A 72,089-nucleotide genomic window follows, 5' to 3' on the forward strand; every position below is an offset into this window, starting at 1 on the left:
AGAATTAAGACTTAATTCAGGTAAAACAACTGGTTTCTATTAGCTGACTATTCAGTGGATCTATCTCTGCCAAAAAGTATATTTTTATACTTTTACATTCAATTCTGTATACAGAAAAATGATAAGTACTGCTCCCAAATCCGGATTCTATGCCACAGAGTCATCTCTGTGAATCTCTTAGTAAATTGATTAAGGTACTTAGTTAACTTCTGTCAATGCTAAACTTGTATACACTCTGATTTTCTCACTGATCATTTGGGCCAATCTGAGATATAAATACATTTCAGGTAGCTCTGTGTCAGATGCTGTTTACCATTCAAAGAATGGTAAGAATGAAATAAAGGTGAGAAGCTGTGAAACCATAGCTGAAAGCAATTCTGAAAGCAATTCTCCAGGCAGAGACCAATTTATCAGTCAGAGTGCTTTTATCTATGTAACTCCCTGAGAAGCCAGAGGACGCTGCCATCTCATTGAGGACCTTTTCTTTTGTCATCTGTATGTGCACACTAATACTGGTGCTTAAGCATCTGGCTGAATCTTTGTGTGCTCTTTTTATATTGAAATACATAGGTAGATTTTCTATGACTTTTTTTTAACTAAGATAAGTCATCCATTTTACTTATAATTACATCTGAAAACATATCTCAGTGAACTCATGGTAGAAAGATAAAGCAAAAATACTCTAAAATATTCAATTAATTTTCATCATTAATTAATGCATTGAAATTTAAAATTAAGTGATGATTCCATAGAGGTGAGTATAAAAATAAATATCCTGAGAGAGTTTGCAATAACCACATAATTGATTAATCAATTAATCATTCTGCATACACTTAATTAAATCAGAAACATCAGAGAACAAACAGAGTCTTTAAAAAATGGAGGTAGAATTCTAGTAATTAAAAATAGCTAGTTGTTCTTTTGGTAGATAAGCTGTTTGCTATAGATACAAACATGCTCTTTTTCTCTGTTTTGATAAATCAACAGGAGCATTCAAGTATAAACACATATCCTGTTAGAGAGAGATGACTTTAACTTATTTTCCACTTATACTATTTCTTTTTAATGAGATATATGTGAGCCTTGGATTATATTATTACAGTGTAATAATCAATTATTACTTGCAAAGAACCTGCTGTAAGATGTTCATTTGGCTAAATTTCTCTCTACTAATAAATTTGCAAGTAGGTAGATGTTCCAAGAAGGGCACTGAATTGGCTTCATTTGGTTCAGACTTATTATTCAGATGCCTACTTAGAAGGTTTGTCTGGTTTCTTTTTCCTTCCTGCTCTTTCTTGTCTCCTCTTACCTCATCTTGCCCCCTGATGGCTTGCTGGCAATGTAATAACTTTTCATATGAGGCTCAGAATTTCCTACTAACATATTAGATAATTCTAATATCCAATGTGTTCATCACTGCTTTGTGAACTTGCGAGGAATTTCTACCTTTCCAATTTGCAAAGTGTCATATATTGGAACTAGTTCCCAGTAGTCATTTTAGTGAACTGCTTAAAACTGCAGCTTGGATGGTTTAACAAATCCTGTATCTATTCCTCAGTGTTTGTTTCTACCACTCTTTCTGTCAGGAAGTTCTGTATATTGCATCACTCTGACCAGTAAATCCTAGATATGAAAATTTCTTTTTTCTATAAACTGTTTCACAGAGATATTATTGGATTCTTTGTCATTCAGATTTATTATACTGAAAATACTTTATTACAAGTTTTCTCTCTGAGGGAGATTGTACCTTTCCTGCCATTTTCTCCCCTTCCTGCTGCTCATTTCCTCCCTCTGATTCAGGACTCTTATTCAGAAAATCTTTTACTATGGTAGAGAACTACTGCCATTAGAGAAGTCCCACAAGAGTTTTCACTGACATTTGTATTTTTTTCAGACTCAGTCTGAGAAAATTTGTTGAGATTTTGAATTATTCATTCAAGGGGCTGGTCTTAAAAAAAAAATAAAAATCCTAAATTGTTTGTTTCCTGTGGTTTTGACAACAGGTCAGATAAACACTCTTGAATTTTAAGAGAAGGCCATGGAAATCAATACTAGTACATAAGTATATAGTATGGCACGGCCCTAAATTGAAATATCAAATGTTAGGGCAGGATACAGACAAGGCATTCCATTCATAAGGAATCACAGAGGCAGTTACTGAATTCAGTCTGAGTTCCCTTGTGAAGTTTTGTACCAGTTTGTATAATCTCTACATTGCTAAATTATATTTTTATTATATCAAGATAACAAAAAGCACTCAAAATAAAAAGAACATGCTTTCACAGTGAAGAAAATCTTTTATAAAGAAACAGACTTTTTAAGCATAATGAAAAAATTTTATCGTTAACGCAAAAAAATTAATTTTCTCTTTTTTTTTTTTTTAATTACATGTTCAGAATATATAACACTCCAAGAATTTCATCAAGATCACAAATAATTTCCAAAGATGCATCCTGTGAGTTAGTTTCGTCCATCTGGGAGGCCTGTAGCTGGCATTGTTTGGGATTTCTTAAGGGTTTTTAATGTATTTTAAAATCTTCAATAAAGATTTTGAGACGTATAAACTTTATTTGAAAGTTATCTTTTTTTTAGTAAATGTTTTAATTTAAAGATGAAAGTGTCACAGAGCATTCAAGCCTTTACTTCTAAATTTGAAATGAAATTAAAACATGTTGAGTATTTTAAATTACTTATATTGACTTCCTTCTCCCAACATATAAATATCTGAATTTTCAGTTTTGATTGTCATTCCTGTTCTTGTTTCTTTGTCTCATCTGTGCCTTGTGAAGTCAAATCTTATGGCCTATATCCATACCTTTCCTAAGAAGTGTAAGTTTAAGATACTAATGTAGAAATAAAATTCCTATCATGATAACCTTTATGTATTAATTACTCTAAGATCCTGGAAATCTTCAGAGTCAGAGGTGAAACTAGATCAGAGTTCTGAAACTCAGAACATATATTTCAGATAACTGTTCTGAAATAAATGTTTTATTTCTGAAACAAAGTGTGATCCAATAGGTTGTTGTTAAAAACTTGACATTCCATTTCAACAGCATATTGGAGCAGAAATATTTTGTTAATGCACTTTATTTATACAATTAGTTTTAATTTACATGTCTAGGTGTGTTTCATGACATCATTGATCACTTCTTTCATATTTTTCTCTTCCTGACACATAAGGGTTGTTAGTTTGGGAAAAAAGAAAACAAGATCAGTGAACAAATAGAAATCAAAGAACAAAATGTAAATCTTCAGGTGAAAAATTCAGATTTTCTTATATTCTGTCTAAAAAGGGACAAACCAGCAACTAGAAAGTATCTGAGATGTGCCTCTTAAAGACCAACTTCAGGGATTTTTCTATTTTCCTATTATTCATTGCAAAAATACCCACGCACCAAAATGACAAATTTTTAAGTTTGGAAGTAAGACTTGCAACAGTCCTTCAATATTCAATATATATTGTACATTCTTTGTACAATTATTGCTTTGAACATCATTTAACATCTGTTCTTGCTATTTTGCTGCCCATTTCTGAACCTTTGCTTCTGCGAATTATTGAAGATTTGGCTGCTTAAAAATTACTTAGTGCTTTTTACTTGGAAAGCTAAGAGTCTCTGGAAGGATCTTAAATTAATAAAGATATCGTTTCAGGGAAAGTCTGTAGGTAAATACTGAGACACAAGACCTGCAGAAGCAAATAAAATTAAATATTGAGATGACAGTAGATTAGTTAGCTACAGTGTAGAAAAGCAAGGTCCATTGGTTAGAGCTGCTGTTGCCTCATCAAGCTTAAGAAGGAAAAGGAAGATTTAAAACATGACCTAATTACAACTGTCCTTAATAGTTTATCTCTAAAGTAGGGACCAGAGAGCCACAGTAAATTTACTTAGATAAACAGACAGTCACACGACATAAGCTCAGGTCTGTGTGCTGTGGGATAGGACACTCTTTTATTAAGTCTGTTTGTGAGATGTGTTAAATTAAGCTTGAAATTGCATGAGAAGTTTGGCTGAGAAAAATTTTGAAGTGTTCAGGAAACAGGATGGTAATAGAAAATACTGCAGCTTGGCATGCCAAATGGTTTGGATCAGCACAATTTTCCCACGTGTGTAGCAATAAGAGATTTCTTCAGAAAACAAAAAGATTTTAACTCTATCAACCTTTGAGCTGTTTTGCCACTCTGAATACTAATGTCTAAGATAGAATCTAGAGCTATCTAACTAATTTCTTAAAAGTTCTTGGTATGCTCCCACTCTTTTTTGCTCCTGGGATAAGTTGTTTGTAAGGCATGTTTGACCGTGAAATGGACGGGTTCTGTTGGTGCTCTCTGTTCAACTGCAAGTGATTGCAAGGCACTAATAGCACTTCTGAGATCCTGGATACAGCAGAATTTATGATTGACAAATTCTACATACCCAGGAATTCTGGACCACTGAATATACCACACACAATGAATAGAGTGTGCTTTAACAATAGAGCTGGTAAGGATGCAAATGGGATCTTTGGCACATCTGAAAATATTGAAGAGTGGTAGGGAAAGGTGGACTGCTGCACAGGTATTTAAAGTCTTTGCAAGTTTATTGTACCCTAGATTTCCATTACCGATCGACTGAAGAATTACTTCCATGGTATGTTCCCATTACAGAAAAGAAAAAAAAAAAAAATAGAACTTTTTGAAAATTTTATTTCATTGGATAAATAAATAAATAAATAAATAACCCATATTTTTAAATCTACGAATAGAACTTTTTGAAAATTTTATTTAATTGGCTAAATAAATAAATAACCCATATTTTTAAATCTACTGGGTATCTAATTTTTCACAGTTTTCCAAGTAACTTAAAAATTAATAAATCAATCTAATTTCATTGTTGAATGATATTTTACTATTGAAAAATAATTTTAGACATATGTTTTTATTGAAATAATGTTTTTAAAACAACCCTAAAAGAAACACTTTTATAAAAAACCAAAGGAAACTTTAACCTTTAAGCATGTGTAAACATTAATCTAATTTCATTGTTGAATGCTATTTTAGTATTGAAAAAGAATTTTAGACATATGTTTTTATTAAAATAATGTTTTTAAGAACAACCCTAAAAGAAACACTTTTATAAAAAACCAAAGGAAACTTTAACCTTTAAGCATGTGTAAACATAGTATACTAGTAAAAAATATTGCACTTTAATGTGAAAGCCTTAATCAATTCCCTCACATCTCTTCAAGAAAACAATTCCCAAATAGCCTAAGAGAAAAAATTTATTTCTGAAATTTCAAGATGTTGATAAGAATGGAAATTACTATGATTTTTAAAGGAGAGACACTGCCTATTTCCTGTGTTTGAGAATGAAAAACAACCATTGCTCTGATATGAAGAGAAAACAAATCAAAGTGATTAATATCCAGTGTATTCTTGTTCCAATATGTATCTTGCTTATCTCTGTACCTCCTGTTTACGTCTTGCTCCCCAGTTTTAAGTTTAGGAGTATTATAACCATTCAGATAATATTTCAAGAGACTGTGCAGATGTATTAAAAATCTTCAATTTTTTAAGGTTTTCAAATACTTGTCCAAGTATAGATCAAGTCCCTGGACATTCATTTCAGTATTTTGATACAGACTTTTTCCTTGCTTAATGGCAACAGGTGGCCTGTCTAGAGGTGCTGGCCAGATACCAAAACCTAAGACTCTAGGAAAATTGCAGATGAATTTTAACAGAGAAGGAGCAGAGAGTGTTGTAACAAAGGATTTGCCCTGTTTATGGCATGTATAGAGTCAAAGTCTGAAGTATTGTGTCTTGAATTTGGGCTATTCAGTTCTGATACAGGGAATTTTTTTGTTTTGTTTTGTTTTATTTTTAAAATGAAAAGAAAAGACAAGATAATTAATGGAGGTATCCATGCTCATCTAGTCCTTTTGACTATTAGTTCTACAGCTAGCAGGACTCTCTATAGCCATGAAGGAGAACTCCTTTGATTTCTCCCTTAACAAGTCTGAACACAAAAATTAGTCCTTGTTGCTATGGTAGGAAAAGCAAGATTATAATATTTTCCTCTTTTCTTGTTTCTCCTGTTTCTTCTTTCTTATAGACAATGCTTTTCAAGTAAATGTGTTGTGAATAAACATTTATCCCATTATTTAAATACTTTCCAGTAATAACGGGGTTGTCTTTAAAGACTACCTGTGAGGATACTGGCTTCATAATTTTAAAATAGACTGAGAGGAAGAAAATTAATCAGTTAGTGTCTGATTTCCAGTAATAACTCTTATAATCATTGTCATTATGAACCTACATCTCCTTTTTTAAACTTGATCTTATATTTTCATAGATTTCTTTATATTCTGATTCTCTGCAAAATGGCGAGTCCATGAAGTTTCTTCATATAATTAACATCCATAAAAAATATTTCTGGCATTACTTCAAAATTCATATTGACTTCTTAACCCAAAATTTAGTCACAAATACATTTATTCAATGTCTTGCAAACTTCTCAAATGTGAATATATATTACTTTATGTGTTATCTTTCTGTGACTTCAGTGAGCAAAGTTTTACATATTTACAAGTCATGAAGTGTGCCAAAATCATTTAAAGAAAATAATTTTAAAATTTTTGAAAAAAATACTAGCTGAATTTTAGAGAAAAATCTCATAGAAGAGTGAATTAAATTACTTGATTCTATGTATTAATAAATAGTGTCTAAAACAATTCATCTTGCATTTTATTAACTAGGAAACCTGGGCTATTTCTTTGCTGACATATTTTTTTCAGGGTAAATAATGTATTTCAACATATTGACTAAATCAAAATTCTGACCTGTAGTAAATTTATAGATTTTATTTCATCTTGAAGTACATGGCTCATTCTCATGTATTAGATCATAACTTATTGGAAAGTGGAACTTCAGGTGGTTGTGGACCAACTGAACTGAATCCAGAGTAAAGTGCTAAGCTTTGACATGTTACCCTTGAAAACAATGGCTGAAAGAAAATTAAAATTCTTCTGCTGGGAGTTGAATATTTTACACTACTTAGGAACTAATTACTAAGGGCATGTCTCATACCCAGGCCAGTCTCTTTCAGATCACTTGCTTTAAAGTGTGTTGAGTGTGGATTTAAAAAAATAATAAAAAGTCTTCATACAGACCAGTTAGTTTTCTAGGTATACTTGTTTTGATTACGAAACACAAGGTAATAAACAATAGGGCTTTTAGAGTAATTGTTTTGCTTTTTGACGGTCTTTAGTGAAATGAATGTGCATGTACAAATCCCCCACAAATTTATAGTTTCTCTCTACTGGTATGGAGAGTTTGTATCTTCATATCATTTCTTATCAGGTTTAGCCAAATTCATCTCTGGCTTTTTTACAAATGCAGTTCCAATACATGGCTAGAGACTTTCCAAATACTGCAGCTATATGTATAATAAAAAGTACACACTATAAAGCTCAGTTGGCAAAAGTGAGCCATTTTTTGCATTATACAACTGAAGAACTTCAGCATAAGACTGGAGCTACACTGCATGATGATCCGATCCTAGTCTGCATTCAATCTGTCACTCTTCCTACCAGATGTAGGCACTACACCAGTGCCAACCACAGACCTTGAGTACAACACACAGGACTGAGGGAAAACTTACAAGATGAAAGAAGGAAGGATAGTTATAGGATATTTGAATTATATTGCATATCATTGATGATAAAAATAAGAATATATGATGCATAAATTAGATTTTAAGAATAAAATCTTGATGGTTTTGAATAATAGATATTCATGTATTTTTACACTGTAGTACTGACTAAATGTGAGAAACCAGTAAGCAACTTCTGTAAGTACAAAAAAGAAAGAATTTCTTTTTTGACCTCCCCAAGTGCTTTTTAGGCTTGCCAGTTACTATACAGTATCCTCCTAAACAGGAGTATTGGAAAGAGCATTCTTAGGAGTTTGACACTAACATTAAATGATTAGGGTGTCACTTTGCCAATAACAGTTTTCAAAAGTTCAGTAACCCAGGTCATAGGCTTTCTTTCTACAATGTATAATAGCATTGTCCTGAGCTTTACAGTTGGACAGACACCCTGAATGATGGGAAATCAGTTAAAAATAGCTGTACCTGTTTGATCAGACTGTAAATTGACAATATTTTTCTTGGTTTTTTTATGAATGAGCAAGTGTGAATTCTCTGCAATATATGGAGGACGACTGAAACACAAAGCTTTCCATTTATTCAGCCTCCTGTACTCAATCATTGAATATGTGCTTTCCACCTTTCCCTTCTGACAGCCTCAATGTGTTCAGCTGTTCAGACAAGTTGAAGTACACACTGTGAGTCTGAATAGTAATTTAAATCGCTTTGTAACAAGATAAAAAAAAAAAAAGTGAGGATAACTATGATCACAAAACTTGTAATGGAGGTTGTATCACTTTGTAACAAGATATAAAAAAAAAGTGAGGATAACTATGATCACAAAACTTGTAATGGAGGTTGTATCACACAGCTTTAAATGTTTATAGTGTGGGATTTATGAACAAGCAGTTTTTTGTTCTCCACTCTCTCCACTATCTAAAAGCAGAGCTAAAATTGTTGCAAATAGCTATATTTTTAATAGACCTTAATTCTAAGTTCCTAATTAGGGATATTTGTACTTGCAGTGAATAAAAGCAGGATCTCCTTATAAAAATAAATAATGTTTTTTAATTTAATAAAATTTATTGCTTAGATTCTGAAGATATTATGCTGATGGTCTCCATGATCTGTCTGGCCCTTTACTCAGTTTTTCTGTACTTGGTGCAACACATACTTGAGAGGCGAGAATAAGCTGGAGGTAATGCAATTTTAGGATTCTGCTAGATAGTGATTGTACTAGAAATAAAATTTTAACAATTAAAATGAAAATGGCTTTGCTCGCTTTCTTAAGTCCCTTCTTGTTTTCAAATTATTTGAACTATACAGAAGACGGTATCCATAGTGATGATCAAACTAGAAAAGTAAGATCATAATGAAATAAAAATGAGAATCATAATTCTTATGACAAATGAGCAAAAAAGACAGCTTTTTTTTAAAGCAAGGAGAACTAGTATTTATGAGCATGTCTGATGTGAAGATTAAGATAAACAAAAGATCACCAACAGAAGTACCTATACCTAATTTAAGCAGGTGTATTTTCCAAACTTTATGCATTGTATCTCCCCGCACATCAAATTCACTGATACTTGTGCAATTTTAAACTTCATATCTGACTTTCTCCCTGAGGGAATACATCACTACTGCATTTGAAAGTCTGTAATGCAGAATTGCAAAATACCTGGTTTGTATTAGTTATTTTTGGTTTATAATCTCTGTAATCTCTTTTCACTAGTCTCTCCCTATACACTGGCATGTAAGCAAATGCTTTAGCATAGCTGTGAACTACATATTGGAGTTTACTTGCTTCTTCTACAGATTAAATTTATTGAGTTTATCTGTAAAGCATCCTTTTATGTAAGTTTTCGGGAAGGATTGCATAAAATAGTTGTTTTTTCTTTTCTAACGGGGCAGGACTTGGTGCCAAGGAGGTCTCTGGCAGCCGTATATCCATATAATGGTATTGGAATACTTTATGCAGGGTGAGCACTGCATGAGAGCTATGATTTGCAATAGTTTACAGAAACTGTACTATTATTTAATCATTTCACATTACTTCATTATCCTAGTGAGCTGCCTCTGTGTGTACAGTCCACAGTTTCATGCACTGGCCATAAACCGGCTTCTCATTTAAAATAATGAAGATTCTCTGGAAATGCGTGGAGCATATCTGTGGGATACAAGGAGCAACTCTCAGAGATCATATATTAGGTAAGATAAAAGGTATGTCTTAATAATACTTTGACTCTTCAAAGCTTTATTTAATTCTTATATTTGCAAAAAGATGAACTTGTTTATTATTACTTGTGTTGCAGGGTGGGGAAAAAATGAGAGAGAAGAAGGGGAAAGGAAAATGGGAGAGAATACAGAGATAATACCTCTCTAGATAGAAACAGGAAAACAAAGTTATCTTAGGCATGATCTAAAGTGTTTACTGATATTTTCCTCTTAATACAGAGTTACCAGAATAGGACATTAGTGGGGACCAAGAAGACTGTAGCACAATGGTTTCATTTAAACACTCAGACTAAGAGTGCTTATCTGCTGCACTTATGCACCATCACCAAAATGAAGCAGATAGAAAGTCTCTGTAGCAGAAGAGGCTGATTTCCTTCACTCTGACACTTGCATATCAAGATTGTTACATAATCAACAGATACATATTGCACTCCTTGGAGAGACCTGAGTGTTACACTACAGAGGAAACTGAAGATGGTGGTGCTGCAGGGATTCTGAGACTCCAGGGCTTGCTTTTGGCTAAAGTTCAGAAAAGCTGCCCAAGCCTGTCATCAGCAATCTTGTTTACTCCCACACCCAGGTATGTAGGTCTAAAAGAGAGTCTGTATTTGAATTAGCTATGCATTCCATGTGACTGGAGAGCCAGTAGCTGGCCTCAGTTTCAGATAGTCAGCCTTGTGAGTGGGAGTTTCAATCAGAAAACAAAGCAAGGAGAAACATGCATAAAATCTAAACCTCTTGCATGATTTAGAAAGCAGGATCCTATTCCATTCTGTCATAAGGATTGGATGCAATAACCTACCTAAGAGTTTACTGCCTGTTGCTAGTCTTCTTAAACTTACAGTACAGACATGTCCTTGTTTGATGTTACAGATTTGAATAATCCAAACTGAGATAATAATAACTGATTTAACTATAAACATATATACGACAAATCCAGAGTAAACTTGCAAGAGGAGATGGTCAACTGACTTCTGCACTTTACAAAACAACTCTCTGGGTAAAAAACAATGAGAGCACATTGAAGTGCCCACTGTCTACTTCCCCATACTCTACTGACTGATGTAAAATCTCAGCATTAAAAAATTTTAACAAAACTGGCATGCAATGAGGCATTGCAGGAACAGCAAAGGGATACACAAAGTGTGTGGCACTAAGTGTGATAGTATCAGAAAAATTTACCTAACAGAGTAGGCCTGAGTTCCCGCCTGATCTAGATGACAGTGGACCATGGGAGTATTTCTAAGTTCAGGTGAATATGAAATCAAAATTTTAGCATGTAACCAATAGGAAGAAAATGTTAGTACTTCACAATTACAAGTCTTTAATAGGGAAACAGATATATTAGCATGAAGAGCCTTGAAAGAGAAGGAAGGAACTTTATATTTTGCTAACTCTCAAAGTTAATGACATAGTGGGAGCTGATCTATGCTAGATGTCTTTTTAAAGCTGGCAGGATAATGAACCCATGCTTTAAAGGGCCAAACCATAAGAGAGAGTGGAGACAGCTTTCCTCTACTTTGTAACACATTCTCCTTGATGCGTTGCAGAAAGAAAAAAAAGAAAAACAAAAGAAAAGATAAACCCTTAGGTCACATAGTATATGTTCTAGTAATTCAAGGACTCTTCTATAGTTGAGAGTTATCAATCTGCTCCAAAAATCTAGAGTGCTATAATTCAACCCATGGTACAGTGAGTCTTATTGTGTTAATAGAGTAATCATCAGCACCATATTTCGTGTTATCTTTTGAGCTAGCTTTCAGGTTTTCATTTTCTTTAAAGAAGGCAAAGTAGCAATGATGCAGTGCATATGCTAAATATAAAAGCCTATCCTCAAAAGGACTGTCAGATACTGGGGGTCTGCATTTAATACGAACAGGCATGAGAAAAGCAATTAGCCAAGAGCAATGCCAGAAATATTAGTGAATCATTGAAGGTCTGGGCAGGATGGTGGCTGGAGCTACTGTTGTCTTGGACAAGAACAGACTCCATAAATGGGTTGGAGTGCTAGAAACCCTTTCTGCTATTCTATGCCACTTAGAGGGTGCATTATGCCTAAGCAAACAAAATGAGTGATAATACTCCTGTCTCCACTGATACGCATAACAAAATGTACACTGACAGTGTTCCAATCAATTACTTTTCTAACCCAGCTGGCTCTTCTATTCTCAATCAATGAGATCACAGATGAAGCACTCATTCCCCATTTCCTACGTCTGATTAATATGGATTTGCTAATGAACTTAACACAATTATTGCTGTAAGGATGTAGTAAAGAAAAAGGTGTTTCTCGACTTAGAAGGCTTGTGAAAAAGTGCTAAAGGACTTATCCCTTATCTTATTCCAGAAGCCAACAGAAACTTTTCTATTTATTTTAATTAAGACATCACTAGGGATTTTACTGAGATAAAGACTGAAGTTACAGATTCCTGTGAAGGTCTCAGATTTCAGAGAACTAGTGGTTGCTTGTGTATGATGAAGTTAGAGCACTGCTGGAAAATAAAGAAGAGGTTAGAGCTAACATCTGTGGTGTCAAGGAAGAAAAAAAAAAGGTATTAACAAGCTCTTGACAAGGTTATGTGTTGATGGCAACCTTCCCATGTCCTTTACTGAGCTACCAAAAATGTTCATATTTTCCCTCTTAAGAGTTTGGACCATTAAAACAATCTGGCAGGAAATTTCAGAAGTAAATACATTTTTGTAAGGCTCAGCTAACAGTCAGCATTAGATAAGTAAAGCTATATTTAAGGATTTGAATATGCCTGACCTGGTTTTCAGAAATGCTGAGCATCAACAACTCTCAGTGTCATCAGTGTTAGTAAACAGCTGAAAAGCAAATAAATAAACACCCAGGTTGAGGTTTAACTCCATCCAGAAAATAAGTGCTACACAGCTACTCATGCAGTCTTCTCACTGTGGGATGGGTGCAAGAGAATTGGAAAGGTAAATATGAGAATATCCATGGGTTAAGATAAGAGCTGTTTAAAAACTGAAATTTAAAAAGAAATCATCACCACCAACACCACAATAGTGATATTGATAAGAAAAAAAATATAATGAAAAGGAAAGTAACAAGAAATAAATAAAGCCAAAGAAAAACAAGCTATGCAAATGAAAACAATTCCTCACCACTGACTGACTGATTCCCAGATATTCTTGAGCAGCAGCTCCATGGAAAACCTTCTCCTCAGTTTTATTAGTGAACATGACATATGGTCTGGAATATCCCTTTGTCCATTTGGGATCAGCTGTCCTTTCTGTGTCCCCTCTCAATATCTTATGCACCCAAAGCCCCCTTGCTGTGGGGTGGGAAGCAGAAAAGGCCTTGAGCCTCTGTAAGCCCTGCCCAGCAGTAACTAAAAAGTTCCCGTGTTACCAACATTGTTTTCAGCACAAATCCAAAATGTAGGCCCATACTAGCATAGGAAAATAAGCCCTACCTCATCCAAAATCAGCGCAACTCAACACCCAAAAAACCCCCCAGGCCTGACCCCAAGAAATGCTTTAAATGCTTTTAAAAAGCATTGTATCCTTAGTAACCATTCTCTGGAAAGTATGAAAGGTTCTCTTGAGCATTTCTCTACTTCTGCAAGACTCCGGTGTTTAAATGCTTTTAAAAAGCATTGTGTCCTTAGGTCCTTAGTAACCATTCTCTGGAAAGTATGAAAGGTTCTCTTGAGCATTTCTCTACTTCTGCAAGACTCCGGTAAGTTTAAAGGAGTGAAATGTTCCTTTCTCAGTGAGAACATGGCTAACTAAATGTAGACAAAATAGCAATACTGAAAATACAATAAAAAATTTGAACACCATTTGTTACATCCAGTGGGTAAGAGCCTAACCCTTTAAGATAACATTATAATAGCACTGAGACAGAATCTAAAATACTGTACACCATTTGGTAAGTATTACATACTTTCAACATGGAAATTACATCAGCAATAACCACTTCTAATTAGGATTTCTTTAAAACGTGGATGGAAATTGGATTTTGGCTCTGTTCATCAGTCTTGAAAACAAGAAATCCATAAATGTAGTCAGACAACATTTAGAAAGACATAAAATAACTTGAATCAACTCAATATTCCACTCTGGGATGTTTTTGCTATCCATTTTAAGCCAAAATAACGTCATCATAATTCTGCTTATAAGTTTTCCTTACAGGATAGGATTTTCAGAAAGGCTTTAGGATATCCTATGTAACTCACTACTTAGATTTTCTTTTTTTTTTTTTTTTACAGAAACAGACATGAAAATCAGAAGACATTCTCAGGTTATAAAGTCATTGCACATATTCAAGTATGAAAACTCAACGGAAACACTACAGTAGTCACATTGTGTGTGAGAAGTCATCAAGCAAATATAAAATTTTCTCTGGCACTATTATTAAACTGCATCCCAAATTCTCTTCAATACAAACATATTGGGATTGTCTTCAAAATGGTAGTTAAGCAGGCATAGGAAGTTATTTCTATTTTTGTTATGCTTCAAAAAAATCTTTGTTTCACATGACCTAAATTTCAGGATTCAGCTTATAAGTATCCATTAACACTCTAAGAAATTACCTAAATTAATAGTTATAGATTCCAGAGAACCATCTTCTCCATTTGAAAAGCAAAATGCTTCTTTTCTGATGCCTAAATATACCAGATTTTTAACTGAAAAAGAGAGACAAATAGAGGTATAGCAAAGAAAAATAACTAGCAATCAGATGAAGTGGGCAAATGGATGAATTCCAATTGTACATATTTTTATTTTATTTGATATATTTATAGCATGTGTGCTTTTTAAACTGTGCCCAAAACTTATGAATGAAAAAAAGACACTGTCAACATAAGAACGGGTTTCCAAAACAAAGAAATGGAACTCATCCATGTGTAAGTTACAGCACAAAAATAACTTTCTCTTTGCCCAGACATTTCTAGTACAACACCCGATGATAAAGAAAATACTCCCCAGGAGCACTCGCCCAAGACACAAAAGAGTAGGTATCTCTGCTAGCCACTGAAATCTGACCAATTGATCAACTGCCTGCAGCGTATTTGGGTCAGTCAGCAGGATGGGTACATGAAGAACTTCAGATAGAAGGAATAAGTAAAATGGAGAAAAAGAATTGGAGTTTCAGTGATGCTGCAACTCAGCTGTGCATCAGAACAGGAATGTTAGGGAGGTGAAAGATTTCTTTAAGCACTTCACCTGTCTGAAGTGTAGACATAGACCACATAGTCTTTCTGCTGTTCTCTATAACCAAGTACAGGGTAGGCGTAATCCTAACTGATTGCCATGGGATGTTACTGTGCTTATTCCATGCACATGTTGGAAAAAGTAATGTCACACTCAAGAATTGTCATGTGTGGTCAGTAACTTGCTTTAGAAAGAATTCAAAATATTTACAAGAAGACACACATCTTGTCTGTGGTGGTAAGAAATGACCTCAGTGATCTGCCTTAAAGCAGTTCACAGAGCAGGAAATGCTTAGCATGATAAAATAAATTTTATATATGATTTAATATATTACTATAGTAGAAACTTCACAGATAATTTCAGGCATTTTTTTCATTTTTTTCTGACCTTATAACTGTTAGTACAATCATCTAATCAGGCAGTTTTTAAAATTAAACTACACTTTTCATTTGGGTCAGCTCTTTGAATTCACATTCTGTTTTGTTGTGATTGTCTGTATTTGTATTATTTCTCTGATCTGTGCTTATTATCCACCATCTCAGCAGCTGAATAAGCATTTTACAAGTCTAGGTAACAGTTTAATATCAGATAGTAATTTTTACTGACTGCTCATTTCAGTCAACTAATCATTTAAAATTTGTTAATCATTGTCTTCTATCTTTTTTATAGAGAGCACAGCACAAAATGAATCTGAAATGTGTAAATATCAGATAAGAAATTTTAAATGTAAGGTAAGATTTGTCCACAAGAGACCAGGAAACCAAAAAGCCACAATCAACGTCATGTAAAAGGTACACATTAACATTAAGCTCTGTAATTTCTTTACAATTTAGAGGCCTCACATATACGCAGAAAATATCCTTTTGTAATGTGGTTGAAATTATATTTCTGAAAACAGATGCTTTCTTCTGCCATCTGTCAGAAGCCTGTTTGTACCCTAGCTTTCTTACTTGTTTAGAAGCCAAAATAAATAAAACAGAAATGTGTCCTAAAAAGCACTGGTAAAATAGTGTCAGTTCATTAATTTTCATACCACGTCACTTTCATGTGTTAATACATAGCATATTTTTCTCTCTTTTACTGTGAACAATAAATGTATCATAATTTTATATATTAGCATTTTTTTCAAAAGTTTTAAAAAAAAAGTTTTCTAGTCCATTCTAGAGAGACAACAGACAGAGGATCCCCTCAGCAAAATTATAATAATTTTATTTATTAGCATTTTTTTCAAAAGTTAAAAAAAAAAAAGTTTTCTAGTCCATTCTAGAGAGACAACAGACAGAGGATCCCCTCAGCAAAATCTGTGAAAATGTGGCCACTTTCTAGCCTTGGAAACACAGAAAAACCTATGATTGAGGAAGTCTTGAGATGCAAATACCCTGGTCATGACCCTTGCACTAAAAGGCAGGAAAAGGCTGCTCTGGGAAAAAAGTAGAGCTGTAAAATCGTGCATCTGCTCTAAATTTGGGTCTTATAGTCAGAATTCTTTCTTTTACTACTAAATTTTGTACTGCAAAATATTTTAAAATCTGTTTGTACATATAAAGTGCCCTGATCAGACATTTATCAGGTAACAGTAAAAAAACTCAACACAGTCACCAGCTGATATATATATACATATATATACAAACGCACACATGCACATTATCTCTGTATCTATCTCAGTCTATTACAGCTCCAGTCACTCCATGTATATTGAGTGGGCTTGACAAATATTGCCTGATAGTTCACTTTATTAAGCCAGATTTTACGTACTGGATAGCAAATTTAAGAAGCTTTGATGTGTAATAGATCACAGCAGGTGGATATGCCAGCTCTGTGGGAATGTGGTTTTTTTTTCTTTTTTCTTCAGCATCCTTCACTTTTTCACAATGATATCTTACTTGAGATGTGGACAAAAGCAGCTAGGTGATATGCCAGCTCTGCAGGAATGTGTTTTTATTTTTTCTTTTTTCTTCAGCATCCTTTACTTTTTCACAATGATATCTTACTTGAGATGTGGACAAAAGAAGCAATAAAAGGGATAACAATAAACTTGTGCCTCAACTAGAGATAAACAGACATTTCAAAGAAAATAAGAGAATTTGCCCATGAGTTAAATGGTTCAGAACACTGAGATTAATATAAAGTTTATTTTTGTCCTTCCAATTTCTGTCTGCAGACTGATGAGACTGACTCTGTAACATGTTCGATTTAGCATTTATTTTATGGCTAGTGCACAGTGCACTCAAGTCTTTTTATGACTAGGGAATCACTGTGTGCCTCAGTCTTCACCTTGTTATAAAGAGAAAGAATTGCTCTTAGAGAAGACAGTACGAAGTCTATCAGAGCTTCAAAAGATAGAAGTTGGAAAACATTTTATTCCTTTCAAAACTGCTGTCTTCCCACTGAACTTTACAGCAACTGACAAAAAGAAGGTACCATACAGTCCTGTGGGTTTGTGAAAATATTGGTAGGTCAGTAATATTTGTAAAACATTTTAGAATGTTATTACTGAATGGTAACATTAAATCTCTTACCATTCAGCTATAATTTATATGTTTTGGTTTTTTCCTTCACACATGTTTATTTTGGACTCAGAAGCATACATTCAAATCACTTTCTCAAGGGTAGTTTAGCTCCACAGTAAGACAGATAGTAAAATTAGAAATTATTTTCTTTGAGAAACTTATAAAACTGAAGTCTTTAGTGCGTGTTTATGGCATATCATAAAGTTGTTTTTGTGCAAGCTTGAAAAGTAATATTGTGTAAATAGAAAAGGTTAAACAAGAAAAAAATGGCTGGAACTTTCACATTTAAATTTCAAATTAAGGTTTTCTTAATAAAAACAGATTAAATGTGGAAAGGTTAAATACAGATTGCCAGCGCACCAACAACTGCAGACTTCTCTACAGGCTGTCTTGCCAATTGCAGAAATAAAAACAATTTAAAGTATTTCTATACTTGTTAAAATAAGTTGCTTTGGGACAATGTAGGATCATTTTTAGACAGTTAGTGCTCAATAGAAATTAAAATATTTGCAGTGTCATTCTCAGAAACTTTAACTCAAATTTAGGGTATCAGAACTAAACAACTGCTTAGAACAAGTATTTTAATCATGGTCTGTAAAAATCTATGATAAATGATCTGGTAAATCATTCTCTACTTGGATTTCAGGACACCAACCATCCAGATTTCTGCATAACACAGAATCCAAAACATTTAATATTAATATGACCAGACTACCATGACTGACACTTTCATTTATTTACTGATTCTCCTATAGTCAGTGAGATAGAATAGCCAGAAGAATAGGCATTCTTTCTTAACAACATGAAAAAATGGCCTGCTTTGGTCAGATATATAAGACATACACATGAAAAACATGTCCATAAGTACTCTAATAGAGTATCTAAGCTGTCAGACTTTGTTCTTCATACACACACACACACACACACAAAAAAAAATGTTCACATTATAGTCTATATTATATTAACTCATTCTTTTCTACATAAGAATGATGAAATGAACATTTAGGAATCCTGGTAAAAAACTCATAAAAATCTAGTTTTGCCCATATTCCCTCCCTGTGTGGCAAGGTTTATTTTTCAAATCAGTGACTTTAATGTGATATTGGCATACATGGATCCATCATGGCAATAAAATATTGCTAAGTATGTGTGAGTGTTTGCATGTGAGAATACATATGCATATTATTATGTATATATGCACATATATACTCGTGTGTGTATAGATATTTATATGCACACATATATCCATGCTTGATCATTTTGTTAAAAAAGATAAAATTTAGTATTCTGTTTTTAAAATCTTTCAACAGTTTATAAGGTATACCACTGAAATTTTCAAAATAAAAATTATTGGATGCATTTTTTGGCAAGAAGCACAGAATGTAAGTAAAAGCCATTTACTGTTATATGTCTAGAGCACTCTATTTTCATATATAATTTCATTTAATGTTTTTAATGTTTAGTTAACCTTAAAATCTTCACTGTCCAAGGATGAAATAGGAAAAAAAGCCGTTTTAAATTCTACTTATGTCATCCACTTGTAAGGGTGGAGGGAGAGCAGAAGAAAAACAAAATAGCAGTCTGTTGTGGGTGGGTATAATTTAATGACAAAATGATGACAGAAGAATTATGGCAAGCTTGGAATCATATTAAATAGGAACCAGCTGAATTTATTGGACAGAAAGCAGGAGAACAATGTCCAAGCAAAAGAAAAGGGATTTATGATCAAAAATTTATTCAATTTTTCTAGAAATATATTGGGTTTTTTAATAAAAATATGAATATGTGTATTTGTAAGTTCTTAGACAGATATATAAGGTAGAGAAAAATATCCCAACAAATTCTAAGTTATTCTCTCTATCTAAGCCCCCTTGGCTGAGTACAAAACAATATTCATACAAATATGGTGAGAAAAATGTTCTCCTATAATATACAATGGTTTATGGATGGAGAAATGACATAAAGTCTGCAGAAAATATAATTTCTATTCCCGGCTTGGACTGATTACTGAGTCAAAGCAATTCAGAAAAGTATACCTTCATAGGTATTGCCATAAACAAGTTTACATGAAAGCTGGCCATTCCCTAGGCACTTAAGGGAAGATATGTTGACACTCAATGAGATTTAACTGATTTAACTGCTATATAGTCAGAAAGACAGCATATGAAGAGTGTATAAAGAGCATATGCATATATAGTTGTAATGGTTGCAGTAAATTAAAACAGGGTAGATATTCCTGTACCAAAACAAGGATGACAAAATTTCTTATCAATATTACAAAAAAAAAAAAAAAAAGCAGTGGGGAATTTATTAATTTAAGAAGGATGAAGGAGCTAGATCATCCTGTGTGTGCCCATGCTGTAGCAGCTGGGTAAGTACAGTCAGTTACAGAGGGAAGGATTTTTGGAGTCCTGGAGAACAGATCCACCAGCCAATACTTTGCCTCAGCATATGCAGATGCAGGGTTGCAGTCCTGTCTCCCTTATTCATGAGTTTTGTGTGCACACAAATATTCATGGAACTTAACACATTTTAAGAAAAAAAAAATCTGAATTTAACACAATAATAGAATCATTACTTGAGCCCTTCAAAAGGAGAAAAAGTTGACAAGTCCTGGCGGGAAAATAGAGACATCATTGTAATCTTATAATTTTAATTCTCCCAACCATCTCTTACAGTTACCTACGCATTCATTCATTATCAATCTCACTTTCATAGCTAGGAATTGTTTTTTAAAACAGCTGTATCATGAAATATTTGATCCATGCTATTTTCCCTACTGCTGGTATCAGATTTTATGTACAACATATTGCAGAAGGATAGAAGAGTGACCTGAAGCAAGTTTGAAATTCAGAATTCTGTCTTAAATGACCTACCTGAGCCTGTGCACATCAGTGTGTGATTGTCAGTGTTTATGCCCATATTTTCATGTCTGTATCTTTGTGCATAGCAGGTTTCAGCTTGCCATGCCTGTACTCTGACCTAATAAGCAAGCTCCAGCCTAATTACATATCTATCATGCCCAAGCCAGTTAAGCTCCATTTTAGTTGATCTTATTCTCTCCGGAATAGCACTTGTCTACAATGGCTGAACAGCATCTGGCTGGTGTAATGTGGGCACACACCTATGCACACATTTTTGTAGACACTAGAAACTCAATTGTCCTTGTCATATAAGTCCAAAAAATTGCCTTCAAAAAAAGATTGATTGGGATTTCTTCCACTTGTTTTTTTGGCGAACCATACATTGTACAAACTTACTTTTTTCTGACAGACAAGAAGCTCCTTGGACCTTATAATTGTATGCTGAGTGGCTTAGCAGTTTCCACTTTGTAGCATCCTGAGAGTTTTTTGAGGTCTTGTTTCTTTCAGGTGGACTTTTACTTTGTATTATTTAATTCCATCCTCTTTCTACTGTCATTTATACACTGTAATACTCTGCAAGTGTTAATCAGAAAACAGTATGATCCTTGAATGCCCATTTATTAATCTTGCCACACTCATTAATACCTCTTAGTGACTGTTATTCAATTATCTTTTCTCTAATTACTTAAATGCTCTGTGTTTGCCAATATGGATTAAATCCTCTGATAGGCTAGGATCTGAAAGGCTTTTTTTGTCAATATTTTATGTGTCATTTATAGATGTAGCCAGTTAGGCTTAGCTAACAGCCAAATGTCCACACAACAGCTCATACACCCTTCTTCCTCAACAGGACATGGGGAGAAAGCAGAATTAGAAAACTGGGTCAAGATAAAGACAAGGAGATTGATGCAATTCACTGTGACATGTGAAACAGTCACGGGGTAAAAAATAATTTAATTTATTGCCAACTTGGGTAGTAAGAAACAAGTAGGTAAACTTTAAATCAACATATTTTCTCAATCCTTCTCAGGTCCTTCTCTTCACACTGACCTCACCACCTTGAGCAGCACAGTGAGGCTCTTTACTTGGTGTGTGTGTTACAGCCTGTACATAGCAGTTCCTTTCTGCCTCTCTTTCCTCATCACCCTGTTCCTGTGCATTGTCTTTCCATCAGACATTGTTCCTTCATGTATACCCAACTGCTCCAGCATGAATCCTCCCCAGGCTGCAGTAGATATGTACTTTGCTATGAAGGTTTTCATTCTCCTTCTCTGATCTCTGTATTTTCCATATTGTTTGTCATACTCTTTGTATCCTCTTCCTCTCTCTTTTCTGAAAAGTTTCGCCAGAGATGTCACCATGTGCCTCCTGTGGTAGGAGACAGATGGAATTGGCTGTGTCTGGCACAGGCCAGACATTGACCTCTTCCCACAGAGGCCACCCCTGCAGGCCCATTCTCTCCTGCTTCTGCTCTCTGCTACCAAAACCTTGCCAACTGCACCCAATGTATTAAACTTTCAAAAATGCAATTTCAATATTTAGGATATAACATATTAATTTTATTTCAACTATGTGCTCCTTTTGGGACATTTTTTCCATATCTAATATTGAGGTCTTTTATGAAAAAGCGAGGAGTTTTACCGTACTTTGTGAGAGGTATTCTTCGTAATCTATAGATTTTGTGGCCAAGAGGTGACTAAATTCCTGTGTTCTAATATACTGTATAATGCAGACTACATTGTTCCAGCCCTTGTAATTTATCCTGTTCTGGTATTAATAAATGATATTTGACTAAAACATATGTGTTTAATCTCAATCTCCATAGTGACTGCCTTCAGATTGAGGTGACTGTAAGGAATGACCAAGTCCTTTCTGTGATATCCAGGCATGTGAGAACTTTTAGGTAGTAGCTGCACTGTGTGTTTGAAGACGTTCCGTGAAACTTCATGCAAAATGCTTGTATATATAAATAAATAAAATAAATTTTTAAAAGGAAAGTAAAAGCTCACAGAAATATAGAAATATAGAAATAAAAAACAAAATCCACCAGGAAAAATTTAACAATGTCTGAAAGATAAACAAATGAGAAAAATTTTGCATGAAGTGGGAAAAAGAACAAAGAAAACTTTGTTTTCCTCACAGAAAATTCCCCATGCATTCTTTATAACTAAACCTTGCTGCATTGAATAAATACTAGATTCTTTTATGCATTTTTCTTTTTATTCTTGTAAGCAATTTCCAGACAAGAGAAAGTACTTAGAAAGCAAGCAAACAAACAAGTAAACCAGTTATCCATCCAGGTATATAGTCTTAATTTGTAGATTTTTAAAAATATAGATAATGCAAGGCTTTTCTGGTTTTGAAAATTCATTATACTCAGCTCTGTATATCATAGCACCATCTAATTTTTTTTCTACACAATGCATTCTATGTCCAAAACATAATCCATTCCAGTAAAATAAAGAACAGTTTTTTATTGACATCCTTGACAGAGATCTTCCAGATCAGCAAACAAATAGGACAGTAACACTACTCAAGTAAACCCATGCAAGGGAGTTATGCTGATTTACCAAAGCCATCATGCTGACAATGTCTGCGAGTTCATCACTGTTCATTCTGAAGTTAAATCCTGGGACAGCTGTCTACCAGGCTGTAGTCAGGAATCTGAAGAGCTACTGCATGAAGAACCAGTGTGAAATGACTGTTGTCAGGTATATATATTTCCCTCAGAATAATCTCAGGTGTCAAAACTGGATAGTGAATACTCCAGCTTCTTAGTGAAGTTGCAATAAATCTGTATCTGGATCAGCTGATCAGATAGAACAAAAGTTGAGTAATTCCATTGTTGTTATCAAATGAAGTATCTGCATAAAAGACAGTAAATTCATCCCCAAGTACCTTTTGCAAACTACTGTGCTGTATTTCCTAACATTACTAGAAACATTTTGTGTCACCCTCCAACAGCGGGACTAGCTCAAAAAATGAGCAATCAAATGTAGCTTAGCTGCAGGTTAAAAAGGCAAAAGTCAATAAAGACAAAGGGCAAAGCTGTTAGCAGAAATTTATTGATGTCCTTCATTGCTTTGTGTAAGCTTTGCTCTTTATTGCTCTACCTCTATTCTTGCAGGAAGGAATAACTCAAGTTCACATATAGAAAATAAGCACCCAAATCTTGCTATTTCCCTCATATCACCAATTGCTTTTTGGAACATATTGTTTTTGTCAACTGAGGTTGTGGTTTAATTCCAGAGGCTTTCCTGTAAGTGAAGAAAGCACAGCCAAAGCCACCAGCAGTCTGATTCAACTTTCAACAGGCCATACAGAGTTAATCCTCAGGAACTGTTACCCACTAAAGGAAGATGAAAGCCCAGGCAAGGGAGTTTGTGTGAACTTGCACCATTAAACAGACATGGATGCAACAAAAAGGCAGCCTGCTCTCTCATTGATGTTACATAGTATTGCTCTGAGTAATGACTCCAAAGAGCTAACCACAAAGACAAAGGGAAAAGGAAACAAGAAAATGAGGCGATTAATAAAAATCAGAGATGGAAAAACACTGGTTTATTGTGATAAACATTATAAAATATATACCATATATAATAAAGAACAAGAAACATGGCCACTACAGGAATCACTCTTGCAAGCCAAGGTATTGCATATAGGATCACAAGAGCTGTCTGGGTTTTTGGTTTTTGCTGTTTTTTTTTTTTTTTTTCCCTGCAGATTCTAGTAATTTATATGGCTCAGTTTTGATTGTCATTAAAATGAAAGGGAGACACTGTTTTTACTACAATAAAGCATTCCTACTAGGAATTTGCACTCAGAGGATAAAGGTAGCATTCTGTTCAAACACAAGTCTAGGCACTGAAATGTAAGTTTCTTTAATTCACCTTGTAGTTTGATAGCAATGCAAAAGTTTGGGGGCTTTTCAAGAAGCCGAAAAGTACCTCAATGACTTCTCACACAATTTTGTGTCAACAACCTCAGCATCTTTTGACAATCTTCACACAGAAGAGTAGGAGAATTTGGAATGGCTCTGGGGCTTCACTATTTATGCTTTGTTATTTTTTTGTCCCTTGTGTGCTGTTTTTCTTTTTTGTGAATAGGATAGAGAATTTTTTTTGGAGGGGGGATGAAAGTAGGATTATTATGGTGATGATAGGAAGGGAAGGAAGAACAACCTTCTCCATTAGATTTATGCAAAAAAATAGGGTCAATGTTATAAGATGGGGAGAAATTTTAAAAGATATTTGTAGCACTTCATTGTCAAAAAATATTCAAATACAATGTAAATTACATACTTATCCAGTGTAAACATTGCAGGTGTTAATGCCTGGCAATTATGAGATAGATGCATTTTTTAATCTAAAAGAGTTTACAAAAAAAATTTGAAAATAAGATTCATACTGCTTTGTTAATTTCCAGTTACTATTCCTTATTTGGTTTGATTTATTTACAAAACTAATTTCATAAATAGAAATAAATCATTTTGAAGACAAGGGAATGGTGATTTTATTGACAATTCTGATTAAGTTAATTTGTGAATTCATTAGTGTATTTTTTAATTTATTATCTGGCCTAAATTTAATTGTCAAATTTGTTTTTCAGGCTGCTTTAAGAATATTTTCCTCCAAATGACCATGAAGTCTCCAGCCATCATTTTACTCTATTGTCTTAATTTTAAAGCTTGTGATACTTTGTGTCCTGCCAATACACAACAGGAGAAATTCTGAGGATGCCTCCCACCTTCCTTACATACACATATCTGACTTTTTGAAAGTGTTTGTGTTTACTAGGAATGTAAAGTCTTCTGTCTCTGGGTGATGGATTCTGTAAGCACATACGCGTCAAATGATTTTTTCATTTGAAAACACCAATGCAGACATATATGCACTCGATAAGTGAACATAAATTCTTTCTTCTTAAAGATAGTTGAGGCAAAGGTGCTAATGGATCAAAGAAGTATATGTTCTCTGTGTTTCATGAAGCTTCAGAGACACTTAAGAAATCTGGTCTTTTAACTAGTCATAGAATCAAAAATGCAAATCCTAACAAATATTACCAGGTTCTCAGATGTTAGGACAGGGAACCAATATATTTGATTATTAATTTGAACAAGAAATCAAAAGGGGTGGTTTTTAGTGATTCTTTTATTTACATAATTTATATTGATGTTGTTTCTTTCTTTATTTTATTTCTAACTTCTTGATGGTGGAACCATCTGATTTATTTGATGCAAATCCAAAGTGTCTGAATTAATACAGATGCTTGGAATTAGAACTCAACTTTATCCTTTCTTCATACTTTTTTCTCTCGTTTTCAAAAAGATGTAGCTTATTTTTTAAAAGACAAAATTAAAATTTCAATGGTACATTTCTTGGGCAAAGATTTATCAGATCCAGCATGACCTTTAAGGTATATATTTTTCAACCCATCAGAATATTAAGACAGTTGGAACATTCAGGTGGTTAAAACCTAGATCTCTGTCCCCAGTTTCCACAAAAAATCAGGAGTTTGTAGATGGATGTGATTTTATGATGGAGAATCTTAGATAGAAGAAGTTTCTTTGTCTGTTCCAGTGAATTAAATATTGTAAAAATTAGATCTTGCCTAATGATTTAAGTGTTGAAAATTTTAATGCTGGATGAAATTGTTGGATGGACAAAAAGCATTTTACAGCACAGTACACTGAGATTTTCCAAGGAAAGAGAAAGAAAAAGAAAAGGAAAAGGAAAGGCAAAAAAGAAGGGAAAAGGGGAAGGAAAAAGGGAAGGCAAAAAAGAAGGGAAAAGGGGACGGAAAAAAGAAAGGAAAAGGGAAGGGGAAAGTAGAAAGGGAGGAAGAAAAAAAAAAGAGAAGATGAAAGGAGAAAATGAAGAGAAAATAAGGAAAGTGAAAGGAACCAGAGGTTTTTTGGGGGGTTGTTTTTTTTTTGTTTGGTTGGTTGGTTGGTTTGTTTTGTTTGTTTTGGGGGGTTTTTTTAAATTGAGTACCTAACTTACTAGAGCGCAAGAACTAAAAGTTCTAAATAAAGGAGCATCCTTTTAAGCACATAACACTTGGTACCAATATGTAGCATCAATCATTTGAAGACAGATGAATTAGAGGAATTTTAAAACATCTTCATGAAAATTCTTCTCCTAGTGGGGTCAAAACGACAGAAGACAGGCTTATGAGGGCAGAGGGCAAAAAAAATTCATCCTAATGTCTTCCTCCTTCAAACCTGAGAAAAAAGCTTTGATTGTGAAAAAAGAATAAGGGTAAACAAAATATCCTCTTTCTTCTTTGGTTTTAAAGTGAAATATAGACTTCAGCATCTCACATTTCCTTATAGCCTCGTATCTCATTGTCAGCATCATAACATATTCTGTACATCTTTCCTGCAGTTTGCCCTTATCCTCACCTCAGATAAAACCCCTTTCATGGCACTACCAATGGGGTTTTGTGAAGCTCATAAGTTCCAAACCCCTTTAAGACTGAATTTCGTGGTGTACAGGATCTGTCAAACAGATTAGTGAAGAGAGATAGAGTGGGTGCATTTGGGAAAGATCAGTCTTTGAGAACACAGAGCAACTGTGAGCATGTTCAGTTCTTTGTCCAAGATGCTTGACTTTTCAAAGTCTGAGAAAAGTTTCCTTGAGGGATATGAATTTTACATGAGCTACCCTATTGTCACTGTATTTGCTCCTTCGACAGTGTCATTTTTTTAGCTCTTTAATTCTATTTTCAATAAGTGATTTAATAACTAATATGTAGGAGAGATTTGGTTTCCTGTATGTCAGGTACGGCTCAATAATGACTCATTTCTTGAAACTGTGTTCCAACTTTGATTCAGACATGATCCCTAGTGTATCAAAATACTGTTTATATACAGTGCATTTTTCCTAATGTGCTTTTAGTCATTGTTCAGCTTATGTCAGGAGCAAAGGATATGAAAGATATTGGCCCCAGCTGTCTTCTGTTCTAGCTTTAGTTATAATTTGCTAAATCAGCTTGGAGAAAATATTGTACTATCTAGTAAATTTTTTTAATATGTAGCAGACCAACTAAAAACATGATGTGTGAGCATGCAGCTGATGTAGGTCAGCAAATTTTACTGCTGCAGTTCTTCTGAAAATATGTTCAATAAATACAATTTTTCTCTATATTTTTTTGTGGTTTGGACTTTTATTTTGTAGAAGATTAAAAAAATAGCCATTTCTCATTTATATCAGCATGCTTTTCAGATCCAGTTACAAAATATTTTATATTTTATTCTGGACTATTTATTTTTCAGGCATTTTTAAAATTTATGTCACCATTTTGCCTGGTAAACAATTAATTGATATTCCTATATATTGTCAAATCAAAAGAATGACTGTATCTCTTGTCCAAATTTTATGATTTCTATCTCTGATTCTCCAAAATAAGCTAACTCAGTTTGTAAAATCTAGATGATGAGTGTTTTGTTCCACTTTTTCTAATAAGAAGTTCCTAGGACATAATGTGCCGATATTTGAGAAGAAAAAGGATTCATGACAAAAATCAGATAGCAGAAATTAGATTGAAGAGATCTCCACAAATAATAGGTTTACATTGCTACCACTTCTCATCCTGGCATTAAATCTTTAAGTGTTTTATTTTAGTATTGTTCTGGTAGTAAGAGCTTGAACTTCAGTCTTCCCCCTGGGTAATGGTTCTAAGAGTCCACTTAATAAATAATTCATGCATATTCTTTTCTTCTCTCTCCCCTAAATACTTAGTAATTGCATGAAAGCAGAATAAAATATGGCAGGGGAAAATGAAAATTGCCTACGTTATGAAATTATATCACATTTAATATTTTCCCATGGAAGTGAAGTCAAATCCTCTTGTACTGAAGGAATTTTCTCTCCTTGGGGAAAGAAATAAATGAAATAATGAATATTGGACATCACATTTCCATTGTCTTTGGCACTTATACTGTAAATAGGCAGATCTCTCAGTATTGCATTTGGAGAAAAAGAACCTTCTTATAGCGATGAACATGTTAAAATAGTCTTCAAAGCAGTTGAGTTTAAGGCATCCTTTTCTGACATTACTTCTTTAACTTCTATTGGAATCCTACTGAATTACTATGCTGCCTTTCCTGTCTCAATCTCCCATGTGGTTAATTCATTCTGGACAAGCTAAGGAGGAAGCATCTCAGTCAAGAACACAGAGGATGGGAATTTAAGAAACTGGGTGCTGCAGTACTGACTTGAAACACTTTGTTCTTTTCAGAATGTACTTCTCAAATTCTTTGAGACTTCATTTGGACAAAATAGTTCTTCCCTACTTTTCAGGAAAAATATCTGCAAGATATCCTCATCCACCCTGCTACAGTGCATATAAACATCTTATATCACTTGTACTTAAGGAAATAGAAGAGAACCTTGGAGCCTTGGACAGGGAACTTACTTGCTAATACATGGAAAAGGCATTTAGTGCACATTCAGTTCACCAGTTTTCAGAAAATTAACAAGGAAAACAAAATATAGTGGTGGGTTCCCCAGCATTGGACATTAGCAATTCTTCAAATAAAGTGATAAAGAATTTAACTGGAAGAAACTTTCTAAAGAGAAAATTATGTTTCTTTATAAATGGATTTAGGTAGTTACAGTATATTAGTAAAAATATCCATGTCTTAAATGGTGTTATTTTTTTATTGCTAGTGTTGCTACTTACGCTCCTATCACTGTTCTACACTATTAGTACTAGTACTGGTGTTGGTACTGGTACTATTATTGCTACTATTGGAATTTCTTTTATCTCTCCTTCCAGTCATGAACATGGATTTTACTGTTCTATTTTCTTTTTCTGGTTTAAGCTTAAAACTTCTTTTTGTTTGTATCTTGTGTACAGTGTCAGAAATTCACTTGTTCCCTGTCTATGAAGCAATGAGAATTGCCAAATTTGGCACACAAACTTTCAATCTCTAAGAACAGAGAAGGAAGTCTTCTAAGGAAGTCTTCTAAATAACTACCTCTCTTTCTCATGCACATGTTCATTCATACGTACACATAAAAATGGAAATGAAAATGGCACTCAAAGAATGTTTAAGGTGACTACAAAAAACAAGGAATGAAAGGAAATGTTAGTCAAGGGTGAAAAGTACCATATGTCTTCAAAAGCCTTGGCACAATGGGGAACCACCTAAATAGTTTTCTTAATGCACCCTGTCGTGCCTGGGTATTGATGGACATATGGTACATTTCACCCTGAACTGTGAATTTCCTGAAACAGCTGTAATGCTCTTTAAATGTTTTTCTGGATAATGACACATTCGCAGCATACATTATATAACCATTCCTCCCTGACCCTTCAGGTGGCCCATGTACTTTATCAGTCTATAGAAAACAGGATATTAGTGGATCATTTATCTTCTGGTTGCATAAATATGTCTTATTCATTGACATATTCTACAGAGGCTTAAAGAGGCTTAAAGTTTTCAGTGAATATACCATGAGAAGGCCAACAAGGTATTTAAGGTTGCTGTCCTCTGATAAGATCACAAACAAGCTTAAGATACCGACACATAAATAACAAAGATAAGCATAAGAGTAGCTCTTTGCTTTAATAATTTTATGGTTCATTTCCTTACTCTTATTTTTGCAAGACAAATTGGGAAAAATGGGTGTATATGGAAAACTCAAGATGGACACAATTTTTAACATATAATGCAATGAAATAATATAATATGATATCAGTATAAATATGTTATTCTCCCCATAGATTTAATTCCTCTGTGCAACCCATCCTGTGACTCATCCTTTATATATGACACAGAATCATTCATTTTTCATTTCACTGCTGACTGGTAAAATATAATTTCTTTCTTTTTATGATCAGTTACTGGCAGTGTGAGATCTAACTTATCTGCTTGTGTAAATAGATTGGTTTATTTAGGAGATAAATTATATTATCTGTAAGAATCTCTCTTTCTTGTTATTTAAAAAAAAACCCAACAAATGTAAAATTTTCAGATTTAAAAACCTTTAAAAATAATTATTTAGTCTAATAATACCAATTTTCTTACATCAGAAACATTATTAGAACACTTACCTTACAATTTTTTTAGGGGAATTACCGACTGATGAAAGACTTTATGTTAATAAAGTTTTAAAAACTGTTGTTCCTTTGTTATTACCTCCTTTATATAAAATTGACAACATATTTTACAAGTCATCCATCTCTTCATCACTTCTGTGAAGAAACACACTGCACAACTAGAATTTGTGTGTGAGAAAACCAATCAGGCAGCTGAATGGATTAGAGATTGGTACCATAACTTTACATTAACTTCATCTCATTCCGGAAAATTTAGTTCATATTTTCAAACACGACAACTAAAAATATGCATAAAAATAGTAAATAATCAGTGTTCCCACCATGTATTTTATATAAGTTTTATAGACTTCACTATGTAATCACTGATTCCAAGACTACATGCCAGATTACCATGTTAAAGGGTTCTCATATGTAGAATCAAACAATTCTTTTATTAAAATATCAGGTTCCAGAAATACTGGGGTCAATGAAAAAACATATAAATTTTCTATTGTTTTACCCCCAAAAGTGAAGACTCCTGAATAATGAAAACCCATTTGGTTGCTGGATTTTTTTATTTGGATTTTTTTCCCTGTAAGGATTATATTTTAGGGTTTTTATATGTGCCCGAGTGCCTAAGCCTCAGTGTGCTCCTCTGAAAACTGATGTTGCTGTTTTCCCCAGATTTTTTAATTAAGATAATCCTGTTTCTTTCATAGGCCTTACTCATGCAAATACTCATTTCTAGTTGAGAGTACTTCTACCCACCCAAATTTCAAATAAATCATATCCTGTCAGATGGTGCATCAGTTCTGTCCCAGCTCTCTATTTTCACATGACAGTGGCAAAGTAGATCCTCCCCCTCATTTAATTTTACCTTTATATTCTGTCCTGCTGATTCTTCTGGCATGCTTCAGCATTTTCTTGATGCCTGGGTAGTGAAGTTGCAGGGTCCTCCCACCTTTTCAGGAGGAGGAACTGCACTGAGGAGGAATAAGTAAAGGAGGGAACAGAATAAAATACAGCAGAGTTTTCCTGAAGCAGAACTGACAGTTCTTGTCTTCCAAAGGAATGCAAATGTGGCAGGCAGCTGGTTGAACACGTTTCCTTTCCCTTTCTCAAGGAAGATTAAAATTTGTGAAAATAATGGAATTATTGCTTTTGTATAAATAGAATAAAAAAATATACTTGCCTAATCAAATTGAAAACAGAAAATACAAGCTATATTTCTTCAAGGAGATGTGTTTGTCTCCTGCAGAATTATCAGTGTAAAGATCCTATGACTACAAAGTGGTTAGATTTATATCCAATAACGTATACTTTAATTATAAAAAAGAAAAATCCTAGCTTTCATTGTTTCAGAAAGCACAGAACTGGAAATGTTGTAAAAGTCATGATCTTTAAATGATCTGATTTTCAAATATTGAATTCAAGGTTTTGTAATATTTAGGGTTAAAAATTACACTAATAATGTAAAATCATGTTAGAATTACTCAAACAAAATTAAAAATCAAAAGTAAACATCATTCTGATAAAATCTTTTATATTGAATTATTTCAGGCTCTTCATGCTGGCACAAGAGAACACACCTAATAGGACAATAGTGAGCTACTTTCTCTGGTTTGGATATAGAAAACTTATCATTACAAAGAGGGCTGAATCTCACTATTACACCCCGAGTCTCATTAGTAACTTAAATTTGTACTTATATCTTAACAGAAATGGGCTTGTTAATTTCAAACTCAAAAAATTCTGGAAGACATGCTTCAAGCTGAGGTCGTTAGATTTTCAATATCTTTAAATGGCTTGGATTGTATTGTCTGCTTCCATATTTTATATATAAAATTTGCAATCAATATAAAAAACTGGCAACAAAATCTTAACATTTCATTTCTGTCCATTTGTCCACAATTTGCCAACTTTCCAGCATACCACTTCCTAATTGTATACTCAAACACCAGCTGTCACACATAAAAGTATTGATGGAAATGAAAACTTCTGGAATTTAGCAGCAAGCAAATACTGAAATGAAAGATTTATGAACACAAGTTAATTTTTGACATTGTTAATGTTAGAAAGTAGCTCCATCTAAACTTCCTGTTGTACTCCAAAAAGCTAACCTAAGACCCCAATTGCTGCACACATGTGCAGTTAAAAACTGCTATTAAATTAGTTTAAACTGCACTTATCCACAAATTCTTTTCCAGATTTACATGCTATGTAAAAAGCAGCCTTGGAAAATAGTGAATTTTAAAGATTTTTGTAGGGCATGTGAAGACTTTTCCCCCCCAGGAAATATTAAGATTTACTGTAAATAGTAATAATCTAATAGAAATACAACTAGCAGATTCACAAAGGTCTCACAAGGTGCTGATTTTATAGATCCTGATGCTTTAGACAGCAAGAATTATTAGTCAAAATAATCAAAGTTGTGAAAAGAGAGAACAAAAAGACAAACCTATAACTAATTAGATGGCAAATATGTCCTCTAGTTACCCCCTCATGGGAAAAGATTGCTTGTTCTTTCATAAACAGAAAGACAATGGAGAGCAGCATTATTGTCACATAAAACCAAATCTAGACAACACAGAGCCCCACAACTCATTCTACTGAAGTAACATTGGGCAGGAAATGGCTCAATTCTTTAAAGATTCACACCTAGATTCACAAACTCTTTTTTAAAAATAATTTCAAAAAAGCTTAATCTATTTTATAGATTCACTCTTGTAAGCATTTTTCCATTGCAAAATGGTAAATTAATTCTGTGAAAACATGAATTTTAATATTCTAGATCAGTATCTACTGATCTAGAATATTAAAATTGAATAATATTCTTTGATATTGGCCTGTGTAAAACTTAGTGCATTATACATCTCCTGCAGATACTTGCTCAAGAAATAAAATGTCAAAAATGTGAGACCAGATAAGGTCAGATATACTTCTGCATTCTTTGCTGGCAAGAAACTGGTTATTCTTTCATAAAAAAACTTCAAAATTTTGGTAAGATTTTTATTCATTGTCATTTTGTTGCTAAAATCAGAAAAATTTATCTAGCTTTTCATTGACTTGGAAATGCACATATTTTTACACCTATTAGAAAAACTTTGACAAAACATTAAAATTAATGAAGAAATAGATACCTCTAGGTGCTAAAAATGGAGCATCCACAAATTCCTACTGCCATCTATTTGTAGTATCTTGGAATTACTAGTCATTATCATTTGCATAACATTAAATAATTCAGTGCTTGAGTTATGGCAACCTCCCAGCAGAGACACTGAAAAAGGAAATAGAGTATTACTGGAATCACTTGCAAGACACTAATTATGGAAGAATATCTTCAGTGGGAGATGTGGGTATGTTTGGAGGTGTACTTGTCTCTTTTTCTACATTGAGAGCATATTCTCTACTTTCAATAAAATATATTAAGAAAGAACCTAATAATCCCTGACCATGCCAAATAGTACTTTTTTCACTATCCAGATGAAGACTCAGGTGCCTAAAAGCTCTTCTCAGGAACACAAGTTTTCTATCCCTTTGAACACCGCCCAGCCCTGTATTTGAGTAAGGTCCTGTGAGCACATTGGCAGAGGCGAATTACTTCTGGCTGAACTTCAAAAGAGGGGCACCTCTGAGCATGAAACGGTTTAACTTTTACAAATACAGCCAGCTGTTTAGGCAAGCACTGGGCTGTATTTGAAATCTATCTGGACCTGATGCATTCATGTTAGGGTTACAGGAGAAGAGCTTCTCTCTGAACCTGGACTTACAGCTTGAAGACATCCCTTCAGTGTCCAAACTCTTTCACTAGTGTGAATAAAGTCACTTTCTTGTGACAGCCCAAATAACTTACTCATACAGAAAGCAGGAAGCTCATGGTTAGCTTGGCTGGGCTTTCACTCCCAGATGTCCTCCAAGGAGTCTATTTTTCCCACTCAATACAATTTGTTCTCAGAGAAAGAGGTGGGTGTTCATCTACTGCTCTCACCGAAGATGAAGGTAATCAATCAAGATTGGGAAACTCAAAAGAATCCATGACTAGTACTGTTGGGCAATTGGCTACAAGATGAGATCCCTTGTGTGCAGTTTTCTTTTCAGGAGTCTTTCTTTTTGTAGGAATCAGCCTTACTGTCAAGATGGTTTAGCTCCCAATGGATGCACAGGTCTTCCCTGCCCTGGGCAAGTGCTTTGACCAAGAGTGTATTCACTGTCAAAGATATTAACAATACTGAGCACCAGCATAGGTTAGAAGTGCAGAAGCTGATGCCTGTGAGGTATATGGCAACAAAATAACTCAGGACACTGAAGAATTTGGGACCTAAATTCTCACATGCATTAGTGCTTCCTTGGTAACAGGCCTTCACCCCTATCGAACCATGCTGAAGATGTTCCCTAAGTGCAAGTTTTCAACAGTAGAAACATCCAGTCCAGGGTTATTAATTCTTATTATGACGAAATAATACACACCAAATGAATGGTGAAAAGCATTTTTTTGCGTAATCACCAACATTACCTTTTGGCTATTAAATATTATTATTTTTGCCTGATTTTCTGAGAGATAAAACTTTTATACAATGTAAATATTTTTTAAAGAAGAAATGTCAGCTTTGAAACCAGTCAGCATAAGTAATGGCTGGTCAATTAAAACAATGGATTAATGTTCTCTTTAAAAACAAAACAAACACTGAGAAATGCATCATATTAATGAAACAGATCAATTTAGGCAGAAATTGCCCAGAATTTTTACATATCTTCTTCCTTAATATAGAAATTGCTTTTCCCTTTTTTATAAGATACAGAAAAAAAAGTTTTGACTGCTTTTTTGCCTGTGAGGAGAGATTACAATAATAATATTCTGCATAGTAATAGCACTGGACATTATGTTTACTGACATATGCTACTTCTTCATGCTCCCAGTTTCTCAAAATCAAGGTTCTTACTCTGTGCTCAACCCATTTTCACTCGTCTCATTGGTTTTCTTTTCCAAATCTCAAAAGGTGCTTTAGGGAGAATTTCCCCTCAAAAAAATCAGTGTTCTGAGATAGACAAAGCGCAACAGCCCCTGAAATTAGCATGTCCCTGTGTCCCCAGATTCTGTACTTTGCTGAGAAATAACATCTCTGGTTTTAGGGAGGTAGATGGGGAGGTGTAGAGGGCCACACTGTAATCCCTCTGATGAAATAAACTTATATTTAAATGGATTTTTCCCCAACAAGAGTGCTTTAAGGGTGATAAAAGGATAAGGCTGGATGTGCAAAACCAGGGACCGTAGCCAAGGACTGCTGAGGCAGAACATTACAATTCTTGGGAGGCTGCTGTCTGTAGAAGCTGCCCTGCCACTTCTGCAATTTTGCCATCAAAATCTCATCATGCTGTTGCCCCAGGAAACTTCTTGCTTTGCCTAAGGACATCCCTAGTGCCTAAAAGCACACAAGCTAGATTTTAAACTGGCCCTGTTCCCATTTCTGATGCCTCTGTTGCATCCCAGCATCAACATCACTTTGAAATGGTTCAGAAATTACTAGCAGTGAACACTATAGTAGCTGGGCCTCTTCTGCCTAAAAATATGTCCTGCAAAAAGTATTATTGTGTAGTCATTTAGTAAAATTTGGCTTCATTCCATCTGGTTAATTCATGTTAGCTGAATCTGATCTGAACAATTTCTTTTTGTAATCAAAAAGGCATAGCAGGAGATGTGAGTGACAGTCTTTATAGTTCTTAAGGTGAAAATGTTTTCAATTAAGTAGTATTTACCTTAGAAAAATGTCACAGACTTCCTCCTGCCCTTTAGATTACTATTGTTTGTTGAAGGCAGTTTTTGCAAGACTGTGTAAAATGCTTATTTGTTTGGCTATATTTGTGCAATGTTGTGAGCCAGGAATGTTATGTCTTTGATACAGAAAGAACAAATTTTTGAGCAGAGAAATAAATGTAAAAAGAGCTTGAAACACATTATGCTGTCTCCTTTTTTTTAAAACTTCTGTTTTCTCTTGTGCCTACTCCTAAAAGAATTTTCTATGTACTTCACTGTATTTCATAGAGCCAGGTACAATATCCGTCATGCAAATTGTCCAAGCAGTCATGTAAAAGCAACATTTTTTTGCTTGTCAGACTGAAGGACGCAGAAAATGTGCAATTTTCCCACCCCACAGATGATATTGAAAGGGGTGGGGAATTCACTCAACTGTTAAAATCTTAGCAGATTCCAAGTCAGTCATATTTCTCTTTTTTATCTCTCTTTTTTTCTTTTTCAATACAGAACGCCTTCATTAAAGGCCTCTAACCATAATTGTTGTACTCCTAGTTAGCAAACAAACACAATTCTTGCAATGCAGAAGCTCATAGTTACTGCTTCTGAATTTTAAAGGGGTTGAAAAAAATCTTTTTGTCTTTCATGTCTTTCACTGATAACTTAGAGATGGCACTATCACAATTGTGTTGTAACTAGGGGTAACTTTGCAGAGCTACACTGAGAAGACAACCTCCAAAATAAGCATGTTTTATTCTGATTTTTTTTTTCTTTTTGAAAGTTATCAAAAGAAAAATGTGGGGGCGTTTTTTAGAAACAGTGGCAAAAGTTCATTATTGTTACCAAAAAGAAGACTGGTACCACCCTTGTGGGATAAATTGGTAAGAAATTGGTAAGGTTTTTTGGGGGTTTTTTTTGTTTTTTTTTTTTAAAAATATATGTATATAGGATGCATTATTGCAAGGGTAAAGTGTGTGTATAGTGAATTAAATATTCCATTGTTTTTTGACACCTTCTCTGAAACAAAAGCCACCTGGCTTTTACATAATATATATAATATAATTTCATTCTGCCTAAACATTTGTGTTAGTGTTCTTCTGGCATGGGACTAGTATTGAAAGCACAGGTACACCAGGGAGGTCCCCTGAGTGATTTGTTGCCTCATAACTGTGCTCTGGGATTTTCTGTCTCACAGGGCATCCCGAGGCTGCACACTGCAGAGTTACAGCTGCAACCCTGTCAGCACAGCAGAGTGAGCTTTAACCTGACTGTCTGCTATCAAACAGAGTGGAAATCTGTTGAAGTAAAGGGTTTCACCAACACAAATTTGTCAGGCTGGACTGAATTTCCTGCCACAAAAGCTATGTGAATTCTGGCCTTTCAATACTCTTATTTTTGTTAATTGCAGTATAGTGACACTGACATCTCTTTGTTCTTGCTAAAAGTCCTTATGGTCATCAATTTTTCCCCATCGTACTGAATCCCAGGATGAGAATTCCACAGTTACTACTTTAACTAATCATTAATTTTGATCATTCTGTTTTTAACTTGAACTTTTTGTAAAAATTTGGTTTGGAAAGTGAGTTTCTTATATCTGAAGGGAGATAGGAAAATGACATGGTGATGAATCTAATTAGTACATGTCCAACACTAATATTGTGGGATGCCATAAAAGATGCTGTTTGGAAGCTCATGCTTAGAAAAAATACAATGGTTTCATTCCCTTATTTTTAACTTTCTATTTGGACAAAAAATAGTAGCTTTAAATCAAGCTACTCCACTTGCTAGAAATGATTTTTTTAAAATGCAGTATAAGATATTTGTAACACATTTTAAAGAAGAAATTGAGTATGGTGACTGGAAGGATGAGATAGCAGTTCTGTCCTCATTTACTTGGTTATGGCAAAATTCCCAGAGCCCATTCCATACAGGTATTTATTGTACACAGCATATAGAGTACAAATAGAAAAGTGCATCTTAAGAAAAATGAGTGTCACAAGCTTAGAAATAACGCTCAAGCTGCTGTTGGAAGGAAGATAAATCAAAAGAACACATTGATTTCTTCTATTTAAAAATAAAAAAATGAAAATCAAAAAACAAATGGCAATAGCAGTTGTTGATATGCTGAATAAGCAAGTGAAGAGCTACAAATACATGGTAGATTTTCTGCTTATCTTCATCCTCAATTTATTGCACTACATGATACACTACAGAAAAGAGTGACCAAATTCATTTTTTGACTATATGCCTGCCAAGCTGTGTAGCAATACAAATCCATTTACTAGCTGCCAATTTACTCATTCCTAAGCTGCAGTACCCCAGTATTATTTCAGTTTTCCTACCCTCTTTGGGGCGGACACTTTTATTCACATTTATGCAGCTATTTCTTGAGGTAGACTAGAGGTAGGCAGAGTGGTCGAGATAGTAGACCCATATTAATTTGTTTCTCTACCAAAAACATAATTCCAAAGACAAGATCACTATAAATAATTCCTTGAAGCATATTTTTTTTTTTGTTAAATCTCCACCAAATCACAGCTGTGTAAAATATGCCTGGATATTTTCCCAAGGATACCATGTATTAATCCATTACAGCAGCAAGAGGATCACTCTGTGTGAGTTGTTCGAGCTTTTTCTGAAGGTGAATGAGATTCAGCAATTTGGTGAAATATGTCACAGAGGAAGTGCATTGCAAAGCCCACACACGGTAAATATAACAGTGACTAGAAAGCAAATATTTCTTGTTTGTTGTAATACTATGTTATGCATGAAGGAGTTTGACTTGTGAAAAGCCTTGTAATAAGTATTGGTATCTGGGGGTGGAGTAGAAAGCAAAACTATCTGAGATGCAAGAAGCTGAATTAATTCAAGAATATTTTTGCTTTGATGGGGAACAGATATAACTGTCAATAACATACATATTATTTCACTTCTGTGTTAAGGTCAAAGCCTACATAAAATATGCTTTAAATTGACTGAAAATTTAAAAATAACAGTAGATTATTTTAAAATTTCAACTCCTTTTTTTTTTCTGCAGGATCAGAGACTTTGTTCTTCCTTTTTCCTTCTTCTGCACATTAAATTCTTCATTCTTCAGTACAGTGAAAATCTTAAAGCCATAAATATGAATCAAATATAAACTGATTATTTAGACCTCTAATAACATCAGGGTGTTTATTTTTAACATTAAAAAATAAGCTTAAAAATTTAAAATTAGAATCAATAATGGCTGCTTTTTTTAATATTTATTCAATTTCTGGTAATAAACTCTGGTTTCCCAGAGCTGTCATACTTCTGCTTGAGGAGGAAGTAAAGGCAGAGACAATGTGTAATGACTTCAACCTCCATTCCCCATCTCCCTGCACTAACAGGGGGAGAAGGTAGAGAAAATCAGGTATTAAATTGAGCCTGGAAAGAGGGATGGACAGAAGAGAAGGTGTTTCAAGATGTACTTTTATTTCTCACTACCTACACTGATTTGATTGGTAATAAATTAAATTCATTTTCTCAAGTCAAGTGTGCTTTGCCTCTGATGGTAAAGTGTGAGTGCTCTTTCCCTGTCCCTTTCTCAATCCATGAGCCTTTCATAAAATTTTTTCTCCCCTTGCAGCTGACTTAAGGAGTGATGGAGAGATTTTGGTGTGCAACCAGACAGATCATATCACCAGACTGATTCAGACTGTCATATGACTATATTTTTGTGCTCTCTAAATTTTAGTGACTGATGCTTTGGAAATGTGGTACCAAAATTTTCTATGTCCCTAGTTTTTTGACTGCCCACCATACCATGTTTTCAGAGATAAAATTTATCTGCTTACCTTTTCATATCTGGCCCTCGATTCGCAGGACACTATTCAAGCATTCAGGGATGTTAAAAACATGATGTACTCTGTCTGTGTCTCTCCTAATGTAGTGAGATAATGGTTTATCTACCTTGATGAATGCTCAAACAGAGACTGTTTTCTATTATACTTTCAAGACTTCTGGTGATAGCAAGTGATGAATAATGAAACAGTCTTTCCTTCAGTAATGGCTTTATATAACAAAATCACTTGATAAAGCAAAGAATTTCAGAAGGTGATGGGAGCTCTTAGATTTAAAACTAAAGCTCCAGACATGAATATCTCAAGTACATAAATGCTTCATTGCTCTGACAGGGCAGAATGACTAGTAATTGACTGTCTTAGTAGGATGCAGTATTGAAAGATGATTACATAAGCAGAAAGAGCCATTTGCAGGAAGTCTACACATTGTAATAACAGAATAAGGGTTTTTAACAAGACAGTTGCTGGAGTGTTAATAACAGAGATGAAAAGCTGGTGATTCTTCCAAGCATGCAAATCACTGAAAGTTTCACATATGTATAGAAGTCAGAGAACTGTCCAAGACAAACCCATTCCAGATTTTTTTGTAGAACTGGGACTGTTCTGAATTTTTAGATTGAAAATAATGCTTCAATTATGTTTCAAAAACCCAAAAATCTCAATACTCTTAGAATAATCCTTTTGATGTGTTCTTTGTTCTTTTCCTTTCTTTTTCATTCTATGGAGAAAATAAGTGCTTTTAAATAAATTGTATGGAATTTCCAGAAAGCAAGTTTCAGCCTTGGAGCAAACCCTGATGAATGATTCAAACACAAAACCATTCTGATACCTGCATTTGAATTGCTAATAATAACAAAATTTGCTGCTCATGTTGCCACTGCTGTTGCTCACTCTGTTAGTCCAGATGTCTGCTACCCATCCTTCTGCATGCAAATAAAATTGCTATCTCCTAGAAAGGCTTTTTCATCTTGTATTGCCATGGCTTTTAACATACAGAACCAATCTCACATCTGATGCAAACTCTATGGAAGACAGTAGTTTTTATACTAGGAATGATTCTGATTTTTAACATGAAGGCAGATTTTGTCACTATCTGCTTTAACATAAAGCCACCTTGTGTTTTGTCTTTTTTTTTTTTAGAAACTTTTCAGTACTTAAAAATGTAATGTCAAAGGTGGAGTGAATCAATAAGACACTTTTAAACCCTCTCTCCAGCCCTACCCACCTTTATGTTGTAATGCTCAGATTCGGAACCATACTCAGCAATAGCATCATACTGCACTGCTGTGACTCTGCTTTTTAAACTCTGTCTTGGGTCTGTTTGTCTACCTAAGATTTCTCTGACAGTGTCTGTCATTATATAGCATGTGTATTTTTCGAAAAATAAAGACTACACTATTTGAACTGCTAAATGGAGCACACATAGGGTGTTAACATGATAGTACAGGCAAATAACTGCAAAAGTATTTTCTCCAGAAATCTCACAGAACATTTACACCACTGGTTTTGTTAAGCCAAGAAAAGGCTTTCCTTTTTACTATTTTACTTGATAATGGACAAACTACTTCGATAATGGATAAACAGCACAACAGAGCTGTTACTCACCCAAGTCTTCACAGTCCATAAGTAGCATAGTCAAAGATACATTCTTTGTTCCATTGTTATATTTGGAAAAAAAAAAAGAACAAAGAAAATCTTCTTAATTTTAAAGGGATTAGGACTTCACAATTTGGGATCAGCTTGTCCCCCTCTCTTTCAAACTGTCAGCTAAATGTAGTAGTCAAAACATGATGGGATATCGAAGTGTTTTGTCAGACCTGCAAAGTAGCTGTCTTTTCAAAAATTAAGCAAACCTCTAGACTAAAAGAAGGTTCCTATTCAGCGTGCCCTGAAAGTAATGGAACATTATGTAACTCCAAAAGCCTCCTCAGAGACCAAAGTTGTGCCGCTGCTTGTAGTCAGTCCCACTTACACACTCTCGATACACTGCACTATGAGTGAGACCAATGCCTTCCACTGGGGTTACTTGGGTGGACAACAAAGTGGCCTGAATTTCTGCTTTTTGCCTAAAATAGATCTGTCTCTCTCTGTGACTGAGAGGTACATTTATAGTACAAGGGCCAGATAAATGATCATATGAATTGTACCTAGTGAAGTAAATGGGGTAATATAATATTCCTAGATAAACGAGAAAAAAAAAAAGAGTTCAGTTCTTCCTCCCTGCACGCTGGCAACCAAGATGGACAAACTAAGATCAGCACTGGATTATGATTTACATTTACTTAATTGTCCCTTAACTGTTAAAAGTAGTCTTGTAGTGGATGCTTTGTTTTAATTTAATGTCTTGTTGCACAGTTGGGAATCCCTTGCATCACTGCAGGGATTCTCAGTGCATGGCTGGTGTGATTAGTGGAAAAGAGCTTGACTATTGCAATAGATTGGATTCTGAAAAGTCTGAACAACTATTGAATATAGTACTTGAATCAATGAGTTTACTACCAGGAGAGCACATGAATCATGAATCAGAAAACCTCAGATGAAGTTTGGTTCCCTTTTCTGCTTGTCAATCAGACCTCTTGAGGTGAGTTGTTGAGTCCACTGAATATCTGACATCAACACAAAATTGATACATGACTTTGTCACTCACAAGAACTCCAGGACCATATAAACTCTCCATAGCATAGCAAACCTCTGTAATAACATTTTTATCTCTTGCGTTCTAATGTACTAGCTCTAGAGACCACAGTCAAAAAAGAAAATATTATCAGATAATGCTTCTAGGAGTTACATAGTTGTAGCTTTCCTAGAAGTACCAAAGGATTTATATAGCTTTGCTGTATGACTGATCTGTCCTACATAGTCTTACCCTACTCATATTCCTGGCCATTAAAAACATCATTTGATAAGACATCAGTTTATGTCCTTGTTGCTTTGAATCTTGTTAGGTTGTAAGTTGGCAGCCTGGTGATTTTTCTTCTTTTCACAAATAATATTTTACAGTAATTAACACATTTTCCCCAGCTCAGCTCAGGTTGCTTTTTTTTTAGGAGAATGATTATTCCCTCGGAGACAATTTCAGTTTCATGTCAAGTGATATAATATCTGGCATGCACAGGTCTGATGATATTTTCTGAACAGAAATGTTGTTAATGCAGAGGAACAAAAGCATTGGAAGGGTCGTGTCCTGACTTTAGAATAATGCATCATGGAACACCTACTACTGACACAAACGAGAGGATAGTTAGGGTAGGATCTGAATGGTGGATTTGATCCAGATTCAGCTGTAGTAGCAAAAATATAAAAATCCATGGTAAATTACTACTACTACATAACCATCATAACCTTCTGCATGTGCCAACATGCATCAGTGAGATGTTTTGAGAAGCAAGGGACAATACGTCCTGATACTGTGCTTTCTCTATATATAACATGTAATCAAAGAAGCTTTCTTTTCTCCAGTGCCCAAGACTGACTCTCTGTTTATCAATGAACAAGTCCTGCAAAACAAATCATAGAATGTCAGAAAAGAACTAGAACACCTTAAAATTCTTTATGTTTCTATTATCAAGCAGTCATTGTTAGAAATAAAAATCATCTATCACAAAAATATCTTTTATAAACTTGCTCAGTTGAGATGAGGTTACAGTTCATATTCAAGATGTTGATAGAACAGTCTAAACTTATCTACAGTGCCACTTCAAAAAGTAACTTTAAAGTGTTGGAATCATGTGTTATTATGGCTCATTGTTTCTGGGGAGACCATGGCCTGGTGCAATAATGCAAATGCAAAATCTCCCACTTGTATTTTTAAGATTTTGTTAATTCAGTAAGGACAGAAATCTAACCTAAATTCCTGTCTTGAGGCAGGCCTTATTTAACATGAAGTGGAAAAAAAATTGATTAGGCATTTCTGTGTCATATCTAATTAAGAGGAATTACTCTTTCTTAAATTAATAGCTTTTTGTTTACATGTCCATGAACTTAAACAGGATTAATTATCAACCTGGACACTTATTCAGAAACGGAGGTCAGGTGTCATTTCAAATTGCTTGTTTTATTTTCTTTTTTTATTGTAATTTAATAAGGAATGGGCCAAATTTGAAAAATCTTAGACTACATTCCCAACTTATATGCTGAATACTTATTTACATTGTCATCCAATTCAATTTCTGGAAACTGGCTTGATTGTGAAATACTTGCTGCTTTACAGATTGTGACAGAAGAAAACTACTTCCCTCATGACTTTTGAGGAGCAAAACAAAAGACAGACCTAGATGTATAAACATCAAGTACAGTTATAATAATTGGTGATGTTGAACCTTGTGATTGTTTTGGTTGGTTCCCAAGTTGCAGTTAAGGGATCAATTTGGAAAAAAAAAATAATTAGGTATTTTTTTATAAAATAGTTTTGGAGTAAAAATACCTGCTGTACTAAGATCTTTTGCTGAAGGGTGCTTTTTATGGATATGTGCTTAATAATCTTTGTTTTCTAAGTTCTTTGACTGGAGGTATTGTATCATTACATACCAATAATGTGGAGGTTGAAGGTCAATGTCATATTGTCACCCATAAGGGAGCAGATAAATTTTCTCAGAACACTGCATTTTTTCCACATTATGTTTGTCAGGGACTGGTGAGGTCAGGATCACAATATAATGTACTTATATTATGCAGCTGATCTGCAGGTACACATCAAGTCCAACACCTGAAAGTTATTCTGCTCTTGTACAGTGACTTTATGCTACATGCACTGTGAAATCAGATATACCAGAGCTGTTCTGCCCAAGCCTTTGCAGTCCCCAGTAGGATTGCAAAGCTGCAAAGTGCAAATGTAGAATTCTCCGGTTTTGCAGATATGACACAGATAGGTGGTTACATAGGAATTCTTCAATAAATTCTTCAGAAAATCCCGTCATTGAACTTAAAAGTTTTGGCTTTTTTTTTGTACTGTCTGTAATCATTGGACTGCCAAGAATATGAGTTTCCTGAGGGATGGCATGTGCATTCTTAAAGTTTGAGATTAAATATTTCTGTGTGGAGAATAACATTTTTTCTTCCAAGCTGCTAAAATATAGGGAACTTAACCTTTTATTTTTTGTACTTGTTCTTTTCTGCCATGAAATTGTACTAATGCAACACTGCTAGTGGACTTCAGTTCTGAAATTTAGCACACTGTTCTTTTCCAGTGTCCCTTCTCTTTGGAGCAAAAATTGCCATTTAGGACATATACTCTGGTGTTTTTCCAATATGAACATTTACATGAGGTATTCAAACACTTTAAGTTGAGAGATAAATGTGTTTTGAATCTAGTTTTTCCAGACTGTTTCACTAAGACATTGCTCCATTTATCTCCCTTCATAGGAAAAAATATTTCTTTAAAATAAGCCCTTTCTGTTAAATGTCTATGGCACTCTGCTTGGCAGCTGTAGACACAATTTGGGTCACTGTGTTGGAATTTGAGTATATATGTGTATATTCTGTGCCACCTCTGACACTATTATGTCATGAATTGAATGCACAAGTGAATAGATGATGATGGTGATTTATTCTGATAAAAGAGACAGAATGACCTGAAGGTAATTCTTTACACTAAGGACACAATATATAATTAAGAACATTTATGAGCTTAAGACCTTTTCCTACACTGCTTTCTGTATTTTCTCAAAACTCTACCCTTAATGACCTCTCTCTTAATTGAAAAAATGGGAAGTCCCCATAGATGTTGGTTAAACTAACTCACCAGTACAGAAGACATACAGACAGTATATAACAGAGAAAGAATGGAATTACTGTGAGGTAGTCTCAGCTGGTATAAATCAGTGTTGCTGTGATGACTTACACCATCAGAGGAGGTGGACCAATATTACTTTTATGTTTCCTAAGGAGCACCAAAATATAAGTACAACTCAAAAATTCACTTTCTTGTTTACAATTTTATAAAACTTAAATACAGCATGCCATAGGTAACAAGGACCATAAACAAGTAAAACTGGTGAAGCAAGAAAGATTTTTAAAGAGGTAGAGACAAGAGCACATTGTCTCAATTCATGTGTAGCCATTGGCATTACCTGATCTAATGAAGCAACAGTAGGGTTGAGCTAGATGCTCTTTAAAAGATTCTTTTCAAAATAAACTCCATGATTCTGTAGGTTGAGAAGAACAAAAATGATAAGACCAATACCTCAGTTTCTTTGAAGTTTCAGGATAGATGTAGTTCTACAAATATAATTACTGTTCTCACTAATCATAGTATTTGATTTACTTTCTTGCCCACACCAGGTTTGAGCTACTTTTAATAACTCAGTAACCATGTCTCTAATGTTTTGATTTCATCAAATTTAGATTCCCTTAGTACTGCTCTAAGAATAATTGAAAAAAAAAAAAAAGAGTAAAAGTAAAATGAAACTGTTTTTTTCTAGAAAATGGTTAGAAGGAAACTTATGCACAACATCAATGGCTTACATTTCCATGTCTAACACAAAGAGATTATAAATTTGTGAATAATTTTTAATTCATTAGGCAAGAAAGATTTTTAAGTTTAGGAAATATACAGATACAGTGCAGATTTCCTTCTTTGGCCTTTTACAATTTATCACTGAACTTGGGTGAACTGCTTTGGGGTGAAAGGACTGAATGGAGGTCATTTAGGGCCACATTTGATGAAAGGCAGAAGATTGTGATCAAGAGCATATGGGATTATATTTGGAAGAGGGGTTGACATTTTTATGGAATAATGATGATTAACAAAACTGGGCGTCTCAAAATTGTCTAAGAACTGTTCTGCAGCTCAGACTTCCTGTTGTTCACAGATTTATAATCTATGGACAGAAAAAAAGCAGAAGCTTTCATGTCTAAGATATCTTATTTCAAGAAATCTTTGCCATACACTAATAAAATAAGCACATCTTATGAGCAGGAGTAAAACAAGTTTCTTAGTAATTTCTTTTCTTCATGCTGTTCTGTGAACAACCTGAAGGTTCATAAGGTCCTATATTTGCAAGAAGTAGTAACTGCAATAGCAAAAGAATATATATAGTTTAGAGTCCTTTGCCTTTGTTCTTGTTTGTTACCAAAACCTTAATGCCTATTTGTAGTAGGAATGAAATACATGTACCCCTAGGTGACATATTCTTGGAATGCAATTCTTTGAAGCTCGACCATTCCACTGTCTGAGCCAAAGACATGTGAAGAGAACTGTGAGATCTGCTTTGAAAGTGCACTCCTGAGAACATTGAGAATAGACACACTACCTCTAGCAATCTACCTATGCAGACAGATGTTGCACTTACTGGAAGAGAAATATGAGGGATAACTGAAAGGAAAGGTGGCAATAAAACTGTGATGACTAGCATGAAAGGAAAACAAATCACAGAATTATAGTTTGGAGTCTAATGGGATTATGGTAGAGAGATTGTACATCAGAAAAAAATTGATCTGTTTATTTTTTAAAATAAATTTAAAAGTGCTACACACACACACACATATATATATTTATATGCATATATGTGTAACCCCTTCATTGTCAGAGAAACACTTTGGCTCATATTCCTTCACTGCATAGACTAGAAAGAACTTCCTCTTTGGATACATTCTTAAAGTAATTTCTTTTTTCCCACTCTTTTCTACAGATTATCTGACACACAATCGTTTTATTGTGCTCTCATTAGTTTCCAAGCTACATTTCTGTTATTTCTTTCAAACCCAGATGTTTCTTTTGATTCAGAATCATTCAGCATCTGGATCTGAAATAGTCTCTAATCCATATCTGTTCATTATATTCTTAAACACTTTAACTACAGCAAAATCTGTACTGCAAGAATTGTGTGGGTTTTTTTGGGGGGGGAGGATGTGGGGGTAAGGGCACGTGGTTAGTGACTTTTTAGGCAGTAGTTTGCAAATGCATTCCAATAATAAGCTTTTGAGTGTTTATCATTGTTTCACTCAGTTCTCAGGAGAATGTGCTGGCATTGGTTTTAACAAGCAGTGTCAACATTTCTGAGTTTATGACAAAATTCCATATAAGCCTCTCTCTTCCCTCTGCTGTGTTATTTTCCCACTTCCAAAGCATAATCTTATAGGAGAACCTTAGAGCCTGAATCATTGTTCAGCATGTATGACACACAGCAGAGCAAGGAAGATAATGAGTGTATATTTGGACAGGATATGCCAGTTCAAAAGGTCTCGATTCTTTATGTCAGCTTCCCACACATTGTCATAGAGTGTTATGTAGCTATTTTTTGGGTGATTTGGTTCACCTTCTTTGGTATTACTGCACTGCTACCATGTCAATTACAGTACTTATTTAATACTACTTCTAATCAGTTTTAATATTTTTTTTTCAATCTATGAACCAAAGTATTTTACAGTAACTCACATAGGAGTTCTGAAATCCTGTCTCCAATTTGAAATGCTGAACACATCTGAGAGGGATATTTAATGTTACCATGTAAATGAGAGTTCAACCGTGTAGCATCACCATTTTGGTAATTTTCTTTGAACATTACATCCTTATTCCCAAGGAAATATCTGAACCTTTTCCAAAACATCTCTTTCACTATTATAGCATTCTAATTTTTTTACCAACACTCTGCAACACTGATATTGACATCTGGCAGGAAAAGGGAGATGAAACACACAGAGTAAATTCTATATTTATGCTAGTGATATTAAAGAAGAAAAGTATGCTTTAATTTTGTATCATGACTTTTCTTTGGCAAAACATTAAAAGTTATGGAGGTTCACTAAAAAAGATGGTCTTTGGCAGCCTGAAGTCTGGTGTAATGTTTACTATGTCTGAGTTAGATACTTGAGAGCAGTTTTTTTAAAATTATTTAGCTGTACCCCTGGTACTTGGTGTTTTCTTCGTTCTGTTGCCCTAATTATGTAAAAAAGTGCTATTGTACACATTTTAAAAGCAAGAGGCAAAGGGGCAGGATGTGTATGGACTACAAAGGATTTAGGTACTCAAGACATATCAGTGTACAGTGTCTTTTATAGCTGTCTGTGAATATAATCCACTGGCTGGGCTGCCTGTACATTGAACAGACAGACAAAATATTGGATAACTTAGAAATCTGGGTGCTAAAAGGCAACAAATTAAAACCAGCAAATAGGAAATATGAGAGAAGGCTTTGGATAGATATGTCTTCCGTTCCTGTTTGCCCTAAATACTTTCCTTCTAAGAGAGTTCAAGTATGTCTTGGAACACAGAGAGAGAGAGAAGAAATAGCAGAAGTGTCTTTTTCTAGAGTGTTTCTACAGCAATCTAAGAGATTATTTTTCCTGTATTTGTAAATTATCCCCATAGCCAGGAAATTCACATTCATAGTCTCCTAACATCAATTACCTTTTATGACACAGCTGTAGGGGGCCTTACTATCGACATATAAATGCCTAAAATAGTAGCAGTCATCATTCCCAAATTTTCTTGTCCTAAAAGATACATTTGCAGTAGTCATAAATGGACTTGCATTTCTAATATTTTGGTACAACCTAGCTGATCTACCATCCTGTCTTTACATTGTTAGAAAAATAGAGAAAAATTATATGCTAAAGACTGAAGAATAAAATTCCTTACAACCCAGTTTGTTGCAAAGATTTTATAATATATGTTGCTTTATAAATGCCTCTTCCTCTTTCATGATTACTGTCTTTTTTATCTTTGTACTGAATCTTGGCAATTTAAGTTTTGTGCTTTAGACCAGTCAAAACTGCACTAAACAATACAATCGATCCTTATAATTTCTGGAAGCTAAAGAGACAGTGAATATGGACAACTGAGCAGAGTCACAAAAAAATAGTATAAAATCAGCTTCAGAACAAAGGTTTTAATAAGACAGTGATGCCTTCCCTGTCTGTCATTGCAGTGCTTTCTTTTCATTTGCTTATCAACAATAGATAATGCCTCTCACACCCTTCCCCCCCATATGAGTACAGTTTTAAGCCAGCCACTACCAATTTTTTATTTCTCTGATATTCAGTAACTGTGTTGACTCTGTCTTACTGTTAAATGTAATTTTGTGCATGGGGGTTAAAGCTGGTGCACATTGTATGTCATCAGGCTGGAGTCCAAAAATGGTTCTGCCACCTCAGCAGAACTTGAGTGTGGCATTGTCATTTGTTTTCTTTACCTTAATTTGATTTCCAATGGGTGAAAATTTGCTACATAAGTGAAAAGCAGCATTACTTATTATCTCTGATATTAGGACATGTGTGCAAAGAAATTGCATCCCCATAGTTAAAAATTACTACATATGTATAAACAGTTGTAGTGGCTTTCTATTGAGTATCACTTCAAGGACCCCAAAGTTCAAGAGCATACACTCAGAACTTTCTGTAGGTGAAAGAAAAACAGTTAATTATAAATATTAAACAGTATTTAAATACATGCTTTGTATCACTCCTGTTGTTCTGATACTTAGCATGTAGTTATGATATTAAGTGAACAGAAATTTTCATAAGAGTGATATGTGTAAGCTACAAATCTTCCTCCTTTGGTATCTCAAACTGGACATCAAATTTTTATCAAATCTTAAAAAGACAGGTATCTTAGCTCCTAAGATAAAAAAAAAAAAAAACAAAAACAAAAACATGCACATACAGAAGAAGTAAATTTGAAGTATTAAGGATTACAATATTTATGGAAAATTATTTTCAAATATTCATTTACAACTATGCTAACAGATTGCATAAACATGTTTTATGATATCTATATGCATTATTAGCCTTCTTACTTTGAATGTCAATTTTGAACAAAACATTTATAGACTGATTTGCAATCAGCCTTTAGGAAGCAACTTGTTCTGAGACAATGTGCATGTAGAAAAGAAGATGGGAAATGGACTAATAGATTATTTACTTCTCTTTTTTCTTCCCAACCTAGCGTTAGATCATTGTGACTGCCCCTAATGGCTTTTAGCAACACAGGGAGTACCTTCTCATGGCCTGTGAATACCACTTTATGTTTCACTTTCTTCCAATCAGAATTGAAGTAACTTTCAGGAATGCCTCTTTCAAAAAAAGAAAACAAAAAAAACCAACCAAACAAAACAAAACAAACAAACAAAAAAAAGCACAAAAAGAATCCCACAAACAAACAAACAAACAAAAAAACCAAATCTCTCTTTTTCTAAGGATGATTTACCATCTGTTCTCAGATAGAGCTAAAGAAGAGCTATATTATTTCTATATATTTAACAGCCTGACCTTTTCAGATTAAAGTCAGAGGTACAGGCATAAATTCTTGACTGCATAGTGAAGAACAGATACCAATACTCCGGAGGCAACATTGCATACATGTGCTTTCCAGTACCATGCACAAACATATGAGGAATGTATAGAAAAAAAAGGAATTTTTTTCTATTTATCCTAAGGGAATACAGCCAGTCTGGCTTTTGCTTTTGAAAAAGAATGATGTTAAGATCTTAAAAGACAAGAATGTGAGAAAATCTTCATCAAAGGGAGACTAACCTTGCTTGTTTGCAATATTCAAAAATGTGAAGAAAATAAAAAGAATACTGCTTAACACTGCCAAGAAAGAGCAAACTGATTCTGCATGTAGTTTTAAAACAGATGTAGAAATTGACATCTTTAAAAAGAGGGGGGAAATCCTAGCAATACTCTCTTTGCTATCCATTGCACTGTAAAGAATAAATGTTAATTATTTCTTTTCCTTTCAATAGCAGGAAAGTCCTAATTTCATCTACACTGAAAATATGGCCAGACCACAAGAATTTGAGAGCACCGGAACACCTGCAAGTTAAGCAAGAATGAAATGGAGACTGCCAAAGGCTGTAATTTTCTTTTCTTGGTTCTTTGCTGTGAAATGCATCAGGGATATTATCAGATCATTCACTGACGTGAAAAAGAGGTACTCACAGATTTCCCTGTCACAAACATAATTCCTGATCTGAAATCTACTGTGGCCAAGAGAAAGATTATCACTTATTTCAGTGGCAAACTATTTGAGATCTAAAATGTTTTTAATCTTAGTAAATTCTATATATTCAGTCAAAAAATTAAAACAAACTCTTAAATTTATATAAATAAATATTAATGTAAATTTTGATGTATTTGCACCTACCTATTCTACTTCATTACAAGTTTTAAGCACCAGTTCTTTTTCTAATTTAGTACCTTTAGACCTATTATCAAAATTTCTACCATCAGGAAATTAATATATTATAATGTAAAATTCCAACTGTTTTGCACTTTAAATTTCTGCTTTTTTTCTTTTTTATTAATTGAATTAATTTATAAATTATTATATTCAGTGTGACAGTACAAATTGAATATATTTTCCAGTTGAAAATTTAAGTGAAAACTGTGAGTTTTAATGACTTCTGTTGATTTGGAAAAAACAGAGTTTGATTAATCTGCCTCTGCTTTACCATTGGTGAAAATATTCTGTCCAGGTTTAATTATGTTGACTTGCTAAGTATATATTTATAGCAATATAAGTGCAATATTTCTATATGTCTCTATAGCTAAATAAATTAAACACAGAGAAAGTTGTTTTTATGCTATTGCTATGCATAGTCATATGTAGTAACATATCTCAACAACACTTTTTTTTTGTCTTAATAAATATTGTTGGAATTTGGGAAAATTAATTTTACAAATGGTGCTAGAAAGAGGAAATAAAGTAGATATCTAGAAAATCACTTTTGCCTTAAAAACCTAGTCTTACTAGGCGTCTGCTACAATTACTGTAGGGAAAAAATGTCCTGCTCTTTGAGTAGTATTCAGAATATCTGAATTTATATTGTAAAACATCTTGTGAATGAGGAAACCTCTTGTTTATGTTGAAGAAGAAAGGAGTTAGCATCTCACAACTACAGCTGGCCTTCCTAAATATCCAAACACTTAGCTGTTTTGCCAAGATGTTACATTGGAAATCTGAAGCTAAAACCCAATCACCTTCAACAGAACCATGCTTCCTCTCCAGAAGTTAATTTAAAAAACAACTCTGAAAATCAGAACTCATATATTTTACTTTTTTTCAAATTTATGTTCAGAAAGAAAATATCTTTAAACTTTTCTCAGTTTTCATCTGTATGTGAGTATTTACATGACCAAATAAGAAGTTCACAAATCAAGATCACAAATCAAGTAGCTGAATGACCTTACACTAGAAAGCATTCTCTAATATTATTATCTTACACACAAACCCCTGAAATAATTTTTCAGTGAGATGAGTAGTCAATTACCTTTGAAACTCAGTTCAAGCATTTGTATTCACAACTTGGACATTACCCTGTCACCCCCTCAGGCAGGGAAACTTGAAAAACTCTGGCACTTGTCTCCAGATGGCCACACCAAATGGGCTTATGAGGATACTCAGCAAAATTGCAACAGGAGCAAATCTTGTGGTGAAACTGAAATGTTATACCCCTTTTTTATATGTTATATACCCCTGATTCCCACATCAAATATTTTATGCAAGTTTTCTGACTTAGATTTGCTGATAATGGAAATTAATAGAACACAATAATAATAAAGTCCAGGCTGCTGTGGTGTTTATTCCCAGCAAGAAAGGGATAGTTTTACATTAGTAAGAAGAAGTTATTAATTTGGAAACATGTCAGTGACCTTTTTTTGGCCCCAATAATTATTTTATTTTCTTTATTATGTACCTCAGTCTAGAAAGCATTCAAAAGGGAAAAATAACACCACACACATACAGAAGCCTGCTCGTGTGCACACACACCCACACAGGCTGGAGATAAGGTATCCATTGAAGAGATAAGGTACAAACTAACTAAACAGGAACAATTTGAAATGTTTTAAAACTCCAGAAGGGTGTAAACTTGATAGAGTCCTGGTGAGATAGAGGAATAAGATCGAGTTGAAGGTTTACAATACCAAACATCATTAGGAAAAATCGTTGCAATCTTAGTAATACAGCTCAAGAATGATATACTTAGGAAAACACATGACAAATAATGAAGGTGAGAGCTTTTGCCAGGATCTGTGATTTACCTTTGTCAGAAGTGTGATTAATCCCAGGCCCTCTATTACTATTACATCTACACTGATACAGTTTGCACCTTTGAAAACTGAAACTCTGGAAGAACTGACTGCAGGAATTTATGAGGTATTTTATTTCTCAGAGTAATTAGTGCTCTTGGAAAAACTAATCTTAGTGAATCTCATGTCGAGTGGCCTTTTTTAAGTTGAAATAGTGCCTTCATTGATATTCTAGTAGCACAGAAAATTGATCTATTTACTTATTTACTCTGGTCAAAATTACTTTTTTGTTGTTAATTTTTGTGGCAAACTGAAGGTTTCTCTAATGGAGAAAATTATGTGTGTCAGATGATCTTTCTGCAGTGTCATCATTTTTTGTCCATTAGGATTGACTGATGCTTCTCTAATGGAGAAAAAGTTATGTGTGTCAGATGATCTTTCTGCAGTATCATTTTTTGTCCATTAGGATTGACTGATGATGGGTTTGTTTATTTCTTCACTGCAACATAGAATTTCTTCCACCTTTTTCGTTTTTCTGAGTGTCTGCTGACATAGATACAGACCTATATGAAAAATAGGTCTGTTATGTGTTCATGTGGCCTTCAGTCATGGTCATACTCCTCATGTGCAGCTCCAGAGATGCAGATGGGTGCCATGCATACTGCAGCTAGGGGCACAGGCCATCCTGTTCTGTAGCAGTTACACCTTTCCAAAATGTGTTTCAGGTCATTGTCAACTGTATAATAGGTATTTTTAAGGGGAATTTTAGTCTGTATCACTAAAACTTTCTCATCATGCATGAGGGTAATGTCTAGAAATAATATTCCTAACTGTTAAGGATTAATTTCATTTTTATAATGAATAGACTTAGCACTGGCATTACAAAGAGTGTCAAAAGAGTATGAGGATTACATACAAAAATATAATCTCTTTTGCTGAATAATTTGGTGACTATAGTGATAAAACAGCACCTTATATCCTAACATCCACATTGTATATCCTATGCTGCGTTCCTAGGTCACGTTGCACAGTTTCCTAATGCTCCTGCTGGGAGAGTTTTGACACTAAGAAGTGTTGTGTGGGAAGTGTGCTTGTCAGAGAGACACCCTCTGAGATGCTCTTTATCGAAACCAACCTGCCTTGTCATGTGTGTGGTATAGACCCATGCTGGTTTGAAGAGGCAAGCTGTCTACTGTTCTGCCTCAAGACTGTGTTTCTTTAGATGAAACTGCAGCTGTGCTAAGAAGATTACATCTGTGCTGAATTCAGTTCTGTCCTCTAAGAAGAGTTTACAGAATGAATGAGGTTGATAAATTTCATAGGCCCAGGAAGATATTGCTCAGGTTATCAGCTTTCTTATAATCTGAATGATATGAAAATCGCACAAATGTCTTGTGATAACCCAGTCTCTCTTGTACCACTGCCTGAAGTACACATGTATCTAGATAATTATAGGATATACAGACCACTGGAAGATTTTGTTAGCTGAACTGGAACTTGTAAAATGTGCAGAACTGGAGCTTGCTGAAAAACAATCACTAATTTGCCAAGAAATATGACTTATTCTAGCAATTATTGGTGTTTTCAGAATTGTCATCAAATTCCATGTTCTGTTTGATCAGAACATGGTGATGGTAAAAGCATAAAGACTGTTCAGAAGAACAGTCTTTACTGTTCTTTCTTCTATACTGTCCTTTAAGGACTAATTGCTTTTTACAAGAGTTTTCTGATTGGGACATTGGCATTGTAATGTAACCCTGAGAGAGCTTATGATGTTCCTCCCAGGTTCACCAGTCCAGAAGTAAAATATACTCACTGCATGTAGGAAAAGCCTAAGACCTTGCCCTATTAGGGTCTTCCCTTTTTAAATATGTAAAAAAATGCTGTCATCAGTGATTTTTTACAGTGTTTGTGTCTAGTATTTCACACACACACACACACATATATATGTATTTGAATCCAATAAGAGTTTTGCAGACTAAAGCAGCAGTAGCAGGCTGTGGGGACTAGGTGAAATACATAATGTTTGAAGCACAATTTTCTTCTCTCTTCTTTAGGCAGGTGTGAGTCATGACACAAAGTAGTATAAAATTCCCTCTCAGAGAATCAAATGCCATGCTTTTTATCCTCAGGTGGTATAAACAGCATAAATCAACATAGTAGTGCCAATTTACATAAATTTCTACACAGAATTTGGCTAAATGACAATTCATAAGGATATGATAACATTCTGCAAGTATTTGAAGGCCATAAACACTAAGCAGGGGGACAAATGATTTAGGATGGTGTAAGGAGATGTAATTAGGAGCAATGGGAGGATATTAAGGGAGGAAAAAATTAGGCTGAATATCAGAAAGAATTTTCTGACAGTGAGATGTATTAGACTATGGAAAATAAGTCTCCCAATGGACATTCCATTGCTCAAGATGTTTAGACTGGACAAAGTTCTAATGCATATCCAACAGGGACTAATTTTGCAATGTATGGTGCATAGACAAGAATGGGGTAAAAAGAATTCTGTGCTAAGAAAAACAAACAAATTGATGTCTTTTTCTAATCACTTGCAACAAATGTAGTAATATTTCTGTATCTTTTACATATGTGCATTTATACCTAGAAACATTATTTTTATGTCTAAAAATTAATTTTTTTTAAAGTGTAACTTCAGTTTAGTGACAAATATTATGACAGCAAATTTCTTGTCCTTTGCTATCTATCAAATTCAGAAGTGTTACTTTTTTAATGTTTAGTGTTTCTTTTAACACAGGAAAAAATCCCATATATTAATTTTTTTTATTATCAAAACCTCCATTCTCTTGTGCATTGCAAAACTGGATAAAATTCTGGAACTGCATTGGTATTTTTGTAGAAGTTGATTGTGGTATATTATTTATATGAATATTGTTAGAAAAATGTTCTCAAATCATTAAAATATCTAATTTTAGTAATTTTGCAACAAATGGCTAAGTTATGTTATTGTTTTTTCTGCATCTAGCTGGACTTTAATCACTGGAAGAAATGTTTCCAAATGAAGGTTTGCAAAACTGATTACAGAAACACTTTTCAAAACTCTATATCTTTACATTTTTTTAGAAAAATCAGGGATTAATATTGGGATATATCTCATTTTACCTTAGACTGATGTCATCTGAGAATGTGCTTTCAAAGTTATTAAGTTACATGTATTTCCATGAAAGGCAAATGTGAAGTATACTCTGGAATCCCAGACAGTGTATTTTGCTGCTTCATATCTAGAAGGCAAAATACAAAAGTAAAATATGCAAAACAGGAAGGATCTACATCTAACATCTAACAAAGGAATTTGTAAGATGTCAATAAGTAAATAATTCGAGGACCCACATATTTCATGGACTGAGTCATCAAAGAGAAGTGAAATTACCCAAGTCAGAAAGTTACAAAACTCTAAAATAATAACAATTATTATGGTAACAATTATAATTATAACTATAATTAATAATGTTAATAATAATGTTAATAATGTTAATGTTAATGTTAATGTTAATGTTAATGTTAATGTTAATGTTAATGTTAATGTTAATGTTAATGTTAATGTTAATGTTAATGTTAATGTTAATGTTAATGTTAATGTTAATGTTAATGTTAATGTTAATGTTAATGTTATAATATGTTTTGGAAGTATTTTGGTAACAAATATTTCATTTTTACTGAGGAGCATATATGGACCCCAGCATGTCAAAAGTTGCCAGGTACTTGTTTCTTATTATCTATCCTGTTTCCTCACCTGTTTCCTTGAAAAATTCCATAAAACATATTCATATGCTTAATATACCTGAAAGGTATAAAATTTTTTATCCGCTTTTTTCATCATTCCTCCAAACCTTAAGTAGACCCACATAAATGATATGACAGTTCAAAGGGAAGTACAGAGAACACAGAGACTTTTTAGCTATTTGTTCTGTCTACTACTGCTTTAGTTTTTCTGCAAAGAAAAATGTCCAAGGAAAATTGTATCACGGCCAGATGACCCAACTCTATTTTGGAAAACGCTTTCAGTATTGTCAAGAAAAAAATCACTTCACCAGGAGTTGTGTGAGAAATACAATCTTGATCATGTGTCTCAAAACTAAAAAAAAAAAATAAAAAAAAGGCCTGGTGCAGTTTTGAATTACAAGAGGATAAATAGATTCAACGTCCTAAAACTGCAATATAGGCAGAAGCGTGGCTTACAGTATAAAAAGATCAGTTCACACTGTCACAGTCCCAATTTCACCAAAATCCACCATCGCTCAAGATGGAAGTATCTTCATAAATCTAGAACATGTGCATTTGGGAATTTGCATAGATACCAGTCTAAATCCTTGAGGTTCAGAAGCAACAACCAGCTAACTTCCAAATGAATGAAATTAATGTTTCACTCTTTTAAACTGCATTTTGATAACACTGTGGAGTGTCTGCATATTTGTGGGTTTTGCCTGACTGACTTTAAATGTTCAAGTTGTCATTACTAAGCAGTAGTAATAACAAAAACCATTGTGCTTCAAGTATTGTAACATAAGGAATCCAGTTTTATACACTGGAATGATAGACACTCCTGGTTACATTAACACTAATTCTCAAGTGATGAAACCTTCAAGTTTATATCTTGCAGTCTTTATTTAGGCAAGTCAACGTATGCTGACAAAGAAAGAATCACACCAATGCATTTATTTTATTATTTATCACCATTTAGGGTTGAAAGCTCTATGATTTTTTACAGTATAACTGTTTTCTTCGGTAGAAAGGCTATTTATTTATCTTCAGAGGATGCTCAATATACAGTGGATGAAAAGTGGATTTAATTGGAAGATAGAGAAACATGCTTTTTACTAGTGCGCCATATCATAAGTCATTGTGTTTACAGGCATTATATATCAGGTAGTTTACACAGACACTTCTCAAAATTTTATTTCTGGGTATTACATTTGTTTCTCCTTCTTTGCTGGAATTACCTCAGAGAATTAAGATCATTTTAAAACCAAGCCAATTTCAGAACAATTAAGTATCTTTTTTACCAGAATTATAATTTTTGCTTATTCCTATGATAAATTTTAACTTTTTATTTTAGGAAAATTAGAGCTTATAATTTATTAATTAAAATACTTCAAAGCAGATTGAAATAATATAAGAATTATCTTTTGATACGATTGCTGTAAGTATATAACATAATATTTGACAGACTCACGAGAAAGGCTTGAATGACAGCTAATAAACAACAGTCATGGCATTCAGAACCCACTGAGGGGATAACCCCATAGTATGATATCATCATGGTTGATGCAACATGACCTGATTAAGCAAAACCAAATCTGTGATTTTCTTTTCTCTAGAAGAGATTGATACCCATTCTTTAATTTAATTTCTGATTTTGGTCAGACCTCTCAGAATTCATGAGCTCAATTTATAGAAGAGGGGATGTAACTGAAGAACACTTTGAAGTGACAGCACATAATGCCTTTAAAGCTGGTAAGACTCCGTTAACTTTGATAGCTGTAGGCTAATGATAACTTTCTGTTATCCTAAGAGGGCTCTCATAGGTGTCATATACTACACTAAAGACTGGTGTGAGCCATCGATCTCCATTTCTACAGCTGGATCCCCTGGATCTCTTGATCATACTCCAAAACCTGTTCACTGTAGAGATGAAGTGGGCAAAATTTCTTCATCCAGAAGAAATGTGTTCTTAACTTCAGCATGCTTGCCTCAGACCATTTAAAGTTAATATACCAGTAAAGAGAGCAATTTTAATTGCTCCAGCTGAGCTATGGGCTCTCTTTGAGCCAAAACTGGAGGAGGAAATAAACTGCTTTGAAGACATCCATCATATTGCATACTGTCATTTGTTGTACAGAGTCATTGCAGGTGTTGGAAAGTTTCAAGGGCTTAACCCAACCAAAGATTGAGATAACTTGTCTGACTGCTGCATTACACTGATTTTATTTACTTGGGTTAGTGAAGCTGAGCTAGAAAAACATTCTTTTTCCTACAGACATGCCCTTTCTCTGTTTTCCTAAGTGAAGTATTTTCAAAGGTTTCCGGAGTTCAGAAAAGAGTTTGAATGTGCAAACAACAAAATCTTTTTAAGAACACTGTGAAAAATAAATCCCTGCAGCTGCTGCAGTGCAGGATGTTCTGAATCTAATGAGTCTGAATAAGTTAATTCTTGACAAGCTGCAGTCTATTATGCAGCTTTTCAGACCCACTTAGTGACCAGCATTTTGGCAGGACTTGAGCTGTCCTGACAGAAAAGAGTTTGCTTCAATAACCAATTTACCATAGAAATCTTTGGATTTTCCTCTTTTCTTGTTTACATTTTTTTTTTTTTTGCTTAATTTTTAAAATTTTCAAAAGACTCTTCTAGAGCACAAAAAATATTTTAAATGTCATAAATGACTGGGCTTCTTAGAAAACGTATAATAAACATAGTATAATATCAATTTAGTACTTAAAACCTCTCATTTACATGTTGCAATGATTCAAGTGTTTGGGATCTCTTTATGTTGAGACAGTATCTCTAGAAAAGGTATTGCCTAAATGCACTGTGAATTTTATCATTTCAAACAACATAGCACAAAATAACTAAAGAATTCATACACACTTTGCAGTGAATAAAACCATACTAATACTAAATATCTAATGCACTTGTTTTAGGATTCTGCACATCCTTGAGCTGTCACAGAATTTTCTACAGAACTTAACTGTTCTGGAGAAACTTCTATCTGGGGTTCTTTGGATTTTTTTTCCCTTTCCCTTTCCCTTTCCCCTTTTTCTTTCCCTTTTCCCTTTTCCTTTTCCTTTTTCCATCTTCCTTTGACACTTAATCTGCAAAACCTGAGCCCAGTGTGGAGTGTCGTCTTGAATTTCCAGATAGAGACTGTAAGTATAGTTTTAGGAGGCATGACTTTCTAAGATCATGCCACTCAAAATGCCACAAAATCTTTAATAACATAGTCACAGATTCTGGCATCTTTCCAATGTATTATAGAATTCAAGACTTTGAAGAGGGAAAGAACCATTTTGCAGCTAGAAGAGATCTGACACTCTAAGTTTTCTTTGTCTATTGGGAAATTCCTGCAAATGTTTTTTCTTATACATAATTACATGCTGCTGACAAGGTGGTGGCAGTTACAAATGCTGTAGTAACCCACTGCACTATCCCTGGGGAAGACAAGAAATTTCTATTTAAAGAGCACACACTCCTGAAACAATCAAACGTCTCCCCCTGAGGTTTGAAATGGTTGTATCTGCCAGAACATGGCAGGTTGCTTCCCCCAAGGGCACACACAGCCTGGAGGCTTCTGTTGTCAGCTCAGTGGAATCTGCTAACACAGGGATCAAAGGGAGCAGTCTGGCTTGTGCCTGGTTGAATTCACCTACAGCACTAAGCCTAGACTTGGTTAACATACCCAGTTTGGATGCCATGCATCTCCAAATTACAGTGGATATTCAACTATGTTTTCCTTAAATGGCTTCTCATTTTTTTCACTTTCAACGTAACATTGTTACTGCAGAGACCTAGTTTTTAAACTTTCTTCTCATAGTTATTCCCTTATTTATCTTCTGGAAATATCTGGGACTCACATTATGAATTATTAACCTTAATTTTTTTTCCTCTGGAGCTTTTAATAGGTTTTGTACCTTTTAAAAACCAACACAGAATGAGAAAATGTCATATTTATTTTTCCAAGGATGGTCCTTCAAAAATAGCAAGATATATTCTCTTTTCTGCTGAACTAGAGTAAATTTTGTAGCAATAGTGAGGAATGTGAGTGAGTTAATGGAAATAAATTTCTGTTTATTTCTGGGTTACTATAAGAGTTAATTTATTACTTATTAATATTAATTCAGTGTGGATTTGAAACAAATACATATACCATAGAAAATGAATGGGAATTATTATTTTTAAAATTTTTAAATTCTTTCATCCTACATAACTTACAAAATGAATAATTCTTAACTATTTATTGCTATTACAGCAAAGGTTCATTTCACTTAAATTTGCCACTTTTGTAACACATAAAAATTACAACAATGCCAGGAGAAAACAGTGCTTTTGATTGCCCTTTAATAGGCAGGTAGCGTTGAAGGCAAAGCTTTGATTTCAACATCCTAAAAATGAGGAACTTCAAATCTACCTTCTAAGGATCTAACATTCTTCCGTTATACCTATTTGCATTTCTCATTTTATGTTCTGAATTTGTAAGTGGAACATGCTCAATACTGAGTCACTTTTGGTTGTGTGAATTTTATAGTGAGATTTATTTCAATAAAGTTATCAAAGTTTGATATTAAAATATTAAGAGACTTCAAAGAGATTTAGGTATGTCTCCTTATTTTTTAATATAATCAGGTTTAAACTGGGTTCAACAAAACCTAAAAGTTTATTTCAGATTTGAAATATGTATTTGTATGGTCTTACTTACTATTGGCCTGCAAAATAAATAATGTGATTTTCCCTATAGGGCTTTGGCTATGAGGCCTTGTTTGCCTCTTGATCTACAGCTGTCTTTGATGCTCTTTACAGGGTACATGGTCCTTGGAATGAATATTTTGTAAAAGTATGTTTCTGTTTCCTTCATCTTATATTGAAGAAACATTATAAATCCCAGCAGTTTCTAGGCTATATCAACTGCTTATAAATGAAAAATATGGTATATTAAAAATACTAGTTCATCTTTCAGCTTCATTTGAATACTTGGTATAGTGTCTTTGAAACCACTAAAACAAGCCTTCAAACAAAACTAAATACAACTTCAAATATATTGTTTAAATTTTATATTAATTTAAAGAATAAATATGTGAAATATTTGAGTTTTTCTCTAGGTATCTACTAGATTTGTGCAAATTGAGCTGTGGACTCGTACAGTGTCTTTGAAACCACTAAAATAAGCCTTCAAACAAAACTAAATACAACCAAATATATTGTTTAAATTTTATATTAATTTAAAGAATAAATATGTGAAATATTTGAGTTTTTCTCTAGGTATCTACTAGATTTGTGCAAATTGAGCTGTGGAATTAAATGTATATTACTTGTAATAAAGACAAGAGATCTTAAAATTTTTTAGGTAAATTCAAGTCCTGAAGGGCTATAGCTACAAGTCTCTTCATTTTATGCAAGGTATTTAATCTCTTCTAATTAGTCTGCCATTCCCAGGAAATATGAATTTATCAGTCTGCATTGTTTACTCAAATTTCTTCCCTAATCATTGAAAGTAGATGATTACGGTCACAGGAACACAGGCTGTCCAGCCCAGGGCAAAGGTAAGTGGTGACTCCAGTGAAACTACTCACATGAATTTGTGTTCCAGCACCACTGAGTTATTGAACTCAGGCAGAAGCATGGGATATATGTATGCAAAACATCTCTCACTTCTACAGTGCTATTTATTTCTTTATTTGTGCAATCACTCTCTAACACCCAGAGTCCTGTGTAGAAGGGATTTTAGTTCTGTCACATTCTGCACAAATGCAGAATGGTGTCATCCCAAGCAAGGCAGATCAGAGGGAACAAACATGGGAATGCAGGAAAGCAGAATGGCATTGGTTAGCATGGAATGCCGTGCCTTCCATGAAGCAGATCATAAATTTTTATTTAAAGCACCACAGTAACCAAAGTACTAAAGAAACTATTTGAAGGAGAAGTAGCCTTCTGGAGCATTTACACCATGAGTGACAGGAAAAGACATTATATTGTTAAGTGTCCTGCTTGGACCTATAAGTTGCCTGCTTAACCCAGTAATTTTATCTTTACTTGTCTTTTAATGTTCTTTTGTACTTTTTATTGTGCTAAATAACTTTCTTACAGAAAGCGGATTAGTATTACACAATTTAATGATCAACAATGTTTGCCACAATTAATATATTTATAATAATATATTTTGAATAGAATAACTTATATTAACATATTTTGAAATGAACAAAGATTCATTTTCTTCATATTTTTTTCCAAACTACCAACAGAACCAATGTAAAATCATCCTCGCAGAAAATATGGAGAAGAAAGCAAAAGCCAAAAGTTCTACTGAGCCCTGTGGGTTATGGAGAGATATTTTTATTGATAAATTCAAATTCTAAGACTTCATTTGCCATGCTTAATTCATTTACAGGGAAATAAAATGTGAAACCTCACTAGTTTTTTGTAGTTGAAGCCTGTTCAACAACACAATTACACAACTGACATAGCTATGCATTTGCTTAATAAGGGATAAGAAATTTAAACCAGATATACAGCAATATTCTTTTATCTCTTATCAAGGTGGGTGTCCATGGCTCCTTGAACTTTGAGCTTTCAGAAATAACAATACCAGTAAGGCAGTTATAACATGCAGCTCTTTGTGAGATTTCAGTAAGGATTGTTGCAAAGTTACTGAGAAAAAGAGTAGTAAAAATACAGTTTAAAAAGCAAACAAAATTCTATTGTTACAATACCTTCTCTTTGTTATCTCCCTTGTATGCAAAGACATAGAACCCTGCTCTTTGCTGTGTGGAAACAGAAATATTATCCTGTGGGCTCTATAAAATAGTGATGGAGCAGATGGTGCTTTGTCTCCTCTCAGAAGTATCTTAAATCACATAAGCAGAATTTCATTAGCACTTGATCAAAATTTGGTATTTTTGTTCTGCTTTAGGTTCTAAGTCTCCATGGATGATGTAGATGATGGCTGATCTAATAAAGATATAATGAGAAACATCCAGTAATTTTTTTCATTCTCAGCTTTTGCTGTAAACTAAAGCAAACATAATTCAAAATTAAATTGGAGCTGTTGGTTCTTTTGAAAAAATGCATTTCAGGGGTTTTTCTAAAGTTGCAGCTCAATTTGCAAATAGAATTAAAAATCCATGAAAAACAAAAATTATTTGGAACACATTTCAAGTCTGAAGATTCCGAAAGAGTTGATGTGCATCCGAAACTGATCAAAATGCTTTCTCCCTTGTGGGGACCTTGTCACAATCTACAATTTCCCCATATGGGTTAGGGTTGTATAGTTTAGTAATTAAATGAACAATGACATTTACCCTGACACTGTGTAGAGTACTAAAGATGTGAGTTTGGTTGGGATTTTTTTCAGAACTGTTTCAACACAGAAGACAACAAATTAGACAGTCATATCTGTCTTTGTAGTTATGTACAGCTCCTTTTATTAGAGAATTTTCATGAATCCAAAGGATTGTAAATTTCACCTTACTCTAGATTTCATCTTTTGTTTTTGTTTTTGTTTTTGTTTTTGTTTTTGTTTTTGTTTTTGTTTGTTTTTTCTTCAGATCTCAGTGTAGGAGAATGAAGTTGCAGATCCCAAAGATTAAATTATAGCACTGTTCCACTTTATCTGAGAAAATCTTTTCTTATCCATAGTGATTCCTTTGTGTGATAGAAACTCAATCACAAGAAAAAAAGGTAAAAACTGAATACAAATGCCTCAAATTTAAGTTCAGTACTCTTAAGTTCAAGATTATCTTTCTCCTTTTGTGAGACTTGATTTGATATTTTTTGTTTAAATTTCTCTATCTGCACAGAGTAATACAGATATCCCATTTCTGGAAAGATCTAGACTTGAGCCTCTTTTTTCTGAGAGTCTAATTAATTTGAAGACATCTGCATTAATGAGAAGTAGAAAACATTAATGATATCACATTAGTCAAGGCAGCAATTCATTTAATCTTGAACATCAAACCTTCTATCTGACCTAAATACAGTCCAGTTTCTTTGTGACATCCAAAGCATTTGTCCCAGAATCTTCATGTCACGCATATCACACATTTCTTTGAATTAGTTTCAATAAAAAATTCCACTGCCCCAAAAGTACTCTAGTTATGTTTTACTGTAAACACAAAATCACATTTGAGGGATGAGATATCAAGTTAGTGCTTGTGTTATCTGTTAGATCTTGTTAGATTATGCTATCTGTTTACGTTAATTTGATTTAGTATCCTTAAACATACAGCACAAGCCAAGACTAAACGTGCAACAAATATATCTGCAGGTTTGTGATGCACAGATGTAAGCAAAGTTGAAAATTAAACAAATCAAAATAATTTTTTTACTGTATTGTTAATTGATAAGATATCAGGACTTTATATTGATAAGATTTTAAGACACACCTGCAAAAGAGAAACCATACTGCGGCTCAGAATAGAAAAATCTTTTGTGTTTGTATTCTCCCTTCAAATTATATATGTCATTGATCCTTCAGTCACATCTTCTCTGCTGGTGCAAATTAGCATTGAAACATCCAAACAATGTTGTTTATGTAAACTGAAGAACTGACATTAACTTTTAGTTCCTGAACTGAGCACAGATTTGACAATGTATTTGTTGTGCACATGAACATGACAGATAAAAAGGGAACATTTTGTTGCTTCCAGTGTTATACTGTATTGCTATACTGCACAATTGAAAATATAATTTTCTTTCATTTGAAGTTCAACTCCAATAAATAAATTGTGAAGAAAAATCATAAATAGATCAAACTTCTGAGGTATTGTCATGCATATGTTTTTTTAAAATTACATGAATTTTTGTTGAAAAACTAAAGCCATATCAATTTTTAATACATGGAATAATATTAAATAATACATTGGCAATGGAATAATTTGGTTTTGGTAGATTTTTCTTTAGTTGTAGTTGCCCTGTCTCATAGATGAAACGCATGAGGCTGTAGGGTCATCTCATAGTTTTTAATTGCACTAATATCTTGGTGATGAGTTCTCAGCAATGAGCAAGTTCTCCTTGCTTTACCTTTTCTTTTGGGGATCAAAGAAAAGCAATAGTTACTAACAATGATTCCGTTTAATCATGGAACTCTGATTAAATTCTTCAGTGTTGTAGTGTTCCTTCAGTTTTAAATAAATTAGTGGATTTATGCTGAAGAAATGGAGTCTACACTAACACTAGACAAACTTGTTTGGCCCATTACACAATTGGAGACATACAGTAATTGAAAGAAAATAAATAAACAAACAATCAAACTTTTTTCTGAGATTCATGCTAAAAACAAAAGAAATCCTTAATTACAGAAATACCTGTAATTTGTAGTAATTCACACTTGTACAACTAAGACAAGAACATGGGTTATTTCACATCTTATTATTGTTAGTTTTAATTAGGACAGCACCTAGAGGCCAATAAACAATGAAACTTGATTATGGTAGACAATAGAAGATAATTTCCTTTCATAGAGTATTGATCACATATTAACATTAAGTGCACAGAATGTGGAGCATCCTAAACAGCAGAAAGACTAAAGGAGTCTCCCAATTTTTTTACTATTTTTTTAAGAAGTTCTTGTTAATGAAGGCTAAAATCCATGGAGAAAGGATGGAATGTAAATAGCAGGGTTGTAGGTATTTAACAAATAAAAAGGAAATATGGAGAAGAAACAAACATGTTGCAGATAAAAAGCAATAGTTTTTAGTAAGAACCTCCAAGCCCTGGTCAGAAATTGCCTTTCATTACTGCAGGAACAGGGAGGTCTCTGACCACCCAGTGGCATTAGAATTGCTCCTTATGCAGGAACTCCTCACACAGGCTTGTGAGTAGTCTGTCCCAATATCCACAGATGTAAAAGATAGTCATGAATACTGTCACCAATGCAATGTGACATCACAGACACATTTGTGGCTTTAGAAAGAACATTTTATAAATGAATAACACTGTCATTTATTCCTTCTCTAGTTTATTATGTTGGGTAGACAATTTCAGTTTTGGTTTATTTTTTTTCTTTGACTTTTTTATGCGTCAGAACTACTTTTTCATAGAACTGTGCTAAGGAGATTTCTGTATATACTGCTATAGTGATGAGTTAAGGAGAAAATACTTGTTTATGACACTGTAGATATTCCCTTTTTCAGAAAAAAAAACAACATTTCACTTCTGAGGTTCTGAGTAAAAGAAAAGTCTTCTAATGTTTTTAATTCAAGATAAAAGCAATACACTTTTGTTTAGCTCCAGGACATGATCAAGCAATCCTTCATCAAGTCCATCCTCCTTTCTCTTCCTATCTAATTACTAGCACTAAAATATATCTTCATTTGTGTTTCTTCTCTTAAGTAATACTAGAAGTGAAATCAAATTGAGGATTCATTTAAAGTAATCCCATAAGCACATCAGGTCTTAAGCTCATGAAGTCTGGGATAATTCAGGAAATATTTGATATCATTTTTAATATAATACGGACTGTCTTGAAGGTTCATTTTTTTCCTCTCTTCAGAAAGAAAGTATTGAAATTTTTGTGTCATGGTGCAAAATTCAAAACTGCATGTTATGTACTGCATACATATAATGTTTTCTCTAATAAATACAGATTAGAATTAGACTCTTTGAAGTAAATCTAATAAATCACCTGAATGACATCAGGACTGTTATGTCTTAGAGTCATTATGTGTAATTGGCTAATGGTGTATTTACTCTTGTGCTATTGGATCACCCTCAGGGATAATTCCAGTAAGTCTTGGATCTCAAGAAGGATTTCTCTGTAGAGGTAATTTTTTTTTTTTTTTTTTAGTAAAGAATGCTAGCTAATTACTTTTATTTAAATTCATTTGTAAAGCAATAAATCTGTCTTGAGGTCTCACTGCATTTCAAGTGATGAATTTGATGTTCTCTGATGCCTTGAATTTCCCCCTTGAGCCAAAAAAAGGTGATGGGAAAAGGAAATAAAGCCCCAAAATCCAGAGTTCACGAAATGCAGTATTAAAACCATATGTAGCATATTCAGAGAGGATCTCAGTCAGTGCTCTCTCTTTGGGAATTACTATAAAAGACTAAAATTTTTGTTTAAAAGGAGAAGTATAAACTTAACATACTCAGGGCATAGAAGACTTCTCTGGAAGTGTGGAAGGTACTGGGATTCTGTGGAAGCCAATACTGGGAAGCCGATACTGGGATTCTATTGTCTAATATATAGTGATGTTCAGAAAAGAGTACAGAAGCTATAAAAAATTATAATCCTTAATGGCATCTTGTAGGAAGATAAACACATATTACATATTCAAAATTATTTTTTCTTCTCTCTGAATAGCTCTATATCTCACCTATTGATTTGCAGATATACCTTTAAATATGTTTCTTATAGCTTATTGAAAATTACAAAAATTTTTTAAAGGTTCATGTAATAGGAAATTTGGCAGCTCATAAACTCACATTTACTGTACAATAGAAAAACAAACTGAAAAAAATCAAGAAAACCTTAAAAAATTCTTGGTTTTAAAGCATAAGGAAAGGGAAAGTAAAAACAAAATACAATTACTGCTTAAAGATATTTTGCAAAGATAGGTGCTTCAAAATTTCTCTGTAACATGTTTCAATGTAATAATTAATAAGATAAAGAAATTTAAATTAAACAAAAATAAATAAATTAATAAAATAAATATTTAAAACTTTGACGTTAAGCTTCAGAATTACTGGTTTCTGTTAATTAGTTTCCTTCAGCTGCTAGCTTTAGAGTGTTTTATTGGAAATGTGTGATTTTAATAGACACAAGACCTTTCTAGAGATATTATTTCTAGGTAAGCAGTAAAATTTGTAGTACGTGGACCACACATTCCAAATTGATTTGAGGATATCATTACCTTTGTAAGTTATTTTCTGTCTTCATCCTAAAGGCTAAAAAATTCATCTTGGAATTAAATTATCAATTTAATAAAACAATTTGTTGTAATTTTATAGCCATAAAAATGTTATTCAGTAAAATATAGAGTTTATTCTAAAAAGCCTATTGCTTTCTATTCAGTTTCACATTGACCAGTACCCATCTTTTCCATTTGGTTTCTCTCTCTGGGCAGTTTGAACTAGTAGTGTGATGTAAAAAACCTGAGTTATCAGAATATTCTTGATTTTAGTGAAGCTGGTAGAGCTTTTGGTTTTCAGGTGAAGGTTGGAACGTAATCATCAGATGGAGTGGAAGATCAGAAACTGAAAAGGTAAAATTGTATTATTATGGACAAAAGTCTTTCAGCCTGAGCTGCAAAGATGAATCAAAGCTTTTAGCTCAAAGAAAAAAATCCTGAGTGCCTCAGGAAAATAACGCTGATGTGAAGAGAACAGGAACCAGCTTTTTTAAAGGACCTGTTCTTTGGACTGTAACAAGGTAAACAGTGTGATTATTAGAAACTATGTTTGAGAGACAAGATGTCCAATGGAACAAAAAAAAGTATTTACCATTAATTTCCCTGACTCATCTTTGGTACTAAGTGCACAAAACAACAACTTGTAAGAGGAGTTTGGGACATTTTAAATGACTAGTTTATAGAGAATCAAGTTGGCAAAAGAGCAGCATATAAAGCTGTCCTTAACTTCTAACAGCCTACCTCAGTAATGGTTGTGGATGACTGCAGGGCCAGATAAATAAGAAGTACTAATAATAATGTTTAACCAGATGGTCTTTTGAGAAAGTTATGCTAGTTGAGTTTGGTGCACAAATTTGTTTTTGCACTTGTTGATATATGGAGTTATTCTGCTGCTGAGATATATCTCTGTGACTCCCACAGTGCTAGCCTTTCTATACTCTTTTTTCATCAGGCTGAAATTTTAAAATTGTGGTGATGACAAAGATTTTTAAAGGCTGAGAGGAGATGGCTGCTCCTTTGAAACTAATGGTACTTGGATACATGCCTTCCTTAGGTTCCCTTAGGTAGATTGCCCTTGTCTTCCAGTGAAATGTTGTGTCACAATTCCTTGTCACTTAATCTAGGAAGGGCAGGTTTCTGTTAGATGGATATATGAGCTGGACTGGTGTGTTGGCAGGCAATGGAACTGCAATGTGGTGGGCATGGTCAGGTAAGATGCCACTTGAGTTGCTGTCATTGACACAAGATCACAGAGAGATTGATCTGGAGTAACTTTGCCTAAAGAGAGTAACTCTTCTCTGTTAGTGGCACTTAGACTAATCCATGCATGTTTTTGTGTAATGTTACACGTTATATGGGTGTTTTCAGAACTGTTTTGACACTGATTCCAGAAACCAAAAATGCCATAAAGAAGCTGATATACTGATTACATTTTGTTGGGATGAAAAATATCAGACACCATTATGTTCTTTTAGCCCAAAATTAATGAAAATCCCTTCTTCTTGGTCAAATTTAAGGTACATTTCTCTAGTTTGTTTGTGTTGTTTTTTGTCTCTGTTGGTAGAATTCTCTGACTAACAGAATATTATTGTCTATTGAAAGTACAGATAATTGTAGAAATTGCAGTACATAAAACATAATTCTATATAATTTAAGAAAGGTGTTTAAAACTTTATCAGTACACTAAAAGCAGCAAAAATATTCCAGGCTAATTACTAATACAGTAATTCCTATATCTTTATATTTTTCTTCATTTTAATGATGCAGAACTCTGGAGGTGAATTCCTATTCTGATATAGACTGCAGATGTACTCTACACAACTGTTCATATGGAATGTCTATTTCTCATATCTAGGAACTAAGGAAATCATCACTGAGAGCAACTTTCAAGAAATGTGAGATGAAAGAGAAGATTTACATCTTTGAAACATCTCTTCTGTTTTTTCTTTACAGTCTGTCTTTAACACACTAGAATATTAATAAAATATATTTTAAATGTCTAACCAACCCTGATTTCTTCTGTTTCCAATATATTTCCTTGTTCTACCAAATAACAAACAAAACATTAGAATCCTGATTCACTCATTTCAGGTGATTTATGATGCAATCTGTAAGTCCTTACAATTGTTTTTCTCAATCAGCACTATAAACAACTCAATTTTTTTAATATACTTCACAGATAATATATTCAGGTTTGATTTATTTTATGAAGGCTTTATAGAAGCAAAACATACCTAGGAGGCACAAACAAAAGTAGGACTCACACAAAAGTAACCAAATCATCACTTTTTATACCGCATTAATTTCTTACTTTAATAAAGAAGTGAAATTACAACAGAATTGATTGTATTGTTCTTTACAGTTCAGTTCACTGAATTTTCTACTGATATATAGATAGAATTGCAATCATGAGGACAAAAATCCCATTGCAATATCTATTATTTATCCAAAGTCAGACCTTGTGACAGGCCTCTTTATATTTTGTTATCTGTCCTTCC

This window comes from Passer montanus, unplaced genomic scaffold (assembly GCF_014805655.1).
Source record: "Passer montanus isolate IOZ18808 unplaced genomic scaffold, ASM1480565v1 scaffold27, whole genome shotgun sequence".
NCBI lineage: Eukaryota > Metazoa > Chordata > Aves > Passeriformes > Passeridae > Passer > Passer montanus.